The sequence below is a fragment of the Dromiciops gliroides genome, chromosome 4, assembly GCF_019393635.1.
Source record: "Dromiciops gliroides isolate mDroGli1 chromosome 4, mDroGli1.pri, whole genome shotgun sequence".
Lineage (NCBI taxonomy): Eukaryota > Metazoa > Chordata > Mammalia > Microbiotheria > Microbiotheriidae > Dromiciops > Dromiciops gliroides.
In genome coordinates, this window is record NC_057864.1 from 190,342,152 (window position 1) to 190,414,240 (window position 72,089).

The window sequence follows — 72,089 nt, forward strand, 5'->3', positions numbered from 1 at the left end:
GGCAAGTCACTTAATCCCCATTGCCCCGCCCAAGGGAAAAAAATAATAAGGATTTTAAGAAATGGAGTTAAACAGTGACTACATTCCAGGTGTGGGGGACAAGTGAAAAGGCAAGGAGATAGGAAATAAAGTGCTTTGTATGAATGGTAAGAAGGAAAGTTCTTTTAGGGGTAGGGGTAAAGAGTCATCAGGGAAGGAATGTGGAAAAATAGGTGCATTACTGCATGGTTGGTGGAGTTATAAACTGTTCAAATACTCTGGAGAACAATTTGGAACTATGCCCAAAGGGCTATCAAACTGTGCATACCCTTTCACCCATCAATTCTGGTAGTAGGTCTATACCTCAAAGAGATCAAAGAAAAAGGAAAAGGACCCATATGTACAAAAATATTTATAGCAGCTCTTTTTGTGGTGGCAGAGAACTGGAAAATGAGGGGATGCCCATCAATTGGGGAATGGCTGAACAATTTGTGGTATATGATTGTGACAGAATACTATTATGTTGTAAGAGATGATAAAGTGGATGATTTCAGAAAAACCTGGGAAGACTTCGATGATGAGGAGGAGGAAGAGGAAGAGGAGGAAGAACATGAAGAATTTTCATTTATATAGAATTTTAAGGTTTACAAAGTACGATGCATACATTATCCAAACACAACGGAATAATCTTAAAATCTAAGTATCAGGACAGCTAGGTGGCACAGTGGATAAAGCACTGGCCCTGGATTCAGGAGGACCTGAGTTTAAATCTGAGTTCAGACACTTGACACTTACTAGCTGTGTGACCCTGGGCAAGTCACTTAACCCCAATTTGCCTCACAAAATAAATAAATAAAATCTAGGTATCTAAGTAAAATTTTTGAATAGATTTATTCCAACCTCCATTACTTCTAGATAAGGGAATAGCTCTTGCAACTGAGTTGGAAGAAGGGTATTGATATTTAGTAGAACTTGGGACGTAGTTATGCCAATAACTATTCAATAAGACCACTTAGAAAACATTTGGGAAAGAAGGAATACTAAATATCAATCAACAATATTTTATTAGATGACTGTTTTCAAATGGCGATCTTTGACTACTTTGGATATGTAGGATACAGAAATTCAACTTTGGAGGGCAAAGGCATAAAGAAAATTTCTATTTACCATAAAAGGCCCAGGTATGTTCACATGATTGTCAGATTCACTTTAAACATCAAATTAACTTCCTCTATTATAATCTCCACCCAGGAAATAAGCAAGATCTCTAGAAAAAGAAGTGCAATTTTTAAAAAAGAATAATACAAGAAAAATGTTGACTTACTTGGTTTTCTTTTCTGGGATCTGGATTAGGGGAGACATGGTGTAGAGTAATAAAATATTGTAGCATTCCCCTGAAGGAGATGTTATTGAAACTATCTTTGAAAAAAGCTAACCAAAACAATGAGATCTTTTTTCCAGATGGAAACAGATCACTCAGCAAGTGTCAAAGCACAAATTCTGAAGGACCTTATTCAGTGCTAAAGTGCATTTCAAAAATTCCTTGGAGCACATTAAAAAAAAAAAAGATTCTAGACAGCCAAGAAAACACTAATTTGAAGATCCAAAAGGAGAGATGGAGTTTGCCAATGGCATTAATAAGGAACATTCATTCTGTAAGACTTCCAAAAGACTCTTAAAATTTGGCTAACCAGCAGCCCAGTTAATTTCAATTTACAATTAAAGAAACTTAGCTCTTCAAAGTTGGAGAAGTATATGAAGAATGTATGATTTGGGCTGAAGATTGTTTCCAGGCTATTTAAATGGATCGCAAGCCCATTAGCAAACTGGAAAAACAATTAACTATGCAGTTGTGTTCCCCTCAAAAACACCTCCCCACCATTTTCCAGTGATTTAATTACATGGTCCCTTGGACTGACATGATTGATTTCTAGAGAGGGGTTCATTTAAATGCTTTTTAGAAGTGCATTCCCAGTCTTCCATAAATGAGGTGACATTTAGATTATGCCCACAAATGCACATGAATTTTCAAAATTGTTTTATTTGATCTCAAAAGTTTTACTTGGGAGGATTTTAACATCCTACACAACATTTTCTCTATTCAAAACATTTCCATTGGCCAGACTAAGAAATATTTTGAAAATGGAACAATCATTTATTTTTGCTTCAGAAAAAAATATTTGTTTTGGACATTTGCAAACATATAAAATGAGTCTTATTAAAAGGTCTGGAGGGCACTGCATTATTCAATGTCATCTAGAGTTTCATAAAAGACTTGATCTTGTAGTATGTTTAGAGGAAGGAATTCTGTATTCTATACTTAATTTCTAGGATGGAGTAGTATAAAGTTTTCCAGTTATAAATTGAATAACCTCCCTAGAGGTATGAACAAATGATTCTTGGTTTCCACTTTAGTTATTTGGTTTTGACAAATTCAGATTTATTAACATACATCCCATCTAATGTAAAACGACTGTTTTCCCCTGTGGGCATCATTGTCAAGATGGTTGATTACCTTAGTACAAATCAATGAATCTGATAAATTTGCAGGGGTTTTTTCACTGTTTGGACCTATGCTGGATCATATTTAGCATTCATCGAGTGAAAAATGGTTATCTCCCTCAATCCCAAAATTCAGATTAAGAATTATATTGGGGCAGCTAGGTGATGCAGTGGATAAAGCACCGGCCCTGGATTCAGGAGGACCTGAGTTCAAATCTGGTCTCAGGTACTTGACACTTACTAGCTGTGTGACCCTAGGCAAGTCACCTTAACCCCAATTGCCCTGCAAAAAAAAAAGAATTATATTGTTTTTTCTCTTTTCCCTCAACTGCTTTCTTAAAGCACTTAGCACAACATCTAGCACATAATAGGAACTATCTGAATGCTATTATTATTATTATTATTAAAATTACTTGTTATAAAGGACAGCTCTCTTGGAGGTAGGTGAGGAGTGCAAGGGAAAATCTTGGAGATGTAAAAACAAATCAAGAAAAAAAATCTATTTTAAGAAAGGAATTACATTCAGGAAAGCTGAATATTTACAATGCTCTGCCCCTGTTGTCTCCTGAGACCTGGAATTGATACAACTCTTATGACCCCATTTGGGGTTTTTCTTGGCAAAGACACTGGAGCAGTTTTCCATTTCCTTCTCCAGCTCATTTTTTTCTTTGTGGGGCAATGGGGGTTAAGTGACTTGCCCAGGGTCACACAGCTAGTAAGTGTCAAGTGTCTGAGGCCGGATTTGAACTCAGGTACTCCTGAATCCAGGGCTGGTGCTTTATCCACTGTGCTATCTAGCGCCCCCTCTCCAGCTCATTTTAAAGATGAGGAAACTGAGGCAAACAAGTTTCAGGTGATTTTCCCAGTGTCACACAGCTGATAAGTATCTGAGGCCAAATTTTAATTCAGAAGGAAGTTGGGTCTTCCTGACTCCAGGCCTAACCCTATATCCATTGAACCTACTAACTGCCCAGGAATAAGCTTGGAATCACTTTATTATTAATGGCTTGACTGGAACTACCCATGTTGGACATGTCCAGTTTTGTAACCAGATTTTCTCACAATGAGTTTGTTTATTCACTTTAGTTCATTGTAGCCTGGAGGTGACCCTGGGTTACTTGAGGTTATGCCAAGGAGCGCAAGTTCCCTCCGATCCCACCACATTGGAAAGGCTTAGAGCTGTGGGAAAATGGAAAATTTGTCTCTCATCTTAGGCTCTTCACCTGACTTGGATTCTTTCAGCCAAATCAACTCAGGGAATCAGTTTACTTAAGTAAGAAACAGGAGAGGGATTACAGTTTGTTTCAATGTGTAGATCACATGGTATATGGAAACAAAACCACAAACCCTGGAATGTATTTTAGAATATGCTTCACAGAATAGTAAGATATTCCTTTTTCTCTCCCTGCTTTAATGAACATGTTTCTTATGTTCCAATTCACAGCACATCAATAACAAACTATAGATTATTTTATCAACCTCAGCAAAGGGAAGGATGCTTGTATCATAAAGGCACAAGTCAAACCTATTTGACCTCTTTTTTTTCCTTTTCTTTTTAATAGCATTGTATTTTTTGTCCCCTTTCTAAAGTCAAAGCCGAATGGAACTCTGAACATATAGCTAGGGTTTATATAGGGCTGCAAGGTTTGAGAAACTCTTTACAAAGATTATTCCATTTTATGGTCACAAACCACTCTGAGAGGTAGGTACTATCTATTATTAATCACTATTTTACAGCTGGAGAAATTGAGTCAGGCAATAATTAGGTGACTTGCTCAGGGTCACACATCTAGGTGTCTGAACGTCCAGTGCTCTATACCCTGCACCACCCGGCGAGGACATATCGGGGTGGGGAAGAGCCACACAAACTTTGCCCTTGGACTTAAGTGAAATAGTGTTTCACAACCCAAGCTCTTTGCTTGACTGATTCCCTGCATGACATGGGCAGTTTCTGTATCACTACGGCTAACAGGTTCGGAACCTTCTGGGCCGTGTCAAGAAATGCCGCAGGGACCCACGTGAACCTTGGAATCTGGCCACTACCCGCCTCCTCAAAGTCTAAGTCTGGAGGTTAGCCAGGGTTGTATACAACTCCAGCCCTGTCAAACCACCCCCGGATCCCCGGGGCTGGAGCAAGCCTGGCCCACAGCCCTCCTCCGTGGCCTCGCTACCCAGAATTCTCTGGGTCCACTGCTAAGGATTCTGGGAACTGCTTCCCTCGTGCCGACGGAGAGGAGCACGTCGGGTATTAGCACAGGGAGGTTAGGTGCGGCGGGCTTACTGGTCTCACGACCCAAGCAACCGTGAGCCTCAGCCCCACCCATATTCCACGCTCCCTCAACTGCTGCTAAAGGAGACTACCCTTGGTGCCAGGCACCAGAGCCTTTCTTCCTCGGCCCCTCCTCCTTCTCTCCCTCACATCGCAGCCTGCTCTGGCCAATCATCACGCCGCCCCTGCCCCTCCTCAGCCAATCCTGAGCCTTCCTGTTTTGAGCGGGAAAAGCCGAAGCCACAGGAGAGGCAGGAGCACGCTAACGGCCACTTCTTTGCCCTGTCTCTGGGGGAAACAGGGTCTCGGCAGGAGATGCCCATTGGCTCCCCGGAGGGACCAATCATATGTTGGGGAGAGGAAAGAGGACCTGGGAGGGAGGCGGGGGGAGGGGGCAGGCTGGAGGGGGCGGGGACGGGCCGGTGCCAGGTCGCGTGCCGGGTCGCGAGCCCTTGGGTATGAAATGTAACGGCCTCTCCCCCGGGCCCCTCCCTCCCCCTCCGGCCTCCCCCCCCTCCCCACAGACGGGCCTCAGGCGGTGCTGGGGGCGGAGGCGACGGCGGGAGCGGCGGGGTGCGGGCTGAGGGGAGCAGTGGCCCGACGCCCCCCCCCTCACCCCCGACCCCGGGAGCCGAGCCTAACCGCGGAGGGGCTGGGGGGCCCCCGATGGAGGTGAGAGGCGGAGGTGGCCCGCCCGGCCCCTGCCCCACGCACGCCAGCCCCCTCGAGCCCGAGGTGGGCAGGACAGGGGGATGGCGGAGTGTGGAGGTAATGGGGGTCGGGGGGACCTGGGAGCGGCCGGGCGCGGGCGCGGGCGAGGCGTCGCGGAGGATCGGGAGGCGGGAGGGGAGGACGGACGGCCCCAGCCCAGCCCTGGGCCCGACGGGAGCAGCCAGCTCCGCCGCTCCGTCAGACAACCGAGCAGGACTGGAGCCGAGGGCCCGAGGAGGGCTGCGGGGCAGCGGGCGCGGCGGCGGGGACCTTCGGTAGGAAAACGGAGCTCCCGAGGGCCGCGGCCTGGGGAGGGAGGAGCTGGGCCGGGGTGAGGGAAAGGGCGAGGGAGCAGGGCGCACGACGGCTGAGCTGACAGGACCAGGGACCGGAGGGCAGGGAAAGGAGCGCCCGAGGGAGACGGAGGTGGCGCGGGGGATTTGGGGCCCTTGTGAGGCAAGGACCGGGGGACTGCGGAGGTGACGGGGTCTGGGGCGAGGACTGAGGCGGTGACTGTTGTGGGGGAAGGTGACGGGACTTCAGGAGGCCCTGTGAGGGAAGGGAACTCGGAGGGGATGAGGTGTGAGGGAAGGGCTGGGGAGGTCGCTGGGTGTGGGGGAAGGGCTGAGGAGGTGATGGTGTGAGGGAAGGTGACAGGATGGGGGGGGGGGGCCTGTGAAGGAACGACCGAGGAAGTGAAGAGATGTGAACGAAAAGGTATGGAGGTGAGGGCGTGTGGGACGACCCCGGTGAGGAAGGGCCGAGGAAAGGACGGGGTGTGAGAGGCCTCTCTTAGGGACGAGGCCGAGGCAGTGGGATGAGAGGGAAGGACTTTAGGGACTGGAGACCAGGGGGGCCTTTGTGAGGAAGGGCAGAGGAGGACCAAGGAGGTGACGACGACGGATTGTGAGGCCCCTGGGAGGGGAGGGCTGAGGGAGCTAGCGACGTTGTGTGGGACCTATTTCAGGGAGTCACTAAGGAGACGACAGGGTGTGGAGCCCTAGTGAGGAAAGAGGTGATGACGAATTGTGGGATCGCTGAGGAAAGAGGATGGGGGAGGGGGGAGACCTGGAGGCCCGAGGGGATTGGATATTGGTCTCTTGAGGGAAGGGACTTTGGAGGTGATAGTGTGGAGCCCTTGAGGAAAAGGGTTTGAGGACTGGAAGGCAGGGTCAGGTCCCCTAATGAGAAAGTGGGTTGGGGAGATCCTGGAGTTCGGATGCTCAACTCCAGGTCTGGCGAGTGGGAAGGAAAGATGGATGGAGGTGATAACACCTAAATTAGCACAGCACCCTGCTCCAGATAGTAGGCGCTTAATAAATAATTGTGGAAATTGGCAGGGGTCTTTTGAAGAAAATGGCTTGTTGAGGGACTTGGGGTCCGGAGATGACACGATATGGGGACCTTGGGGTAACCTGGAGGGTTAGAGCTGACAGGTTCCAAGTCCTCAGAGGGGGGGGGGGGGGGAAAGGGCCTGTGTGACTAACTGGAGGGCTGAGTTGACAGTGTCAGAGGCCCCACGGTAGAGGATGGGGGGGGGGGCGGGGAGGGAGTTGGGAGGGGCTAGAATGAGTTGACTTCGGAGGAAGATACCAAAAGAAATTTGACTGTGTTTCCGGTTAGTTGTGAAGTTAGCTGTGTATTCCTGTACATCTCCCTCCGCTTTATCTTCTCATCCCAATAGAGAAGTCAATGGGATATCTTTACACGGATTACGCGGCCTCCTTGTTAGTTAGGCGAACGATCTCCCGTGACGTTTACTTGCAAATAAGGAGCCGAGGGGCAGCTAGATGGCGCAGTGGCTAGAGCACCGGCCCTGGAGTCAGGAGTACCTGAGTTCAAATTCGGCCTCAGACACTTAACACTTACTGGCTGTGTGACCCTGGGCAAGTCACTTAACCCCAATTGCCTCACACCAAAAAAAAAAGGGGGGGGAGCAAATAAGGAGTTGAGATTTCCTCGAGACCAGAAGAGCCAAGAGCTGCCCTCCAGGAGGGTTAGGAAAGATTCTTGCAGGGGCTCCCTTACCCTCCCCAACCCACCCTACCACCCATGCTCTTTGAATGGATACCAATTGTTTGTCTTCTGTAATGTTGTCTTAAGAAAAGTTTAAAAAGTGGATGATGTGGAAGAAAAGAAGTAAATTGGGGTCGGAGGAGTGAGATTAAGGAGAGAGGTTAAGGGTCACAAATAAATTGCGCGTTAAGGATTAAAAATACGATTCCTTTTACAGAAAAAAAATGGTAAATCCGTCTTTGGGACGTAATTCATTCGGTATAACATTTCTCTTTATTCATGCTTTTCTTCTTTTCGATTCCTGTCTTCTGCAGCCTAAAGTCGCTTTCCGTGGAGGTGCAAATCGCTGCTGGAACATTAATGCAGATACAGCAGCCGATTAACTGATGTATTCAACAGTGTGATGTTGACTGGTTCCACTTCCTTCTATGATTGCTACAAATCACAGGTTCATTAATAAACTTTAATTTCATGTTAAAAGATTAAGGACTATCAAGTATGTCAAATTATTACAATTAAATTCAGCTCCACAAACTATCCACTTCATAGTGTTGATGAATCTCTGGTTAGAGCAAAGAGCTGGGAATTCGAAAAATTCATACCTTTGGAAAACTGTTCTATTGAATACTTAACATTTTTCATTCATTGTTTTCATCCTGAGATCTTAATGTGGCCACAAAAATATTAAGGAAACTCCTTTACATTTCTTAACTTTGAATACTTTCTTTTAAGCATATTTAAAAGCTATTATAAACCTATATGAATCCAAACAGGTAATTTAAGGGTAAAAGTTTTACTTTTAAGTTAGCTTCTTGGTCTTTTTTTTTTTTAATATCTTGGAGTGTGTCCTACTGGCTACTTTTTTCTCTTAAAAACTTGTTTTAAAAGTTAACCTACTGGGGCAGCTAGATGGCGCAGTGGTTAAGCACCGGCCCTGGATTCAGGAGTACCTGAGTTCAAATCCGGCCTCAGACACTTGACACTTACTAGCTGTGTGACCCTGAGCAAGTCACTTTACCCCGTTGCCTGCAAAAAAAAAAAAAAGTTAACCTATTAGCATAATTTAAATTGTCACTTTAAATTTCTGTTTGGTCAAATTGTCTAAATAAGTGGAAATATTCCTCATTACAAAAAGCCCTTAGTTTAAAAGTCAGTTGTGCAAACACACACACAGTACCATCAATATTCTAAATGGAGATTAATACTTGTCTTCCTCATAGGGTGTTTGTAAGAAAAGTGCTTTGTAAACTTTAAAGTGCTATGCCTTGTAATAATAATAACTCACATTTAGAGGCTGGTAGCTATCCAGACTATTTGGTTTTGTCCACACTGGGCATCTGTATATTACATTTGTATACATATTTTGGCTGGAAAAGGATCCAGATGTTTTATATATTTATATATAGATCTCTACCACATTGATTCAGTGTTAAAGTACTTCCTGGCAGACTAAGCTAAAAATTGACTTTAAAAAAAAAAGTTGGATTTTTTTTCCAGGTCTGGATAAAAATTCATTTAAAATGCAAAATACAGTTGAAATGAAATAACATCCTCAAAACGTTTAGGTCCAGATACCAGGGCTTCACCATTATAGACATAAAATGAAAGTGATTGATTGCCTTAGTATTTCACTAAAGAATTAAGTAGCAAAAATGGACAGTTGAACCAAAAAATGGACTAAAAACAGCCAGTTTGAGTAAATCAAAACTAAAAATGAGTAGACTAAGCAATACTAAGAACCTAAGCATAAAATAAAATTTAAAAGCTTCTAAAAATTTAATACCACTAGAATTCTTGAAAGGTAAAATTTTTAGTGGAACTTTCAGTAAAGTACTTCTGCACCTCAATTTACTCAAGAAAGTTCTGAGGTATAGGTTTTAAATAATAATCATAGTCAAAATAAAACAGCAAATGCTACAAAACAATTTGAGCTTCTGAAGACGGTTTTTAAAAGGAGCTGTTTTTAAACGTAGTTAAATGTTGACTGTATTACTAACATTATAGTCATCATTTAGCCTGTAAATTACTGATAGTTTCAATGGTACTGATTAAGATGGTCATTTATAAGAAAATTTAATTTACACCAAAAAAATCAAAATTGGACAGATAAAGTGTTTTTAATAATACATTTAATTTGAATCAAGAGAAAATTTATCCAAAGGAATAGTAGAGTTTTAAAATATTTTTATCCAGTTTCAGATCCCTTTGTTGTACATTAAATAAACTATTGTATTTATATGTTACTTAGGGTTAAAGGTCACCTCTAGCTTTATCATTTCTAATTGGTAGAATGGAAAAGAGTGAATCTATAATTTCAGAGTTCACTTATAGAAGCAATTTCCAAAATTAATAACTTTAAATTAGCTTTATTACATTTCAAACATTGTTATTGAAGTATTTCTATCAGCCTAGGCATTTTGTTTATTGGTAACTTGTTATAATTTTCTTCACAAAAGTCTGAGCTTGAGCCCTTCAAATAGTGAAAGCCAATTATTAAATTTTTAAAAATACTTAATATATGTCTTTTCATTCTTAAAGTTACTCTAAGTGGTTAAAGGAATAGAGTGAGAGGTAGTGTCATACAGTAGAAACATCAACAATAATAAACATAAGTACACACTGTATGAATCACACTATGTGCTGGCAGAGATACAAAGTTTAGACAAGACATTGTCCCTGTCCTTGAGAGACCTTCAATCTAGTAGAGTGCTGTAACACAATATTTAATGATCATTGTATTAGAAAATTGCAAAACATACTGCTCTGGGGTCTGAGAGGGATGTCGTTACTGGGGAGTCGTTTGAGTTAGACTGTAAACGATGGGCAGCAATAGGAATTCAACAAGTGTACAGAGGGAGGAAGAGAGGGGAGAGGGGACGTTAGAGGAAGTGGAAAGAGCTTTAAGATTCTGCTATTGTGGGGCAGCTAGGTGGTGCAGTGGATAGAGCACTGGCCCTGGATTCAGGAGGACCTAAGTTCAGATCCAGCCTCAGATACTTGACACTAGTTGTGTGACCCTGGGGCAAGTCACTTAACCCCAATTGCCTCACCAAAAAAAAAAAAAAAAATTTTAAAAAAAAAGATTCTACTATTGTCCAACACTGGGCTGAATCTAAAAATTTAGGTTCTAGTCTTGATGCTGCTACTCAGTAACCTAATATGTTGGGCAAATCATTTTACCTCCAAAAGACTCAGTTTTCTTATCACTAAAATAGAGATAATACTGGCCCTACCTATCTCTGATAGTTATTTTGAAAATCAAATGAAATATGTGACAACATATTCTGTGTTTTGTGACAACACAGAAATGTAGTATTACTTTTTACCCACTTTTTTCTTTTATTTTTTCTTTCTTTCTTTCTTTCTTTTTTTTTTTTTTGGTGAGGCAATTGGGGGTAAATGACTTGCCCAGGGTCACACAGCTAGTAAGTGTCAAGTGTCTGAGGCCAGATTTGAACTCAGGTCCTCCTGAATTCAGGGCCAGTGCTCTATCCACTGCGCCACCTAACTGCCCCTTTACCCACTTTTTTTAGATGAGATAGAGCATTCCAATTATGTAATTTATGCAAAGTCACATTGCATAAGTCTATAAGATGGCTAGATGAAAAATGAAAAATTGAGTCACTGTACATGCTCTGCTATGGAATGGCAGAGTCCCTTAAGTTCTAACTTAAGATTGTCTCTTAGTTTCCATTCTTCTGTTCCTTTTAACTTGTATTTCTCATCACCTTAATTAATATTCTGTCAGTAGCAGAATAGAAGAAAATAAATGAAGCATTAATAATTATGATTAAAATATTTCTTCTAAATTTCAGAGTGAAGACAATGTAGATTTACGGCAGACATACACTCCACTTTCTTCATCCACAGAATATTCAAGTTCTGTTGATTCTTCCCTTTTTTATGCACCATGGTCAACATATGGAGATGATATCAAGCAACCTACTAATTCTCAAATCAATGTAAAGAACAGGTAAGTTAATGAATAATACACCTGAGTTTAAATTAGGTTTTAAATTGAATAAAACCATTTACAAATTACAAAGAGAGAAAGATTAGTGAAAAAAATCCAGTTACTATGTTGATTAATTTAACTGTATGTAGCAGACCCACACAGACCCATTTTACTTTTTTACATTACTTTTTTGTTTGTTTGTTTGGGGCAATGAGGGTTAAGTGACTTGCAGCTAGTAAGTGTCAAGTATCTGAGGTCAAATTTGAACTCAGATCCTCCTGAATCCAGGGCCCGTGTTTTAACCACTGCCCCATACATTACCTTTTAAAATGAAACATATAGTACTATCAGAAACCATTTAGTTTGGGAGTCATATTAACTTAATATTTGCTGTTCTGAATTGCATAAACATGAAACCTTTATATAGAGAAGCTTCATATAACAGTGATTTGTTTATGTGATAGATTATATATACTGAGTACATAGAGTTATATACTCTACCTTTTTTCCTATAGTTCAGAAATCCTTTAAACTCTTGATGGCAGCCTTGTGACTCCATACCAAGATTATGATTGGTTGGCATTGACTTTATTTATTCATCAAGTTTTAAAAATAACTTGAAGATGTTGCCTTAGATAAAATTAATAGCTATTTGGTATCTTTTTAATTTTTTCCTTTTAGTTAGATCATTTAATAAAATCTGATTTAAGAGTACCTATTTAGGAAGTTATCCTTTTTATTAGGTTGAAAAATACTTGTCTCCATATCTTTCTATCTCCCTAGGTTTTCCTTTATAAGTTTTTGGTAGTTAATCTATTCACAGATATAGCAAAAGAGGTGATACCAGAACAAACACACTTCTACTTGACTTTGACCCTTAAATAAACAAGAGGCAGTGTTATATAGTTCTTTTTAACTTTGGTTTTTATTAATGGAAAAATATTGGAACTTTTAAAAATTAATTCAAGGTAAAGCATCTAAGATGCTAGTCTTAAGTAGTTTTTTTTGTGGGGCTAAGATGCTAGTCTTACTGAAAATTATCTCAAATAAGATAATTTATGTGAAACAATTTTCAAATGTGTAGAGCTATACAAATAATAGATATATCTAAAATACCTTAAATTTTAAGGAAAAGGAGAATTTTTTTAATAGGAAGGGACTATTTGGGGGGAAAAATTGTTTAGAACATAATTAGCTTCTGTTAAACTCCAGGCACCATGCTAATCATTTGTGGATACAAAGACAAAAAATGAAATAGTACTTGCTCTCAAGGACAACATTTATAACTTATCTAGCCCAGGATTTCTGATTAGCTTCTCCCCTCCCAAGTTTATTGGAAAAATTCTACAATTCAGAAAACTCAAGGACTATATATAACTCATATTTTACAATGATTGCTTAGGAAAATGATGTAGTGAGAAATCACTAAAAAATCAGTTTAAGTGATTTGGTTTTGCTGGTGAGCATAATCTTACTTACTGATCCTCAATTTCAGCAGTATAGTACAAAGAAAAGATCATTGACTTAGAAAACTTGGGTATAAATGTGCCACTTTTATGTTTGACATTAGGCAAGTCCCTTAACCTCCCAAGGCACAATTTTTTGTTTTTGAAATGAAGTTGGACTAAATATAAATATATGTCCTCTGAGGTCCTTTGTGGCTCTCAATCTATGATTCAGCAATTACTCAGATAGTATATAAGGTCCCACCCAACTTGAATATTCTATAATTTTGTGGTATATCAAATGAAAGTAATATCTTTGTTACTTAAAAGTTCTCTTATGGGGATTAAATGAGATTTATGTGAAATCATTTTCAAAAGTATATAACAGTGCAAATATATATATATATATATATATATATAATGTCTTAACACCAAAAAATTGTGAGGAAAAGAGCAAAAACAGTGGCAAAGAGATTTTATGAGAAACAGTAAATTATAGTTTAAAACATGATCAGTAAGAATGTACTAATCATTCATGTTCCAGCTAACCATTTGGGGACAGAGACAAAACAAATGAAACATTCCCTGCTCTCAGGTTAAACAACAGGTAGAAATGCCTAGGACAGGGGTTTTTGTAACCTTTTTAATGTCACGGACCCTTTTGGCAGTCTGGGTAAAACCTATGGGCCTTCTTATTATAATGTTTTTAAATAATGGAAGGAAATGTTAGATTTCAGTTAGAGGCCAGTAAAAATAAAAATATAAATTTTTCCAATTCTCAACAGACCTCCTGAAATCCATCACTGGATCCTTTAAGGGTTCATGAATCCTAGGTTAAGAACTTGATCTAGACCCTAGAGAGGATAAAATGATACCCTCATAGTTTTTGTCATTATACATATTTAGATTACTTAAGTAATGCCTTAGTGAATTGGTATAATTTGAAACTATAGCTTCCATTATATTGAATACTTCTCTGAGTATACCCATAAAATTTTAGACTTTAGTGTCCATTCCTATTTTACAAATTAAGAAACCCCAGAGAAGTGACATGACTTGCCCAAAATCACACAAGTAGTAAGTGGCAAAGCAAACTTTCACACCAAAAATAAGAAAAAAATGAAGATGGAATTTTTTTAGTATAATGAAAATAGCATTGGATTGAGTCAGTACCATGGTTCCAATCCCAGTTCTGCCACTTGCTGCCCAGTAACCTTGGGCAAGCCATTTAACATCTTATCCCTTTCTATAAAATGAGAGGGCCTGCTTTTGATGAGTTGCTGTAAGGTCTCTTCTAGCTCTAAATCAGTGATCCTCAGATTCCAGATTTACTACGCTTTCTTCTGTCAAGGGTTCTTAACCTGAGGTCCATGAACTTGTTTTGAAAACTATTTTGGTAACTATTTCCATATAATTAGTTTTCTTTCTAATCTTATGTGTCTTATGCATTTTAAAATGTTATTTTAGGAAAGGTGTCTATTTGCTTAACAGATTGCTGTAGGGATCCATGATACAATAAAAAGTTAATGGAGTCAGGAGTACCTGAGTTCAAATCCGGCCTCAGACACTTAATACTTACTAGCTGTGTGACCTTGGGCAAGTCACTTAACCCTAATTGCCTCACAAAAAAAAGTTAAGAACCTATGAACTAGGCCAGCTCTTTATTTTACAAATAACTGAAACCAAAAGAAGCTAATTTTGGGCCTAGGTTCACACAATTAGTTATTAATAACAAAACTAGGTCTAGAAACCTAGGTCCCTTGACTAATAATCTACCTACATTAAGTCCCTTTAAAGTCTTGAGTTATTTAGATGAAGATTTCTCTATTACTCTGGATATACTTCATTTTTATACACAAAATTTGTGGGAATGTACTGAATAAAGCATCAGGTTCAAATATTTTATGAAGAAACTAAGTAGGTGTTAATGGAATAATGAGTTATAAGACTGGAAGTGCTTTCAGCAATAGCTGAAGTATATGGGTGACAGGACATCACAGAACAGAAAATTATACCTCCTTTAGCCTGAAGTGTACAGTATTAGTGTATAGAGAAATGGCTAGGAAGCAGTTATATATTACGAATTGGCTATATGGGTTGAAATGAAATGGAAACAGAACTACCTTGCAGGTAGACCTCATGCCAAATAAAAAATATTATTCTTTTAGTTTCTTCCACCGTTTGAAATGCAAGTATAAATTCAGCCCATGTGTTAAATATTAAGATAATGGTAGTAAGACTAGGAAAATACATTTGTGAGGGTCAAATGAGATACTAAATAATTGTAAATCACTTAGCACAGTGCCTGACACATAGTAAGTGTGATTTAAATGTTAGCTATTATTATTATACTGTATTATAGGATAAAATAATTTATAAGTAGCATTCAGTTTTCATCAACTGTGATTTGTTTTTAGGATTCAAACTGAAAGAAATGACTATGGCAGTGAAACTGACTTATATGGACTAGTGTCGAACATTTTGGAAGAACAAGACAAATCACAGCCATATTTTGCTGAGGGGTTAGTATATTATATATAACCTTTAAGAAACTTTTAAGCTTGCATATACTGTCTAAACCTCATCCTTAACCTTATTTTAGTGAATAGAGAATCTACTTGGCAGTCAGAGACTTAAATCATACTCACTTTTAGGCTTAACTTCATTGAAGTGTGATTCAATATGGCCCTGTTACTCAAAATCTCATTCTGTGTTTTCATTTTTTCAATTACTGTTAACACCTTTTATTAGGAAAATGGTTCTTAAAATATGCAAAAAAAATTTGATACATGGGCTAAAGCTTGGCATTAGGAGTGTATAAATTCCAGGCAGCTTTTATACATTGATTCCAAAGAATAAAACTTCGTGATTTCTATCCAGAAAGACATATGGATTTTATTTACAAAGTAGAATTAATTGTTAAAAAAGACACTTTGTTTTATTTGGGTGTGGAAAAATCCTACCCAGAAGCTATGGATTTTGAATATTTCCTAAATGGGAACTATGCAGTACATATGTAGCCAATTAAAATATTCTAATTTCATATACAGCTTCATCAAAACATATCCCTTTTTATTATGAAAAAATACAGACTCTTCAGAACTTTATTTTTTCTTTAAGTTGTCTTTTATCAGTAAAAATAAGCCAATCAAAAGAAAAAAAAGTATTTTATTTTCTGCTTATTATATATAGTTAATGAGAAGCTATAGTGGGATTTTATTGGCTTAAGTTGCCCACAGGAAAGAAGAGAGTGAAGTTAAGAAGGTATTTCATACATGTATTTCCAGCAGGAAGTAGCTACCATTATCCTCTAAAATTTTCTGTGATATAAGTAAAAGGTTTGTGCTATGGATAATTGGAGAAGAGCTGAGTGGGACAAGATTGAGATCTTTCAACTCCTTTCTCACATTCTCCACTGGGGAAAGTCTTTAAAAGTCCAAGTTGTAATTAAACATATTTACTTGTTCTAGGACCTGCTCTTCCAACTTAAAGTCAGTTTGGCCTGTGAATACAAGCAGATTTGCAGATCACCATGACCTCTTGTCAGAAACTAAAAGGCCAGTAGATACAGCCATCTCTCAACAAGCTTTTTATGGTGGCGAATCTGTCTCAGCAGTGGAAAAGCAGTACCTGCACAGTAGTAATCTCACACCACAACAGAAAATAGATGAACTTTATCATGGATTTACTAGCTTAGACCTTGAAGAACAATGGATGTACCCCCCTCGAAGTGATCATTCCAACTGTTATAATATACAGACAAATGATACTGCTAAGACAACATTCCAAGAATATCCATTTATCAAAAACTGTTTTACACCACAAGCTGGCCTATCTGATATCATGAAAGAATCAGGGGTTGATACTTACCCTTATGGAAGAGAGAAAATGTGTGCCAAAGGGCTTGAGGCGCCATTACAGCAAAAAAGGGCAGAGATCTTTCTTTCGCAATTCAGTAGATACAATGAAAATGCAGATTATTGTAGATATCCAGAATATTCTCACCCCAATAAAGCTAAGCTAAATAAATGTTCAAATTTTAGTGTTCAAGATAACAAAAAATTAGCCAATGGAACACCTGAAACACCAGCTGTAGAAACAGACACATACACTAAGTTATTTCAAGTTAAACCAACAAATCAGAAAAAAATGGAGGAGACTATCCAAGATCAACAGAATTTCACATTTTCAAAGACTACACCACACTTAACAGAAAAGCAGTTTGCAAAGGAAGCAGCATTCACTGCTGACTTTGGGTTAAAATCAGAATATGGACTGAAATCTCACACAGCTTGCCCAGGTAGTAATGATTTTGCTAGTGTCTCAGAAAAGGCGCCATTTTCTAAACCTGAGCCCCAGAATTCTGAATATTTTAAATCAGTGAATTTATTATCAAACTCAGCAACATCTTCAGGAGGCATCAACATAAGTAGGCCGACTTGGATGAATGTTCAAACAAAAAACAGCACTCCTGTGCCATATAGAAATCAAGGTAACTTGATGAAATTGAATAGCCATTTAAGTGCAGCTTCAAAAGGTGGTAACCATTCTTCAGATTTTCCCCAACTATCATCTACAAATTTAACCCCAAATAGTAATTTGTTTCAGAAATATTGCCAAGAAAATCCTTCAGCCTTTTCTAGTTTTGATTTCAGTTACAATGGTACAGAACGAATTCAGTCTGTCAATCATATGGAAGGACTGACCAAGACTGGGGAAGAAAGTCTCTTTGAATCAGTTACAGATAAAAAAATAAAGCAGCCAAATGGATTTTGTGATAACTATTCAGCTCAACAGTATGGGATCATTGAAAATGTGAACAAACATAATTTTCAAGCTAAGCCCCAAAGTGGACATTATGATCCTGAGGAAGGACAGAAGCATTTAGATGGTTTATCTCAAAATACATACCAAGATCTGTTGGAGTCACAAGGTCACTATAATAGCCACAGACAGGGAAGTGGAGACAACAATATTGTTAATAACCGGGTGAATCGTACGCAAGCCTCATGCTTTTCTAATAATTACATGATGGGAGACTTAAGGCATAATCAGAGTTTTCAGCAACTTGGTTCAAATGGATTTCCCTTGCGATCCACCCATCCATTTGGCCATTCTGTTGTTCCACTATTGGATTCCTACGATTTGTTTTCTTATGATGATTTAAGTCATTTATATCCTTATTTCAATGATATGATGTACGGCGATAATTCCTTTTCTGGTTTTGTGCCAACCTTTGGATTTCAAAGACCAATTAAAACCCGAAGTGGGCCAGCTAGTGAGCTTCATATTCGTCTAGAAGAGTGCTATGAACAGTGGAGAGCATTAGAAAAGGAGAGAAAAAAGGTAACACAAAATAGCTATCTATAAATTAATTAAATTAATTGTAGTGTGATGCCAGCTCTGCCAGTTTTCAGTATTATCACCATGTTAGTTCAAGAGTAGCCTATCTTGCTGATGAAGTTAAACTCTTTATTCTGTAGTGTTAAGAATTACAGCGTGTTTTTACATGCATGGAGACAGAAAAATTATTCCAGAAATAAACTAAAAGGAGAAAAATCTTAAACATATCAGAATTGAATTTGTGTGTCAGTCTCATCGATGTTGAAAAAACCATTCCAAATAATTTTGAGAAAAGAGTACTAGTATATTTAACAAATGTTTTATTTAACAAGTATAGATTGCTATATAGAATAGCTAGAAGTAAACATTTTTAGTATAACCATATGACTTAGAGACCACAAGTCCCAAGTTTTCTACCTTAATTAAGCAGTTATTTACTTACTTACTAATTTTAAAGGAAATGAACTCTTTATATATCGAGATTAATATTAAGTTTTAGATTTAATAGAATTTTTAAATCCTTGCCTACCTAAGCAGATTCAAGATTCCTTGGTACTTGACTTGAGTGTTTGAGCAAGTTTACATGCACTGAATTAAGCCATAAAATGATAAAAGACTAGACTTAAATAGGATATATACATGTATGTGTATTTGAAAACTGTTATTCATTGTCTGATAACATTCTGAAAAAATTAGATGTGTAAACTTTTGCAATTTTTCTTAGACTGAATTGGCTCTTGCCAAGAACTATCCAGGGAAAAAAGTTTCCAGTACTAATAACACTCCAATTCCAAGGCTAACTTCTAACCCATCCCGAGTTGATCGACTAATTGTGGATGAACTACGAGAACAAGCCAGAGTAAGATGTTTTTAATTTTTTTTAAAAGCAAAACATTATCTATATTTAATTTGCTTCATGTATTTTTAATATCTAAGACTCAAGGATTTTTAAAATCTCATTTGCATCATGTTTTTAAAATAATTTTCCATGTTTGGTCTTAGCATAAAGATATTTAGAAAGAGGAAATGCCATTTATTTAAAAGCTACTTTGAAAATTGTGATGACCTTTATAAAGCAAAAACCTGTTTACCAATAGCTTAAAAAGTTCCACCTCCAGATCCAAATTGGTAATTAACTATGCTTTAATGAATAGAAGTTTTAAAATATTTAGGAAGAACTCCTTCCCAAATATTAATACCAAAATTTTCCCCAAATTTCTTATAAAATAGTTGAGTAGGGGTTCACATTTGTAGTGTGCACAGTAATTCTTAATTTTCTCAGCTATTCATTCAGTTCAGTCATTTCATTCATTGAGCAATGTATGTGTCTAACTTTATATAGTACTATAGTTAATGTTGGAAAGTTGCTTTCCAAATGATCATATCATGTTTTTAAAACAGTAGGAATCTTGAGATGAATCTTTGGTTATTGGGAATAATCCTCCCCACCCCCAAAAAATCTGCTTTGTAATTTTGGATTTGGGAGTAGCAGTTTGTAAATGCCTGCATATAGTCTTTGAAATCTTATTTAAAAGTTAAAACATTTTCCAAGTAGAACTTAAGTCTTTAAAGTTATAAAATTAAGTTCAAAAAATCAGGTTCTCTCTGTGACTCAACAGAAGCTTTATGAATGAAGAATGCGATTTAGTAGACTTAAATTTATTTCCTAATTGTTTCCTTTATCCTTAAACTGTTAACATAAACAAACTATTACTCTCCTTCCTTAAAAGCAGGTCTGTTTTTTTCAATTCTTACAGACTACTGAACCTGTTTATATCCAGTCAGTTCACTTTTTTTTTTTTTTGGTGAGGCAATAGGGGTTAAGTGACTTGCCCAGGGTCACACAGCTAGTGTTAAGTGTCTTAGGCCAGATTTGAACTCAGGTTCTCCTGACTCCAGGGCCAGTGCTCTATCCACTGTGCCACCTAGCTACCCCAAGTTTACATTTTTAAAAATGTCTTTTTAATCCAGAAGAAATGTTTATGCTGAGAAAAATGCCTAGCAATTTAAAATAAACTAGAAATGTCATAAGTTGCATTTAAATATTACCATGTTAATTTGTAATTTAAAAACCAGTTTATTTTTTACAAGAATTATTTCTAGTTAAAATCCCTTTCACTCAGAGGTCATCTGTGGTAAGCTCCTTATAATAATACAAAGAGTCACAAAAAGGAGCTTAAAACTAGCATGTTCCTTCTAGTTATACACTAACAGAGGCTTTGGGTATACATAAGTTATAATAATTTTATTTTAGATAAATAGCAGTGTTATTCAGAAATATTTGAAAGTTGAAACTGTTTTAGCTGTACTTACTTTTGTAGTTTTCCAGTGTTTTTATTTTGTATAATTTTTTTAGAAACCTATAAAAAAAATTTAAGTCCACTAAAAACCACAAAATTTCATTGCATTTTCTTTTTCTTATCCTTTGTTTATTTAAGTAACTCTTTGCTTTTCTTAATAATACTACTAAATTATTGATTTGTGGTTTTGGTGTAGTGTTTTGTTTTCTAGGGGTCTAAGATGAAGTAAAACATTTTACTCTCTCCTATAAACCTGTTCTCTTGAGAGAATCTATGGGCCTGATTTGACATAGGTGCAACCCTAAAAGATAAATGATTTTGATAGGTCAAGGAAGCAGTGATTGATTGACTTCAGCTCCTCAATTAAGGCTTTTTCAGAACAACTGTGCTCTACAGTATGTGGTTAGGCTAATTTGTTTTAAAAACTTGAAGCAAACCATAGAAAAGGCCACAACTATGTGGCTTACACCCACTAATGTTCCAAAAGACTCCATGCCTGCTGAAATGAAAGTGACACTGTAGAAACTGATTTTTTTAGCACAGTAAAATAGGAATACTATAATAATAAATAGGAACAATAGGAATAAACTTTTTCTCCCAAATTTCTTTGGGTAATGTTTACAGTTGTGGAATCTTTTGTCACAAAATAAATGTCCCACATTTTCCCAAATTCTGGATTCTTTAAACCAAGCAATAGCAATTTCCTTTAGAGCATAGTTCTCAGCTCCCCACTCATCTCTATCTGAATTCTCTCCCTTAAAGTCATCTGAGTGGATTTAATTGAGCTTGCCATTGAAAGCATAGTTAAATTATTGTTGAGAGGGTAGTTAAAGTTGAGTGGACTATAAGGAAACCAACCACAGCAGGAAAAAACAAATGGGTTGTCATCCTTTTTGAGGGCTGAATGCTGTTTTTACCCTCCTTATCCCCAGTGCCTAGCAGTTTTCAATAAATGTTGGTTGAATTTAATTTTACTTCCAAAGTATTTTTTTTACAACTATCTCATTCTACCTTCACATCTCTAAGAAGTAGGGAGGGGGGACAGGATTTATTTCCATTTTTTGCATATGGGGAAACAGTAATATAACTAAACAAGTTCAAGGTTAATCAACCTAGGGGACTTCCTTTGAAATCTAATGTTTTTTATATATTAAACCCACTTCCTCAAGACATCCCCCCAAATGCTAATAATAGCATACCTTGTCTTATATCTGCCTATCTTTTCAATGTTGCTAAGTTCTTGAAGTCTGAAACCTTTGAAATGAGCTTTTAATAGAAGATAAGTTATTTTAATGTTCTTCAAATACAAATTTATTTCTGTTGAAGTTTGAGCCAAGGCAGTGTGGTTATAATCTTATACCTAACTTTAAAATACTTTCTCCAGGTTGTGACTTTGCTTGGCAAAATGGAACGTCTCCGCAGCTCTCCCCTTCATGCCAATATTTCTACTGCTCTTGATAGACACTTGGAGTCTATTCACATTGTACAGTCCCGTAGAAAGGATGAAATTGTAAATGCTTCTAATCGGCAAAGGCAGGGAGTTCCTAGATGCCAGGATGACAGAGGTACCAATCAATATTCCTTCTTTTGGTAAGGTAATGCTAAATCTAGAGTGTTAGTATAAGAAAACAGAGTACTACATTAATTTTATGTTTGATCTGAGGCTCAAGGAACATTTCTAAAACTTCTAGCTAGCAGTAGAACTTATAGTAATTAGATAAACTTAACTAAGACTTTAAAAACTCAGAAGAAATGCAATTCTGTAACATTTTACATCCTTCAAAATTAGTGTCCCTTTTTAGCTTTTCGTTGGAAGTGTTTTGATTTCTGTGCAAACTGAGACAAAAATCTATGCTTCAGATAAAATAATAAAAAATTACTTTTTTCTAATTATCACAAAGAAACAAACCAAAAAAACCACACACCCCCATACTTAGCAACAGAATGCCTTTAGCTCAGGAAATAGCCATTTTTCTTGAACAGAGTGATATTATGATCAACTTTACTTTGGAGGCTATAATGCCAAGTATTTTTTTGTTTGGTTGAGTTTTGGGGTTTTTTGAGATTTCAAGAATTTCTTAGATGGTGTCTAACATGGACTGTATTTAAAATGTATGTAACTTTTTTTTTAGATGTGTTTGCCCTTGCCTCAGCAATTAAAGAGATGTGTGTGGCTACTCGGAAAGCACGCACTACCCTGTGGTGTGCACTGCAGATGACCTTGCCCAAAACAGCCAGTACTGCTGGCCAAGGGGATGTGGAGAAGGCTTTACAGGATATAGTAAACTGTGAAGATAAAGTCCATGAAAGTATAAATAGCAGCAATCCTATGAACCAGAGAGGTGAAGCAAGCAAACATTAAGGAAATGTCAGCAGAACTCGAAGAATAAAAGCTGTTATAAGTAAATGTATCAAGACATTCTAAAGTACTTTTAATGAACTTTTCAAGCTCGAGAATTTCAGTACATTAATTTTCTTCCAGATTTAAAGTTAATACCTTAATGAAGTTCGACTTCTATTTTTTTAAAAAATCTAGAATACTATTTCTAATGGATCAGATATAGTTAAAAGTGAACTCTCAAAGGTAAAATTGACTACTCTAGGAGTTCTAGTCAAAGATAACAGGTTAGTTTAAGTAAACTGAATATTTCCTAACAGCTAAAAGTGTTACTTAAACCTATTCTGCAGTGCAGGTAAACGCAAATGTGAAATTCTTCTAGGTGATAAGTTTCATTTAGGTTTGCCTTAGTAAGTAATAATTCTAAATAATGAATCTAAGTGACTGTAACCCAATTAGGACTACAGTCTTGTAACCAAGACAAGTTTTGATTGTGATGTAAAAGCGTTTTCCTTGCAAAACTGGATAATACCTGGGAACCAAAGGAAAACAAGGCTATAACCCATTATTCATGTAAAAATTTAATATTTAAAATACTACCATATTTATAAATTTGAAATCTTAGCGCCTAAATTTATGGAGGGAAATGCATCTGATTCTCCTAAATTAGTGATAAAAGTGCCAGTGTAAAAACCATGCAAGTTACTGAATATAAAACCTGTTCAAATCATTTGTGTATATTCTTTAAAATTTAATTATAATATCAATTATTAAATGTTGCCAGTTTTAAAGTATTTAAATTGAATCAAAACATAACATTTCCATTATCTGGATCTTTTAGAAAGACTTGCTGCACAGCAACTGAAATAATGACTATAGTTCTAATACCCTTTGTTTTGCTGCTTTTAAGAGGGTATCACGAGGTTCTAAAATGTATTTTTTTAAAGTTACTCTTTAGCTAGTTTGGTTTATAATTGGTTAGTGTATATTTTGTGTAGTTGTGTTCATTAGTTTGCTTCTGTATTTTTTTTTGAGAGCTCTTGAAAGCTTGGCTTTTTCTGTTTCTCATCACTTAATATCTTTGTATTGAACGTGAATAATTTATTCATTAATATGAAATGTTGGTATTATGTGGCTCAGAAGACCTTGGGTTTTAACAATTCTAGCATGAGTTAAACTATAATATAATGTACTGATGAAATTTAATTGAACTACCCTTGGCTAGAAACACTGATGTTTTAAATGTCAGTGTTCTTCCTAGTTTTAGAAATCCTGGTATGCAAAAAAAAAAAAAAAAAAAAAGGAGTGTAATCACACCACATAAATTTTCTTTAGATGATGTGCGGAAGAAACTGATTGAGAATGCAGGAGAAACTGTAGTGAAACCATTTTGATCATTGATATGCCTTAAGAGAACTGCCCAAATGAATTACATTGAGGGTAGCCAAATAAAATAGATCACCCCACCACAGTCACTGCACAGAAACTGGTTAAGTTTGACATAAGACATGTTGGATGTTATGAAAACAAATATTGTACTGAATTTAGACTGTCAGGTAAGAAATAAATTACCATTTGTTGAAAATGTCTGATATCATTATTCAACATTTACATCCCTGGTACAGCTACCTAAAGAGTTGGTTCATTCACTGTGCTCATTAGGAAACCATGTAACTAAATTTACATAAAATTGGTGAGTATTGCTGCTAAGTCATTTTGAATCAATATTGTTATTGTATTTGGGTTACAAGCTGAATATACTAGTTGCTAAAATGTTGGTACCTAAAATTGAAGCTTTGCTTCTTGTACTAATCCAAGAATTTCAGGATGGAAAATCTATAGAAACCTTTATAGCATATAATCAAAATAAATTAGGAACAGATTGTATGTGAAGAATATATATGTGCTAAAAAAAAAAACGTTAGAAAACCTCTCCCAAATAATAGCGCCATTTTCCAGTTGACCATCCTGACCTGGATATCTTTAAATAAAACATGTTATTTTACACCTTTAAGTGATTTTAATCACTATACATTGTGTTCCTATACAATTTTTTTTTTAATTTTTTCTATATATTTCAATTTTTTCCCTATATCACTTTAAGTAAAAACTTAAAACAAGCTACTTAGAAAGTCAGCAAATTCTCCAGTGAATATGTGGTGTTTCTACCATTTTTAAAATCTGGCCAAACCTAAGAAAATTAAATTCTTTACCAAAAATGGTTGAAAAGCTTCCTTGAATTGTGTTCTCTTTCCCAGTCATCCTCAGAGGGCCTGGGGACTCAGTGGTTCAGGGCTGTCCTGCTTGAGATGCTCTAGAATGTTACAGCAAAATCCAAAACTTTGGCTTAGTATTAACTGAGGAAATATGAAAAGGAGGTATTTTAAATATTATCACCCCCAAACTTATATCACTGAAGACCAATATTCATTATAGACTTCAAGTGTCTGGATGACATAAATTTAAGCGTAATTGGTGAACAAACCCCTTTCTCCAAAACAACTGCTGAATATTTTGTCAGTTTGGACTTTAGTTATAACATACTGAGTCTTGATCACATAATGATTACAGTGTTAGGTTGAAGCAAGTCATTCAGATGTAATTTGTTGTTTTAATAATGACTGATTCCTTTCAACTTTTTAAAAATGTAACTTAAACTGTATAATTAATTTAGCAACCAAAAAGGACATCTATAACAATGTCTTTTCTGTTGTGAGAGCTAAGACATGTGAAATGCAGAGATATAAATGGCTATTTGTTACTAATAATTAAGGACTTAGACTTTTGAACAAAGTTATAAAGATAGGAGCTTTCATAGAGAAGTTAGAAGCATATATGGGTTCTTCTGTACTTGAATTATTTTACTTACTGTCTCTGGTCCAAGAAATGATCATGCTAAAATGCTGTAAGGTATTAGAAGACTCAAGTTCTCCTAAAAGATTTAGCCAGCATATTAGAACTCTAATCAAAGCAAATAGCATGAAGTCCAAATCCATTACACTTCTAAGTGAATAGGTTCTATATTTTTAGAGAAAAATGGGATCTCAGAGGTCATCTAGTCCAAATCTCTCATTTTGCAGAGGAAGAAACTGAGGCCAAAGAAGTTAAATCATTTACTCAAAGTCAAATTGGTATTTTAACAAGTAACAGAACTGAGATTTGAACCACTCTATTCTTAACTCCAAAACCAGTTACTCTGTATTCACATTCAGAACTTTCCCCCCATGATTAAAGGTTGTTGAAGAGACAATCAGAAGAAATCAGAAAATGTTGATTTAAATATCAGAAGTTTATTTGAAAAAAAATGTGGAAAATGTGAATCACATTTACATTTCTGAAATGCTATGGCTCAGGAGTGTGTGAAGGAGGGAGGAGAAAAACCTTTCCTTAACCAGGCATCATTTTAATCATCTGCACACAAGTAAAAAGGTCTGTTACTCCCATATAATTAATCATATGAAACTGATCTACTTTCAGTCTGTTATTTGGTGAAAGTGCCTTCTCTGAGTTATTTTATGGTCAGTAGTTGTTTACAGTCAAAGAGTAGTTACTTGCTACTAAGTTTAGCCAGTGAAGAAAGCAGAGATGGAGAGCTCCTGCTGACATCTGACCCATCCAAATGAACTTTATAATAATGAAAGGTATCAGTACCTTTCCAGAACCCAAATTTGGATGAGTAGCCAGTGGCTTCTTTCTTCTAATGTTACTTGAACAATGACAAGGTGAACTAGGAGATGCTGACCTCTTTTTTGGATACCCAGTGCTGTTAGAGATTCCTAATGATGTCTTTTTCTTTAGGGAGATGACCTCTCTATCCATTCTACCCTATCCACCCTAATTCTTTAAACTAGGAACCACTAAAAGTTTTTACTTAGATAAGTCTTAAGGTAAGAATGATACTAAACTTTCTTCTATCACATTGGGAAAAAAGTCATGGTTAGCGCTATAAATTTATAGCTACATATTTAAATAGCCTTGCACAAACATGATAGTCATACTGTTGTTGTGTGTTTTTTTTAACATCCATAACTACCTCCACTTCCCTAGGCTTAGGCTTCTGTTTCTATACATTATTAAAAAAATAAAATCTGGATTCAGCTTTCTATCTTATCTGATAGAAATAAAGAACACCACATTTTAAAACTAAATGCTGTCTCGAAGCAAACTTATACTCTACATTCTGTCAGGGAGAGTAATATCCATTCCAATCCTACATACTCCAGGTTTAAAAGTTACAAATCTAGTTTTCTGGCCAAGAAGAGGAAGACCAAAATTTTTAAGTGGTTAATAAAAGGATCACAGGAATTGATTTGCTGAAAATAAGTCACGCCTTCTCAGATCTTTGGTACAGACATTGGCTACATCAATCCAACATTACCCACACCACAAATCACATGGCACATTTTGTAATTAAACATTTGTGATTTTTCTTTTGGCTGTGTAAACAAGGGAGGAAAATGCATTAGAAAACCACCAGGACTTCTCTTATTTCTCTGAAATACACACCATATGCAAGACCCAGTTCTTCCTTTGATCAAGTCCTTGGGAGGAAGAGAGCATCCAGACGTTACCGTTTGCGCTCCCCTTTCTGTGTCCTTTTCTTTTCCTTCTCCTTTCGCTCCTGCTTGGCCAGCTTGTCTTTCTCCCTTTGTAATTTGTCCTGTTCCTTCTTCCTTTGAGACTCATCCCTTAGTGAATCTCGCTCCAATTTTCGAGCATTCAGGACATCTTCCACATTGGTGTTTCGGAAGAGAGCTACTGTTGAGTTAAGGGTTAGAGGCACAGAGACATCCACTAGCAGTACATTGTTCCTCATTTTTGGTTGCTTTCTCCCTCCTTGATGAGTACTGACTATATTTTATCTGTTTCCAGATCATCTTGAGTTTCTACCCATAGCTTCCTGGAGGGTAAGAATCATTCAGCCATTCAGTCTTAATTTAGGTACCTGGCATGGACAGGATGCAAAGTAGAGTCTGAACTGGTGAAAAGTCTGAATTAAACAGCAATGTATACAAAACAGTTTTATTTCTGTATACACAGTTGGGTTTTTTTGTGGTCCAGACTTGTACTTTCATTAGGTGTTCCTCAGGAGAAAAGTTCCTCTAGCAATGCAGATGAGCAGCTACTCATAGGTTTATGGTCTTAAGTGCCTGGGGCCATGGAAAAAAAGATTAAAGACTAGCCCAGACAATGCTAGCATTTTGTTAGAGACAGAACCGGATCCCAGGTTTTCCTGATACAGAGCTAACCTATCCACCAAGCAACTAAAAGTTAAAGAAAGAATATATCTGGGATGTAATGCAGGGTTTTTTGTTTTTGTTTTTTTTAAGTGAGGCAATTGGGGTTAAGTGACTTGCCCAGGGTCACACAGCTAGTAAGTGTTAAGTGTCTGAGGCCAGATTTAAACTCAGGTACTCCTGACTCCAGGACCAGTGCTCTATCCACTGCACCACCTAGCTGCCCCAGTTTTTTGTTTTTTAAAGCAGTGATTTTGGAATGAAGAAATCCGTGGTTCACTACCTCTGCCATTTACCATCTGTGTGAACTTAAGCAAGGCAAATAACCCATCTCAGCTTATTCCCTTATTGTAAAATGAGGGAGTTGAACTAAATCAGGTGTCCTTAAATTGGGATCCGTGAAGTTTTTGTAAAAAGATTTTTTAAATAATTATTTCGGGCAGCTAGGTGGCATGAAGCCATCAGACTGCCAAATCTGAGTTTCCTTTCAGTTCTAATAATATTTAACTAACATATTTACTATGAACATGAAAAGCATTGTAAAGAGACATAAAATGGGAATAAACTGCAGTGTATTGCCAATAATGACTCTGACATAATAGAAAAGATGTATAGGGCAGCTAGGTGGTGCAGTGTATAGAGCACTGGCCCTGGAGTCATGAGAACCTGAATTCAAATCTGGCCTCAGACACTTGACACTTACTAGATAGATGTGTGACCTTGGGCAAGTAAGTCACTTAACCCCAAATGTCTCACCAAAACCAACAAAAACCAAAATTATGTTATCAAAATATGTCTAGAAAAGGAGATAGGCTACCTATGAAGTGAAAGTGAAAGCTAACTGGTGGACAATCCAAAGCAACATTAAACAGACCTACAGGAGACCTATAACACATTTTATGAAATTTATGGAAGGATAGTAACACACAGGATGATGTTGAAGAATTTTGATCTGCCCTATTACAGGGAGTTACCCAGATAAGGAAGAGTACAAGCAAGCCCACTGAAGTTAAAGTATTTTAACACACACACACACACACACACACACACACACACACACACACACACCACACACCACATGTGAGTATATAAAAACAAACTTGTAGAAAAATATTATTAGTCCTATGTAATTAGGATACATTATTCAATGTAGGTGCTGTTCAAGTATTTTTTTTTAATGTGATGAACCAAATTTAATAGATTACAGCTTAGTGCAGTAGACAGAATGCTGAATTTTGAGCACTGAACTTGGGAGCTGTGAGAAACCCCATTTAAAAATTTCTGGGACTCAGTGTTTGAGAAGCATCAAAGGTCTTTATATTCTCATGAGAATGGGCCATTCCCTAATGGAATGGCCCTGTTCAAGTATTTCAAATCAGTTTTCTTAAACTTTTGTTTATATCCTTAATAATTTGCTTAATTCAATATTGTACTTTTGTCAGCACCAAGATAGAAGTCCGTCTAGACCCGGTCCCAATTATCACAGAATCTGAACTTTAGTAGGATCTGAATAAGTTTTATCACAGTTATAAAAACATACCTATGGGGGCAGCTAGGTGGTGCAGTGGATACAGCACCAGCCCTGGAGTCAAGAGTACCTGAGTTCAAATCTGGCCTCAGACACTTAACACTTACTAGCTTGTGTGACCCTGGGCAAGTCACTTAACCCTAATTGCCTCACTAAAAAATCAAAAATAAAACAAAAACAAAAACAAAACATACCTATGTAATAAGCTGCTTCAAAATTTGAGGACCTAATCACAAACTTTGGCTGTTTGTACTAGCCAAGTATTCTCTACCCCTTAAACACAATGTCTTCCTGTCTTGGTATCTTTCCATATGCCATTCCCTATGCTGCTTCCTTCCTCCTAATCTACTCCCCTCCTCATTCAAACACTCCAAATCTACCTCCTCCAAGAATCGTTCCATGATCAGATTTCATCAGACTTCTCATTGCCTTCCCCTAAAGATATATATTTTTAAATATATCCTTTTTTACTTGTTAATCTATAGTAGTTTTCTTGATGTGTGTATATTGCCTTGCCAGCTAATGTAAAAGGTCCCTAGAGACAAGAAACGTTCCTTGATTTTCTTTTGTATTGCTCCCAGAGCACCAGGCACAATATTCAATAAACAAGGCTTTCGGAATCCCCTTGAAATTCACTCTTCCCCACTACTCCCCAATAACACACGGTAGCAAGGAAGTCATTCTCAAGAAAGACCAAAGAAGCATTTGGGGAGAGAAACCAGAAAAGGATACATTTTTCTGACCCAATGTTCATTGTCGTGGCAACTGAACCATCCTTCTCATCCGCTTCAGTAAAAGGAGTTAAGGAATGGACAGGAAATGGGTGGTTAATCCCAACCCAAAGTATTCTATAGATTCATCTGCTTAGAGAAATTAAGTGTACCAAGTAGGGAGGACAAGGTTCAGTTTGGATGGTAACTTAAAGAATCCTAAATTATCTGCTTCAACCATGAGCCCTTGGGAAAAGACTCCCTACAAACCTCATTTGATCTGGATTGGCCACCCTTTTCTTCTATTGAAGTGCACGATACCGTGCTATGGGCATGACCTCTGAAGGTCTCTAACCCAAGGAATAGAAATTTTTATCGGTAAAACTATTATTCTGCTCCTTGGAGTCTTGGCAATAAAAGAAATTGACCTGAAAAAAAAAATTTCTCCTTAAGTTAGAGCCTAGTAGTCAGCTATATGATTTTTTGGTGTACAATATTCATCTCAAATATTTTCCAGACCCACTAGGGGTGAGTATTTTAAGCTGCAAATAAACTCCTAAAAATGAAGGGAAAAAAAAACAGAGCCTAACCTTGTTCTAGTCAGTTGACTACGTATAAAAGAAGCCTTTTAATTCTAGTGCCTTCTGTCATTTCCTATTTATCTTGTCTATAGCTTATTTGCACACAGTTCTTTATATGTTGTCTCCTTCATTAGATTGTGATTTCCTTGAGGGCTGTGACTTTCTTTGCCTTTCTTTTATCCCCAGTGCTTAGCAAAGCACAGAGCTTGGCATGTAGCAAGCAGGTGTTTAATAAATGCTTACTGACTCTCACTTCACTCTGCCAGTGACAGTACCCTCTGCACACTCTCCTGGGTCCAAGAGTCCAATGTTGTCTCTACCCACTGCAACAGACACTAAGGAAAAAGAATCCAAACAATGCCATTCTGGGTTTAGTTCATGTAATTCATTAAAAAAAGACCAGCTGGGCAGCTAGGTGGCGCAGTGGATAGAGCACTGGCCTTGGAGTCAGGAGTACCTGGGTTCAAATCCGGTCTCAGACACTTAACACTTACTAGCTGTGTGACCCTGGGCAAGTCACTTAACCCCAATTGCCTCACTAAAAAAAAAAAAAAAAAAAGACCAGCTCTGTCACTAAGTACAACTACAGGAATAGGCAGAGAGAGCACTGGAATGAAGGATATAAGCCCTCAATTTTAAATGCATCAAGGAGAGTGATAAACTATGAATGTACTTGGGGGGAGAGGGAAGTCATTTCACCTATTGGGGCCTCAGTTTTCCCACTTTAGAGTATGGGGAGAATAATTTTTACATTTGGAAAGATAAAGAGACAACACATACAAAGATGCTTTGCGGGGAGTGGCGGGGAGAAAGGGTGGTGAACAAAAATGTTCACCAGACTGCAAGTTGTTCCCTACTACATTTAAAATGATTCACTTCATACAATCAACATGTTCCTAAAATGTGTGAGAAGTGAGGCATACCTTATAATAATAATAAGGATTATGATGATAATGATACTTGAGAGCAGCCTGGTATAGCAGAACAGCAGGCTGGGAATTGGGAGACCTAGGTCTGGGCTGTAACCCATAGCAGCTATGTGATAAAAGTCATAACCTTTCAGCCCATTTCTCCTCATTTGTAAAATGGGAATAAATCACATTTGCCTTAACAGTAAAGCATTTGATAAATCTGAATTCTAGAGTTCTAGATATGTTATTTCAGGATTTATATTAGTTCTGTACACTGCCCTCTTCAATAAAGTTACTTCCATTTTAAAAAATGAAACTAAGGCATAGAAAGTATTTGAAGGCTACCCAAAGTTACAGTGTGAGCCAGCAGAAATGAGATTGGAAATAACTATGGGGACATCTCTAGGGTGCACCATGAGAGCTTTAGTCATAAACAACCTCCATGATTCCAGAAAGGATATTCCTCCTCATCGGTCACATTGGCATACTGGGCCAACAGGGCAGCTTTCCGTTGCTTCTCCTCCTCTGACACCATCTTGGGCTTCACCACAATCTGTGCCTGCTTCTCAATAAGTGTGGCAATGGCTTGCACCTCATCTGGTATAGGGTTGGGGGAGAGAGAAGCAGTGACAAGGTTGTATGTGATGGGGTCAGCCCTGATAAGCCAATGATCCCAGCAAGGCATGGGCTGAGTCTGAGGACACAAGTACCTATACACCCTGGCTCTGGTGCTGCTGGAATTCAAATTCTAGTTGCTTTAAACCAGATAGGGTTCAGTCTCAACATTTATTCCAACCTCCCCCGCCAAGAATAATAGTAAGTTTTCTTACTACAAAGGGCCCAACTTGGGCCCCTCTCATGCTTTTTGTGATGTCAGATGGGACTATTCTTGGATTATTATGCTAGTTTAAAATACAATCCATTTTCAACTATGAACACCAATAGAAAAAACTGATGTGCATAATCAGTTTGATATACAATGTTATAAGTTGAGTATTTTTCCCCAGCTCCCAAATTAATTAATTAATGTCTTAGGCCAATTAATTTGTCTTATGCCAAATTAATTTGCTTTCCAAAACACACTAATAGGTGAGATAAAGGCTTCTCTGAAAGGAAAGAGCCTAAAGTTTCAAATAATCCACAGCATCACACACACTTAACTGTAAGAAGATGAGTAGCAGGGGCAGCAATGGGGGAAAGGATATCAGCCCCTTTGTAAATCTATAAGGAAAGCCAAAAACTACAAATGACTTGGGGAGAGGGAGAGGACCAATGGGCTATCACTGATGCAAAATGGGGAAAGGAAACTAATGACAGCTATGAGAGATCTGAAAAGTGATGTGAATTTTTATTAAGGACAAGCAGCCAAAGCAGAGAACTAAAAATTCATTTTCCTAACAGCTGCTTTGGGGAGGGGGGGGGAAGTGCCAACTCACGCTACCTTCTTTTTTCTCTTTGGTGACAACATTCTGGGTTTCCGACCACCGCTCGACAATCTCCCTGCAGATATCAAGGAGTGAGTCTTCTCCTAGTCAGAGAAGTACGCCAGGTAATTCCAAGAATGCCAAAAAATCTTCAGGTGACCTGAATCAAAAAATCTAGAGGGAGGCCCAACCCACAAGACATGGCTGATTCCAGCCAAAGCTGAAAGGGACCCACAAGAAGGGTTTTGGAGACAAAATATGCAGAAATTGTTTTGTTTCTAGGACTTCTAGACACCCTAAAAAGGAAAAGGGCCCAGGATCCAGGCTACAGTAAGCCTACATTTCTTGTCCTTATAACTATCCCTGAATTCATATTTGCTAAATCAATCCCACCCAGATGAGCCAAACTCCAGGGATAAGGAGTCTCCTTGTCAACAGAATCAGCCTACCTGCTCCCTTTGAGACAAACCTTGTACCTTCCAGACATATCACCCATCAGGGGACTATGGGTGTGGAACACTTCATATACTGTTGCACTTGGTGGATATGTTGTTTAGTTTTGAGAAACAGCTCCCTAATCCACCTTTTCTTTCTTTTTTATTCTGTTGCAAAGGATGGCTCTCGTCAGAGAGTGGCGAGGAACATATCGGGAAATAAAAGTGATTTAAGAATAAAAGACATCAATATGAATTTTAAGATAATTTAGAGTTCACCTCCTGGAGGACCTTACTGATCACACTAACCTCTGATCACTCTTCTTGGGTTTGTCAGCTTTTTAATCTAGGTAAGACACCTCCAAACTTGCTGGGTTACATGAAGGAAGGTGTAGAGATGGGGAGAGAGATGGTTCCCATCAGGCAATCTATCAACTATATCTCTATTCTGTACATACACAGACACACACCAGCTATCCCTTTTATCAACACAATTACTACTACCTCTTCATCCCTTCCTCTAAAAAACTAGCAGAGAGAAAGAAAACAGGTCACTGAGGTATGCCAAGAATGCTTACAATGCACCCAAAATCAGGGCATGATACTGTACTCAGAAGGGCTACCAGAGGCTATCGCTTTTTCTAACCTTGAATTTTAGTGGGTGATAGGGACCACTGTAGGCCTAAGGTCTAGACAGGCCCAAAGTAGAGGGGAGATGGGGAAAATAGAAGACATTATGAAGCAGGGAAAAAAAAAAAAGATATGGAGGAGGAGAGAATATGGGCCTGTGACCAAGATTCATCCCTTTAAGTTAGTGCCCTTTGTCCCCTAGAACAGCCATGTGCACCTGTTCCAGCAAAGAGTGTCTCCTGCCTGGACTCACACCCCAAGATCAGGTGATTGGCCAGTGCAACAGACTAGAAGCCTGGAGAGACCTAGACCTTGGCTATGGAACTCTGCCTCAAATGTGATTAAAAAAATGATATCACTTTAGTAACTGAACCCAGGTTGACTGGGGACTGATTCTCATTAGGCATTTGGTTTTCCTGGAAGAGGATCTGTCAGAGGACTAACAAATTGTAACCCCAGGATCAGACTGTGCGGGGAGAAAGCCATGCTCATGATGGAGAGTGGCAGAAGGCCTAATAAGGATACCCGCTTCTAAATTAGGTACTTAGAATCCTCTTCCCTAAGTGTGTTTTTTCTGAGACCCATGTGGCATACAAAAAAAAAAAAAGTCAAAACAAATCACTGGACCGAGGTCTGAGACCCTGATTTACTCTGTGTCTTGGGCAAAAATCATTTCCCCTCTCTCGGTCTCAGGTTTTCCCATTGACATGTCTGGGGTAATAACACTTGCACTACCTACTTTATAGGCTTAATGAGAGTAGCAGACATTAATTTATATTAATTTAATGGATGGATCTCCTTCTCCCCAGTTAGACTGTAAAAGTTTCCAGAGAAGGAACATCGTTTTCTACTTCTCTGAGATTCCTCCTCACTACAAACGGCCTTCCACCTTCACATCCATGCAGACCAGCATTGGCTTAGTCGACACTGATGTCAATCCAATTTCCTGGCAGTTACATGTGGTAGGGGAAATTAAGGAAAATTAAATATAATGGACAAAGAGGCCCACAACCCACCCTGTAAAGAAATCTATAGTGGTAAGGAACTTAAAGCATTAATTCCTGAAAAACTGGCCTTTTTGGGGCAGCTAGATAGTGCAGTGGATAAGCAACAACCCTGGATTCAGGAGGACCCTGAGTTCAAATCTAGCCCTCAGACACTTGACACTTACTAGCCGTGTGACCCAGGGCAAGTCACTTAATCCACATTGTCCCACAAAAAACCACACCCAACAAACTATTCCTATACTAGGAAAGAGAGGGCAAGTTCATGCTGGAAGTCCCAAAAGTCTTAGTGTGGACTTAAGGTATCAGAGCTTTAACCTGCATTAACACTTTTGGACACCTCTTACTTGGTTTTAAAGTCAGCCAATTAAAGGCTCCAAATAAGGACAACCTATAAACAGTTGGTCATAGCAGGTGGCACTGTTTGTAGCTTCCATCCAAGTTACTTCCACCCCCTACTTAAAAGAGTCTTAGAGATTTTCCAGTTGGGATAAAAAGAACCTTAATCAGCTTCCCATTCCCACCCTCCCAGCATTCCTGGTAGCATGGAGAAAAATCACCTCCCTCACGACCTCCCAAACTGGGTTAATCCATACTATAATTCCTGGCGCCTCCACTAAGGATTTTTGGAGAGACCACATGAAACCCACTTCTTTTTGCCCAGCTTTGCTGTGACCCAATTAATGCCACCAGCTGAGCCCCTGGTAATGACAACATGCTTGGCCATGAGACATCTAAACAGCTGCCCCCTGGGTCAAATTACTGCTGCATCTCCCCAGCTGATGAGCTGTTCTTCTGCTGACTTGCTCAGGCCTCCCAAAGGAAAAATGTGATGGCGGAGGAGGAAGGAAAGATTAAGGGACTCTTCTGGATTTGGAAAACATGATTCTCTACCCTCCAGAAGGCCTTGATCCTGCCTGGGTCCTGACCACTCCCTAATACAGATATTTCCCATACCATAGCTACCTGGGGGCTCCCAAATCCCTAATCCCAGGTTGAGCTAAACCTCTCCCCTACCTCTGACCTGCTAGTTCACTGAACCCAAGTGAGTCACTTAATCTGAGACTCTGCTTTGGCATCGACTTCATGCCACCGTACCATGCTAAAAGCACCCTGTCAATCTTAAATCAATGTAGATGTGAGCAACTCCCTCGGCCGCCTTACAGGCAGCAACAAATGTCTGGACTTTAGCTCAATGTCCCACTGCACTCAGTCTCCAGTTTGCTAGACTCACAAGCTGCTGCCATCTTTCAAATGCTCCTGTCATCAGCACCCATCCATCTTCCCCAGCTGCTGCTTCTCTGAAGTACAGTGACTTTGGAATGGGCTTAATTACAAGGAAACAGTAAATTCACAGGTGATTTGGAAGATATAAGTAATTGAATACTGGAAAATTATCTAGCCAGTGACCAACTGGGCAGCTCTCAATTTCCCTGCTTCTGCAACAGTGTCTCCAAGTCTGGTTCATTTGGTCTGGCCTGATATCCTCATGGTCACTTGAGATCACCTGACTGGGACCCTAGACATCCATTCCCTTACAGTCCCCCTGCCCTTTACTGCAGCCAGAATAGTGTCTCTTGACCTCTTCACCTCAGGTGACTGGGTGCTGCTGGCCTCAGCTCTTTCCAGCTTCCAATTTTCCCTACTCATCATTGGTGGAGCTATGAAAAAGTGTCTGCTTCTCATCACTTAGTAAAGTAAGCCACTTACTGTTGAGTACCATAAGCTACAGAGAACTCTGATGAAGACTACATACAGAAAGCTTTTCTGCTACTTTAGAGAGGACCCCTAATTATGTCGGGTTATGCCCTGCCCTAGTCTCATCTAGGCAGTCTCAGCAAATTTTCCCTCCTCATGGGGCACACAGAGAGAGCACTACATGTATTAACACATGTTAATATAACACTCCAACAGCAAAATCCTCCTGAAATTCACACACTACACCCCACATACCCTTCCATTAAGGGTTTTGGTAGCTTAACGTCCACTTTATCAGCCATTGCTCTACATGTCAACAATGAAGGAATGTTCCCTATCCATTTTCTGGATTCATTTCATATATCAGAGCAAAAGGCCTGCTGGGAGAGCTATCATAGCCACACACTTGGGTCTTCATCATTGGTGACAGACTAACTTTGGAATCAGCTTTGCCTATGAAAATTAAATTGCCACAGGGGATATTGCTAACCTGGTCAGATTATCTAACTGGAGTATACTATAAAGGGGACCAGGAAAAATATAAATCACTTTACAAATATTATATTAGTTGATCCTCACCCCTGGGAGGTGGGTGCTGTTATGATCCCCATCTTACAGAGGAGGAAACTGAGGAAGGCAGAGGTGGAGTGACTTGCCCAGGGTCAAGTAGTAGTGTCAGAAGCCAGATTTGAGTTCAGGTCTGTCTGACTCCAACATTCATGTTAGTGCCACCCCACTAAGGGAGACTCAGGTCAAAGTGCAAGAATGTCAAGAGCATTTGCAAAGGTTTGCACAACTCCTTCTGCACAAGATGTCATCCGAGCCCTACAAAAACCCTGTGAGGGCTGTGGCTTCTTTGTCCTTGGTCGTTTACCTGTTGTCCTCCCCTTACCCTATAAGACTCCTTGAGGTCAAAGACTGTGCTTTACCTTTCTTAACTCACTGGAGACAGAAATCTCCAGTGCTTGACACAGTGACACATAGTAGGTGCTTAATGTTTACTGCTTCATTTTTACAAACGAGAAAACTGAGGCTCAGAATAATAAGTGACACATCTCTTAATTAAATATCAGATTGAGATTTGAACCTGACTCCAAAATCCCACATTACCCCGTCTTGGTTCTCAGCTACAAAGGAATGACCTCGTGATTCACACCCGGTAGGAAGCATTTTTTGGGTCGTTCTTTCCCCACAGGAAAGTGTGTGTGTGTGTGTGGGGGGGGGAAATCAAAGGAATTTGAGTGTATGTGGGAATGGGAAAGATGCGACATTAGCCTTTCCAAGGTTTACCGCCCCCCCTCCCAAAAAAAAAGGATTTCCCCGAAACAACGCCGAGTGAGTTACAGAAGAGGAAGCTGAGCTCAGGAGTTCAACCACCTAACAAGTGTCAGGGTCGGCAGAAGTGATGAACCTCACATTCAGGGCTAGCTGCCCTCCGCCACCGGGGCCCTCAACCCCCTGGGGGAGGCCAGGAGGATGAAGCCCTCAGGAGCTTGTGTGCAATTTCTCCCGCCTCCGGCCTGGGCTGCTCTTCCGCGCTCCCTCCCGGCCCCTCCCTCCCCATCCTTGGCCGGCCGAAGGCTCCTCCCCCTCCAACCCCCCCACCCCGACCTCCTTCAGGGGCGGGCCTAGGAGGCTCCACGCGGGGCGCCGGAAGCCAGGGGCAGGGCGGGGCGGATACCCAGGCTCCTCACCAAAGAAGGCAGCCAGGATGCCTTGTAGCGGCGTCCAGCTTCTCCTCCTATCCTCCTCCCTGCAGGACTCCCGGATGTAGGCGCCGTACACGGCCCGGTCCACCCCCAACGCCTCCAGCCGTCCGTCCCAGCCACGGCCCGAAGCCGCCGTCGCCTTCACCCGAGGCCGTGGCTCCGCTGGGCGCCGCCATCTTAGGGGCCGGGGTCCTCCCCGCCGCCGGGCCGCCTCCTGCATTGCCTGATGGGGACAGCCCGCCGGGCGCAATGCGCATGCTTCCACAGGGTGCCGTCCTGAGTCGGAGTGAGCGTGGATAGAACTGGAGGCTGAGCCAAAGATTAAAGAGACCGCCCCTCCAGAGGGAAGGAGAAGTGATTGGATGTCCCGTATCTGGCAGGTCCAGAACCCGCCCTCTTTAGCCCTTGTTTCAGCCGTGCTTGGACACGCGGTGTGTCCCCCGCTTAATTGTCCCTCGGTTACTTGGATCCCAGCCCATCGCTCACCTCATTCAATCAGCATAATAATTAATAATAACATAAATAACAACTAGCACTTATATGGTGTTTTTTAAGGTTTGCAAAGAGATATTACACATCTTACCTCATTAAAACCTCATGACCCCTCTAGGTAAAGTGTTATGATTCCTATTTACAGATAAGGAAACTAAGGCAGACGGAAGTTAAGTGACTTGTCCAAGGTCACCCTGCTAGGAAGTGTTTGAGTTCGGATTTGAAATCAGGTTTGCCTGACTCCAGCATTCGTTTGTTAAATGTTTATTGTGTGTGTGATAGGCACTGTGCTTAGCAGTGGGAATTCAAAGTCAACTCAAGCAGCATTTTTCAACCTCAGCTCTGTCCCTATTGCAGTAGCTTGCTGGGGAGGGGAAAGGGGAAAGAGGAAGGGTTCGACTTGCCTCGGGTCTCCCCACTGCAATCCATCCTCCATTCAGCCACTAAGTGATTTTCCTAAAATGCAGGTCTAATCACGTCACCTCCCCTACTCAATTCCAGTGGCTCCCTATTGCTTCCAAGAGCAAATTCTAATGTTCTCTTGGGCTTTCACAACCCTTGATAACCTAGCTCCCTCCTACCTTTCCATTCTTCTCTCACCCTTACTCCCCAACCATGTCTCTTGGATCCAGAGGACACTGGCCCTCCCTGGCTGTTCAGGAACAAGAGACTCCATCTCTCAGCTCCCAGATATTTTCTCTGATAGTCCCCCTGCCTGGAACACTCTCCCTCCTCCACTCTGCCTACTGACCTCCCTGGCTTCCTTAAGTCCCAACTAAAATCTTACCTTCTGAAGAAATCTCCCTAAACCCTCTTAATTCACTGCCACCCCCTAATTAATCATCTCCTATTTATCAGGTAATATAGCTAGCTTTGTATTTGTTTGCATGTTGTGTCCCCCCCATTAGATAATGATAACTACCAAATTTACTGAGAACTGGATGATTTCTCACCCAAGTCCCCCCTACCCAGGCAGGTGAATTGCCTGGGGCTGATGGTCTTTGTCATTTCCAGATCTTGATAGACTTATGGACCTCCCCCACCTTCCCCAAGCAACTTAATCCCCTCCCACCACCTACTCCCCTGGACTTTATGTTATTATGTAAAAAGAGTCCACCTACATTAAGTAGTTTCTATTTAGAGTTAGTAGCTTCTATATTTTAACTCTGGGCAGTTTTATTGTTTCTTTTGTTAAAGGTTCATTTACATTAATTAGTTGTACCTGACTTGGCGCAATCTTTTGGTTCCCTTCTATTCTGTTACCCCAAAAAAAACATGTCCTCGGTTCCCATCTTTGGGTATTCCCAAAGTCCGATGAAGATCTTATTTCTCCTATATTGATTGTTTCCTTAATTTCCAGGTTAAGATTGTAAGCTCCTTGAGGGCAGGGACTGTTTTTGCACTCAGGTAGGCATTTATTAAATGTTTTTTGTTTAACTGATTAAGTACTTACTAAGTTCCAGGCTCTCTGCCAAGTGCTGGAGACGCAACATCAGATCAACTGTATGTCAGGCACTGTGATAAGTACTGACATATGGTCCCTGACCTCCTGGATCTTACATTCCAAAGGGGGAGATAAATGTAAATACGTGGGCATGCACAACATACATACTGTGACATTTAAAATCTAATGTGTGGTCACCTTGTTTCTTGCCCCAGTGTGAGGGGATAGCTAAGTTTATAAGCTAGAAATGTCAGCACCAGTTTTTGGCATTAAGTGTCTATTAAAGAGTAAAGAGAACACAAGGAGTATAGAAAGTAAAGCAAGAAAAGCCTATCTCCTTGATACATGAGGTGAAAAAAGAAAAGGGTTAACAGAAAAACCTAAGACCCAAGCTTTAATTCAGATATTAGGTCTAAAAAGGAATCAGACTCAGTTAATGGATAACTTACAAGTCAGGATACTAGGTTCTCACACCCACGTAAATCAGTACCCATAATGGGAACAGAGGGAGCTAGGCTGAGGAGACCTGACTATAACAAAAAAGAAATTGACAGCCTATAGAAATTCAGACTAGAAATAAAAGAAAAATGAAGGTATTTGTCCCCAGATTTCACCTTTATGACCCCCAAAACACACCTCCACAGAAAAAGGTACCTCCCTGGGGGGGGAGGAATGGCTTAGGACCCCAGGAACTCCAAATTAGGATAAGTCCTCCCCTGTACCACCCCAAGGGGGAGAATATTATAATGAGTGGGGGGGCAACTAGGTGGTACAGTGGATAAAGCACCTGCCCTAGATTCAGAAGGACCTGAGTCCAAATCCGGCCTCAGACACTTGACACTTACTAGCTGTGTGACCTTGAGCAAGTCACTTAACCCTCATTGCCCTGAAAAACAAACAAACAAAAATAATGAATAGGACATGCCCTCCCTTGTACCTCCCCAAAGGTGGAGATTATTATAATGAGACCTATAAATCAATTTATCCATACTATAAATATAACTGTCTTTTCTTTTGCTATTCAAGAGATACCTTTCCACTATTCTGGTTTTCTCCCTGTGGTCACCCACAGTATTGCAATAAAACTTGGGAAACTGAGTCATTGAGTCTTGTAATTCTTTTGGGATGACTCACAATCAATTTGACCCCAATTTCAACCCACATCATTCTTTCCTCTCCTCTTTGCCAGCAACACAAAGGCCTGGAAGGAAAAAGGGGCAGACCCAGGGAGCCAGCCTTACCTCCTACTTCCTGTCCCCTTCCCCCAGTAGGGAAGGTCCTTCAAGCTGATTGGTTATGGGTGGTCTCGTGTTGATGTTTGTAGTCCGCAGCCTCCAAGAACAACACCCCACTCAGCCAAGTGTGGTCTCGATTTAATCAACATTAAGTAGGTTCTCAGTCAGTCCTCACCCAATTCAATCAATTCCAAATCAATCATCAGGTGGGGCCCTAGGCATCTGCCAAATCCCATTATGTTATCACAATACAGAGTACATGGAAGTAATCACAGAGCACTAATTCTCAAGGTGATGACTGCAATACAGTGGCAGGGGCGGGATGGAACAAGGATAAGGAAAGACCTCCACAAAAGGTGGGATTTGAGCTAAGTCTTGAAGGAATCCAGGGAAGCTGGGAGGCAGAGGTGAGCAGGGAAAGCATTCAAGGCATGGGGCACAAGGGGACAAGGCTTGGAGGTAGGTAGAGATAATCATCTGACCTGTGTGAGGGGCAGTAAGTAGGTCACTTTGACCTAGATCATAAAATGCAAAGTGGGAAGTAAAAGAAAAACTAGAGAGATAAAGAAGGGACCAGGTTGTTGTTGCTGAGTTATGTCTGACTCTCCACAACCCCATGGACTCTGGTCCATGTGCTCTGGCACACCAGGCCCTTCCATCCTCTGTTATCTTTCAGAAGTCTGTCCAGCCTTCCATGACACCATCTATCCATCTCATCCTCCACTGTCTCCTCCTTTTGCCTTCAATCTTTCCCAACCTCAGGGTCTTTTCTTTATGTGGCCAAAGTATTAAACTTCAGCTTCAGTATTTGTCCTTCAAATGTGAATGGCCTGAATTTCTTTAAGTATGGACTGGTTTGATTTCCCCTGCTGTCCAAGGGACTCTTAAAAGTCTTTTCCAGCATCACATTTTTTATTTTTTTCAAGGTGCTTGGCTTTCCTCAAAGGGCTTTAAATGCCTCACCCTGAAATCCAGAAGAAAAAGAACACCCCAGTGTCTTTTTAATGTTCTTCAGTCTTATAAAACTCTCACAAAAATGGTATTGTTTTATTACATTCCCCCATAGGGCTTTGCAATTTACAAAGCACTTTCACAGAAATCATCTCACCTGTAGGATTTAGAACCAGAAGGAACATGAGAGATTTGAGATGGAAACAGACTCAGACATGCCTAAGCGGCCGGCCACATGGGGACTAAACCAAGTTTTCTTTTCTTTTTTTTTTAGGTAGATTCACCCCTGATTCCCTGGATTCATTCTCATTCTCTTCCTGATATGCCACAAGCCTCATTCAAATCCCACAACACCCCTTTGCGGCAGTCATGACTGCTGTTATTAACTCATTTTAAAGATACAGGAATGAGGACCTGGAAAATAGGTCCAGGAGAGGATAATTTGAAAATTATTGGTCTACCTGAAAACCATGATCCAGGAAAGAGCTTAGAATCATATTCCAAGAATTCTCAGGGGAAAATTTGCCGTGAAATTCTAGAAGCAGAAGCTAAAATAGAAATTGAAAGATTCACGATCACCTCCAGAAAGAGATCCCAACAGGAAACTCCTAGGAATATTATAGCCACAATTCCAAAGCTCTCAGGTCAAGGAGAAAAATATTGCAAGCTGCAAAAAGAAAGAATTCAAGTACTGTGGAGCCCCAGTCAGGATAGCACAGGATCTAGCAGCTTCACATTAAAGGACCAGAGGGCATGGAATATGATATTTCCAGAGAGCAAAGGAAATGGGATTACAACCAAGAATCACCTACCAGCAAAACTCAGCATAATCTTTCATCAGAAAAATGGGACTTAAATGAAAAGAAGACTTTCAGATATTTGTGATGAAAAGACCTGAACTGAATGGCAAATTTGACTTTCAAATACAAGACCCTAGAGAACTATAAAAAATTGGAGTTGGGGGACATACCTGGGGTCATACAGTGGGTGACTGTCCTGTGTCTGAGGCCGGGTTTTGGCTCTGATCCCCTGGGTCCAGGGGTGGTGCTTTGTCCACTGTGTCACTAGCTGCCCCATGATGACATCCTTAGGGTTAAATTGAGGAATGAGGGGAATGCACTGGGGGAGGGGGAAGGACAGAGGTGAAATCCTACATGAAGAAACAGGAAAAGGCTTATGGAGTGAGGGAAGAGATGGAAGAGGAGCAGGGCAGTAAATGATTTTACACTCATCAGAAAAGGCTCAAAGACCTTAAAATCATCAGAGTTGGCTCAAGGAGGGACTAACACACACACTCAACTGGGTGGAGTAATCTATTTAATCTGGGCAGTAAATGAGCCTAACACACATCAGAATTGGCTCAAAGACCTCAATCTCATTAGAATTGGCTCAAGGAAGGAATAATGTACACACTCAATTTGGGTTGAGTAATATCTCTAACCCTGCAGGAAAATAGGAGGGGAAGGGGATAAAGAGAGAGGGGCAAAAGAAGGGCAGAGTGGGGGGGAGGGGACAGACAGAGCAAATCCCTTTTGAAGAGTGATAGGATGAAAGAAGATAGATAATAGAATAAATATCATGGGGAAGGGAATAGGATGGAAAGGAAACAGTTAACAATAGTAATAATGAAAAAGAGAAAAGGGGGAAAATTGTACAAAAAATATTTATAGCAAACTCTTGGTGGAGGCTAAGAATTGAGAATCAAGGGAATGTCCATCAATTGAGGAATGATGGAAAAAGCTGTGCTATATGATTGTGGTAGAATGGTCATGTGCTATAGGAAATGACAACCAGGATGATGCCCGAAAAACCTGGAAAAACTAATGAACATCAATGTATAGTGAAGTGAGCAGAGTTGGGAGGACATTGTGCATAGTGACAGCAGTATTGTTCAATGAGCAAATGTGCATGACTTAACTACTCTCAACAATGCAATGATCCAAGACAATCCCAAGGAATTAATGAGGAAGCTTACTATGCACCCCTATAGAAAGAACTGATAAAAAGAACACTTGTGGATTGTACATATATAACCTGGTTGCAATCTTGTAGAGGGGGGAGGAAAGGGAGGGAGAAAAATTTGGACCTCTAAATCTTATGAAAATGAATGTTGAAAACTACCCTTACATGTAACTGGAAAAAAATAAATAGATAGAAAGTAGCCAGGATAGGAATCAAACTCAGGTTTTCTCTTTCCAAATCCACAGTTCTCTTTCTCTCTCTCAGTGGCTTTTAGTCTGTGCCATACCCAGAGGACTCCTTCTTATAAAGAGTGGATTAGGGGCAGCTAGGTGTCGCAGTGGATAGAGCACCGGCCCTGGAGTCAGGAGTACCTGAGTTCAAATCCGGCCTCAGACACTTAACACTTACTAGCTGTGTGACCTGGGCAAGTCACTTAACCCCAATTGCCTCACCAAACAAAACAAAACAAAAAAAGAGTGGATTATACCATATGGAAATGTGTTTTGTTTTTTGTTTTGTTTTGTAAGTATCAAGTGTCTGAGGCTGGATTTGAATTCAGGTCCTCCTGAATCCAAGGCACCAGTGCTTTATCCACTGTGCCACCTAGCTTCCTGGAAATGTGTTTTGTGATGAATAAAATGAGAGACAGAGTTTCAGGGTAATTGATAATTTTATCAATTATGCTAGCTGATAACAAATGAGAGGGGTCAGTGGCACTCTGGAATGCCAAAGACCCCTCATGGAACCCACTCAACACTTATATGCCCTTGGAAGAGGGGGTATCCTAAGGGTTGAAATCAACTCTGTTTGGTTATAATTAATGAGAAGAATGAATATTATAATGAGAGGTGGACCCATTCTAATAAGGGGCTGGGGCATATGACTGATCACTCACTCCCAGCAGCCTTAGGCAATCTAGAGAAAGGATCTGTACCCCACTACCCCCCAAGCCTGAGACATAATGGGCTTCCCCACTGAACAAGATTGAGGAGAAAATTAATCCAATTTCATTATCAGCAATGTCCTTCAGATACTGACTTGACCTGGTAGAAAATGAGGAAATTTGAAGGGAAAAACCCCTGGGTCTCCCCAATAATTCAGCATATAATAATCATTTCTCTCAGTTTTGCATGATTACATGTGTATAACCTATATCAAATTGCTTACAGCCTCAGGAAGGGAGTAGATGAAGAAGGGAAGGGGTGAGAGAATTTGGAACTCAAATTTTTTAAAATAATATTTTATTTTTCCCCCATTATATGTAAAGAAAATGTTTAGCATTTTTTTTTATGCGTGTGAGGCAATTGGGGTTAAGTGACTTGCCAGGGTCACAAAGCTAGTGAGTGTTAAGTGTCTGAGGCCGGATTTGAACTCAGGTCCTCCTGGATCCAGGGCCGGTGCTCTATCCACTGTGCCACCCAGCTGCCCCTAGCATTCATTTTTACAAAATTTCATGGAACTCAAATTTTTTTAAAAGAATGCTGAAAACGTTTTCTAATGTATTGGGGAAAATATGATTCATTTAAAAATAAAAGAGGTTAGGGCAGCTAGGTGGCGCAGTGGATAAAGCACAAGCCCTGGATTCAGGAGGACCTGAGTTCAAATCTGGCCTCAGACACTTAACACTAGCTGTATGACCCTGAACAAGTCACTTAACCCTCATTGCCCTGCAAAAAAAACAACAAAAAATAAAAGAGGTTATTGTTTGCTATAGATGGTAGGGAGGAAAGAGTACCCAAGAACAAGTTTTATTGGAGTTACAGAAGAGAGAGACTCTGTTTGGGACAAATTGCCTCAGTTTACCCAAATAACTTGAGGAGACCACCAAGTCAAGCAGAGGCAGATTTATTACATTCTCATGAGAATGGGCGACCCCATGCAAGGGATGAGGAGCACACTAATGGGCTCATGAGTTGGGTTTTTATGGAAGTTTTGAGTGGGGGGGGGGTCATCTCGTGCATAGGGTGAGTTCACAATCTAACATCTAATCCTGTCTCACCCAGTATGCGTGTTCAGCTCATGATCAGGGTATGGATACATGTTCCAAGATCGAGGGGGAAGGGGAGGGGGAAAAGGGTGAAACCACAGGAGGGGGAAAGGGTGAACCCACTCCACCCATGTAAGGAGGGGCAAGGGGGAGAGGGGAGTGATGGTACCAGGAGATGGTACCGGGAACTAGGGCTTAGGAATGAAAGTATCTAGGTGGGGTCTACACTAGCAGGAGACATCTTTCCTGCCTGGTCATAGAACATGGGGGGGAGTAAAAGATGTGTTGTAGCAATGTCGTGGTTAACAACAACAAGGACTAAGGGCTTAGAATGTAGGCTGGGGGTGGGGGTGGGGTGGGGGGGTGGCCGTGGTACCAGGGGCAGCAAAGCAAAATGCATGATTTCTGTTATTAGCAATGGAATAAATCATGAATATAATAATCTAACAACACAGGGACTGGGGGCTCGGTACTTTCCAGACCCCATCCTCAGAATCTGAACTGACTCAAGTCCACCTATCCCACACAAACTCAAAGTGAAAATTTAGATTTAGACTTTCTCTCCCTAAAGAATAAATTTCATTCAGAGGTTTTTGTTTTGTTTTTGTTTTGCTTTTTTATATCCACACACATGTGAAAGTGTCATCATTTTAGAATAGTTTACAGTTGGGGATGGAGGAAGGAGGAATATGGCACCTTCAAGGAAAGAAACATCTAAGAAAGCACAACTATCTTTATTTCCTAGAATGGTTTCATATTCTTGTGATCAGCAAAGTATTTCTCAGGACAAATAGCCTCTTGAGTTTAAAGTGATATTCTGGGTTTCTAAGGCCATTTGCTTACTCTTTCTTGAGGCAAAGCTTCCTCTCAATTCAGATGCAGAGTCTGGGCTTTTAACATCAGTATCAACGCTTACCATCTTTCCAATATATGTTGTTAGGTATGGCAGAGTATGGATGGCTCAATCAATCAACAAGTTTACTAATGTAGGGGAGCTTTAGGACCTGCTTCTAGCCACTCGTGGCTTGAGGCTAAAGGGCTTTCATTTTGAGAAGAAACAGAGTCTCCTTATTGGCTACAGACCCCTAAAGATTGATGACTCATTACATGAATAAAAGGGCTGTCTGAGCTATTTCTCAGAGGGGCAATTTGCCCCAACCAGCATCTCAGCTTCCATGCAGCCATGAGCATATGGTGTCCCAAAGCACACATCCTAGACCAGGAAGCACAAGTCTTGTTTTAAGCTGCTTCTTTGTGGGTTTGTTCCTTCCTGTTCTTAGGCTAATGAGTATCAACCCTGAGATGTTAATACCATGTTGGCAAATTGCAAAGGCACATCCCTCCTTTCCATCAATATAAAGTGTGCTACATAACACAGGGTCTTGATCAAAGGAGTTCCCTAACCAACCCAATGAATTTATAGAATTAAAAAGCCTTTACTGGGGACCTTGCCCATTTGGCTCATTATCCACTCAAAGTCACTAAATTAGGGATGAATTGGTTGACTGAAACTGTTGACTCAAACAACTTCACTGTTGTGGTTCAAAGCTGGAGGCTAGGCTGAGGTACAAGAAAGGAAGGAAACGTGGACTTTTCATTCCACTATTCCCATGAGGTATTCAGACAATGCAGGTATATGAGAAGGGTGTTGCCTCTCTAACAATCTTAAGTGTGTTTCCCATCGGGGGAGTAAAAACCTTTAGGAAAGTGGGACTTGCCAGAATGTCAGGGAGTCACCCCCCTCACAACCCTAAATTCAGGGTTATATAAAATACATATATATGCATATATGTGTGTATATGTGTATATGTATGTACATATATGTATGCGTGTATGTATGTACATGTATGTATGTGTATATATATGTGTGTATATGTATATATGTATGTGTGTGTGTGTGTGTATATATATATATATATATGTAAATCTGGGGTGGTGATTTAGGGCCTGGGAAAGGAGCACATCTAAACCTGAGAAGGAGAACAATTGTATGGATTGTTTTTAGCTACTGCTGGGACCTTTACTTTCTGCATTGTTTATAAGCCCCTGTGAATCTTTTGTTTTGCTTTTTAAATTTTCTGTACGGTGAAATAAAGGTTGCCCTGTACCTGATATATTTATTATTCCCTTGAATGCTTATATAGAACCCTTTTATACACATTGATGGGTTGGTGGAGACCTAGATGTGAGCTCTATTCAGAAATTTTCCAGGGTCAGTTGGATGTAGGGGCAACGTGGGCCAAAGTAGAGTGGTTTTTGCCTGGATTGAATCCCATCCATGGAGGCCAGTGGAACATAGGTTATACTGAAAACAAATATTCAAAAAAGACTAATTGTTATAGGAAATATGGTTTACAAGATTATTGGGATGTGTGCCATGTCAAAACAAGAGTTAATAATGTGTTGTAAGGGAAAACATTAGATCAGTTGTGTTACCAGTGACTCAGATAAAGGCTCAAATAGTATGCTCATTAAATCAGTGATGACAAAAAGGTAAGAGTGCTAGTCAAGGGGCAGCTAGGTGGCGTAGTGGATAGAGTACCCCGGCCCTGGATTCGGGAGGACCTGAGTTCAAGTCCGACCTCAGAAACTTGACACTTACTAGCTGTGTGACCCTGGGCAAGTCACTTAACCCCAATTGCCTCACCAAAAACAAAACAAAAAAAAAAGAGTGCTAGTCAACACACTGGATGAGGATCAGAATCCAAAGAAATCTTGACTGTCTAGGGCATTGGGCTAAATTGAATAAAATTAATTAATTAGGGATGGGGATAGGGATACACTTAGCTTCAAAAGAAAAAAAACAGCTCTACAAATGCCATGCTATTGTCTGTGTCACAGGCACAAATCTGTCAGAAATATTTTTTTTTTACTAATTTTAGATTATTCCTATACCTTAGCATTGTTCTGCTTAGAGAGAGGAATGACCAAACTGACAGTCCCCTCATGGCCTTGGACAGCTCCCTAACTCGGAGTCATTGTAAAATCCCAGCATATTTCACATGTGACCGTAGGGCTGCTTTAGGCTTGAAGTCTCACGAAGCCCACCCAAAAGGACCTAAGCTCTTAGTAATTCTGGCCCTTGTTCCAAGTTAGAGAATGAACTCTCTAACAACTAACCTGAAGGCTGGGATCCCAAAAATGCCTTAGGAAAGGTCACTCCCTCTTCTGTGGTTCCCAGAGCCTTCACACACACTCATGTTGCACAATTATTTATGAGAAATAGATTAAATCAGTCTGATTCAGTGTTTAATAGAAATTTAACACCACACTTAGACACAGGTGCCAGTCACACTCATTTTAAGTAAGGCAAAGGAAGGGGAGACAAGTTCCTTCTCATATATAGAGGGGTTAAAAATAAGAATGCAGGGAGCAGCTAGGTGGTGCAGTGGATAGAGCACCAGCCCTGGATTCAGGAGGACCTGAGTTCCAAATCCAGCCTCAGACACTTGATACTTACTAGCTGTGTGACCCTGGGCAAGTCACTTAACCCCCATTGCCTCGCCCAAAAAAATAAATAAATAAAAATAAGAATACAGGCACATACCTCACCATTTTAGTCTCTGAGGAGGAGAGGAGGGTGTGTCATCAAGACTGGTACTCAGTATGTTGGGAAGGCTCACCATCTTCCTCTTCTCTGAGTGTTGTCTGTCACTTTTTAAGAGATCTTTTAAAACTCTCAATGTAGGGGAAACTTCTGCCCTACAGCCCCGATCTTTCTTGGCTTCTTCTTTTCCTAACTATAAGGAAATGACTGGAACACACAGTCAGTCAACTTTTAGAATTTAATAAGCTCCTACTATGTGCCAGGTACTATGTAAAAGCTAAATTGAGGCAGGATCCACAAAGAGTTTAGAAAACAGTTCAGGTAATAGTTTGCTTCATCAAACAGAATACTCAATTCCAGCCACAAACTCAGAGAATCATTTTCTTAAAACCATTCAATTCCTCTCATAAAGCATTCACAGTTTTCTCCCTTCCAGCTGCCTCAATACCACCCCAAATCCCAATAACTGGCATTTTCAGGGGGCGGAGCCAAGATGATGAAGAGAGCTAGGAAGTTGCCTGAGCTCTCCCATATTTCCCTCAAAAACAACATTAAATCAAGCCTCTAAACGGATTCCGTAACTACAGAACCTACAAAAAGACAGAGAGACACAATCTTCTTACTTGAGATAATTTAGAAGACTTCAGGAAAGGTCTGTCCTCATTTGGGTGAAAGGGGAGGGGGGTGGGTGCTCAGCACAGCTGAGAGTGGTACAGCTAAGAGTGGCACAGCTGAGAGTGGTAAGAAGCTTGCAACAGTGACCCCCTGTGCCCCAGGAGCAGACTTCAACTTTATAAGTTTAAAAATAGACTACAGGGGCAGCTAGGTGGCGCAGTGGATAAAGCATTGGCCCTAGATTCAGGACCTGAGTTCAAATCCAGCCTCAGACACTTGACACTTACTAGCTGTGTGATCCTAGGCAAGTCACTTAACCCCAATTGCCCCTTGCTCTCGCGCAAAAAAAAAAAAAAAAAAAAAAAGGTACAATATGAGTAAGAAACAAAAAAGGACCCTTACCATTGACAGCTTCTATGGTGAAAGGGAAGACCATCACACAAACTCAGACGAGTTAGTCAAAATGCCTACAAGCCAAATTCCAATAACTGAAATAATCCAAGATTGTCCTTCCTTCTCATTACCCTCATTGCTTTAGGGAATGGAGAGAGATCTTTATGTAATCCTTCAGGGCTTGGGAAAGGCAATGATAAACCTTAACCAACTCTGAGGATTTCCTAGTCAAAGTCCAGTTAACACAAGTCTGATGACCAATCCTGCTTCAGGGACCTTATTTTTCTTCCCTACATAGTTTCCTAGTATGTTTTGGCTTTTAAAAAATATATTATTTTTGTTACTGATTTTTTTTATTCATTTTTTTTTGGGGGGGTGGGCAGGGCAGTATGTTTGGCTTTTAACTAGGATATAGGAAGTGGGGGCAGCTTTGTCTGTTTTCCCCAAGATACAGATGAGAAAAATATGAGACAATTTCTCTTCAAGTTGCTCACATTCCAATTAGGAGAGATAAGACATATAAAAGAATTCAGTTAAAACAGGAGAACATTGTGCACAGTAACAGCAACATTGTGGGATGATTAACTGTGATAGACTTACCTCTTCTCAGCAATACAATGATCCAAGACAAATCCAAAGAACTAATGATGGAAAATGCTCTCCACATCCATAAAAAGAACTGTGGAATATGAATGCAGATTGAACCATACTATTTCTACTTTTTTTGTTTTTGTTTTTTTCTTTTCTGAGGTTTTCCCTTTTTATTCTGATTCTCCTTTCACATTTCTTAACTAATTTGGAATATGTTTAATGTTGTGCAATTTTAAAATTCTAAATGTGGGTTCTAATCTGTCCCCCCAGTTTTTTGGGGGAAACTGACTAAAATCACTGATAAATGAGTTTAGGTTTTTTAAAGGGTTTATTGAAAGATAGTAAAAGAAAGAAAGATTGAGAACAGATTCCTATACCCCTGGCAATCCTAAACTTCCTAAGCTCCCATTTCTGAAGTCAACTGCCACCATGCCCATCTTGCAGCCAAAGAGACCCAAGCAAGACCTCTGCCTCAGCTTCCTGCTTCCCTCTTCTCCTCCCAGAAATGAGAGGTTCTTCAAGCTGATTGGCTAGTGTCATTCAATTTCATTAAGTACCCTTGAGTACCAGCAGATGTGCTTACAATCTAGTTAACTAGAAATCAGCCAGTAATCTAGTCAGTAGTCAGTCGCTGTATCCAATTCAATCAGTTTAAATTAATCTCCAGGTGGGCCCTTGAGTATCTGCTAAATCTCATTTATCACATTTCATTATCTTGACACAATGTGATTATACGTATATAACCATATCAGATTGCTTTCTGTCTTGGGGAGGGGATAGGGAAAGGAGGGAGGGAGAAAAATTTGGAACTAGAAATCTTATAAAAACAAATGTTGAAAACTATCTTTACATGTAACTGGAAAAAAAATACTATTCAGATTGGGGGAGGGGCTGCTAGGTGGCCCAGTGGATAAAGCACAAGCCCTGGATTCAGGAGGACCTGAGTTCAAATCTGACCTCAGACACTTGACACTTACTAGCTGTGTGACCTTGGGCAAGTCACTTAACCTCATTGCCCTGCAAAAACAAAGCAAAAAACAAAACAAACAAAAACATATTGGGGAAAATTTTTTTTAATAAAAGTTTTAAAAAGAGGCTAAACTCTAAAAGAAAAAATAATTACTTCCAATTGCAGGGAATATAGAAGGGGATGGAAGTCCTAAGGGTGGATAAATAGGTCTAATTGCAAGGCCTAGTGTCCTTAAGGCACATCAGCAGGTCAGATTTCAGTGCCCAGATGCCTGGGGATCACGCTGCAGGGCAGAGAATTTTCAGAGACAGGATCAGGACAAAGGTAAAAGTTTGGTGTGGTGTGAACAGTCATATTAATCTTCTTTCCATCTTTCCTGTTCTACTATCCCATAAGGTCTGGACCATCCTGTAGAGCAGAGTAGCCTCCAGGGTGGTTAGGGGAAGGGCAAAGGAAGTTGTGGGGAGAAAGGTTATGTCATCTGAATAGAATAACTGCTTTTTGTAGATGAGCAAAAAATATTGCAATGTAAGTTCAACTTCTGTTGTTCTGAAAGGATACTGTTGTATCCTTGGTTTAACTCTAGTAGCAAACTGAGGATGTTGCCCTTTTTTGGGTGAGGGCAATTGGGGTTAAGTGACTTGCCCAGGGTCACACAGCTAGTGTCAAGTGTCCTGAGGCCAAATTTGAAACTCAGGTCCCCCTGACTCCAGGACAGGTACTCTATCCACTGCACTACCTAGCTGCCCCAGGATGTTGCATTTGAAGGGAATTATATTGGCATTATCATTATCACATACTGAAAATGAAAGTGCAAATCCTATTTGGGGAGACCTGTGTCTTCTAAACAGAAGAAACACTTGTATTATGTATAATTTATTTGAATTCTTTTTGCTTGTAAGTAGTATTCTTTGAAACATTTTGCATGCTAAAAGTTCAACAAGTTTCTTTTTTGGGGGGGCAGACCCACCCAAACTCCCACTGTTATGTAACAGTAATGTCTGTCAAAATCATTCTTAGAATAGTAATAATAGTAATAATAATAACTAGCATTTATGTAATGCTTTAAGGATTTGCAGGAGCAGCTAGGTGGCACAGTAATTCAGAAGGACCTGAGTTCAAATGCAGCCTCAGACACTTGACACTTACCAGCTAAACATATTTCCAAAAGTAGTTATGAAATGTGAAAGGAGAATCAGAATAAAAAGGGGAAAACCACAGAAAGAAAAAAAAGTAGAAATAGTATGGTTCAATCTGCATTCATATTCCACAGTTCTTTTTCTGGATGTGGAGAGCATTTTCCATCATTAGTTCTTTGGAATTGTCTTGGGTCATTGTATTGCAGAGAAGAGCCAGTCTATCACAGCTGATCATCACACATGTTGTTGTACTATGTACAATGTTCTCCTGGTTTTGCTCACTTCACTCAGCATCAGTTCATGTACATTTTTGATGCAGAGGTAACAGTTACCATAGCCACCCATGTAGAGAACACTGGCTGATAAAGATTGGAGGACAAGCCAAGAGTTACACCTTTTCTCCAACCCTTGAAAATAGGCCTATGGACCTGGACATAGGCTGAGCTTGGAGTGTCACCTAGTGGCTAATGTTGAATTGCACTAACAATAGGTCTAGGCTACTCTTCTGGAGGAATTTAGGCATTGATGCTCATCCAGCACGGATGTAAAAGGGGCAAATGTATGAGAATAGAGGAAAACTATATGTGTCAATACCAGTAAACCCTTACCAATAACTTAAATTTTGCAAAGCATTTTATATACACTATCTCAGTTGATCCTCACAAAATCCCTAGTAGGTATCATTGGTATTATTATTCAGTCATTGTCAGTCATGTCCCACTCTTCCGCAAGCCCATTTGGGGTTTTCTTGGCATAGATACTGGAGTGATTTTCCCATTTCCTTCTCTAGCTCCTTTTACAGATGATAAACTGAGACAAGCAGGGTTAAGTGACTTTGCCCAGAGTCATACAGATCATGTTTGAACCTGGATTTGAGCTCAGGAAGATGAGTCTTCCTGAGTCCCAGGCCTGGTACTCTATCTACTGTGCCACCTTGCCTGACCATCATTGGTATCATTATGCCTGTTTTTCCTACTTTATAGTATTTTATTTTTCCAAATATATTTAAAGATAGTTTTCAACATTCATTTTTTAAAGATTTTGAGTTCCCAAATTTTTCTCTTTCCCTCTTCCATCCCCTCTCCCCAAGACAGCAAGTAATCTGATACAAGTTATACATGTACAATCATGTTAAACATATTTCCCACATTAGTCATGTTCTGAAAGAAGAATCAAAAAAGGGAAAAAACTCAAGAAAGAAAAAAAAACAAAAGTGAAAATAGTATACTTTGATCTCCATTCAGATTCCACAGTTCTTTTTCTGGATGTGGAGAGCATTTTCCATCATGAGTCTTTTAGAATTGTCTTGGATGATTGTATTTCTGAGAAGAGCTAAGTCTATCACAGCTGATCATTGCACAGTGTTGCTGTTAATGTGTACAATGTTCTGATTCTGCTCACTTGACTTAGCATCAGTCCACTTAAGTCTTTCCAGGTTTTTCTGAAATCTGCCTGCTCATCATTTCTTACAGTATAGTATTCCATTCCATTTTTTGGGGGGCGGGGCAATGAGGCTTAAGTGACTTGCCCAGGGTCACACAGCTAGTAAGTGTCAAGTGTCTGGGGCCAGATTTGAACTCAAGTCCTCCTGAATCCAGGGCCATTACTTTATCCACTGCGCCACCTAGCCGCCCCTATTACATTTATTTTTTAAAGTATTTTATTATTTTCCAGTTACATATATGGATAGTCTTCAACATTTGTTTTCACTGGATTTTTAGTTCCAAATGTTTTTCTCCTACCCTCCCTTCCCTCCCCTCCTCCCCAAGATGGAAAGCAGTCTGATATAGGTTTTATATGTACAATCACATTAAACATATTTTTACATTAGTCATCTTGTGAAAGAAGAATCAGAGCAGAAGGGGAAAACCTCAAAAAAGAAGGGAAAAAATAGTCCAAAAGTAGAAACAGTATGGTTCGATCTGAATTCATAATTCACAGTTCTTTTTTTCTGGATGTTGAGAACATTTTTCTATCATGAGTTCTTTGAAACTGTTTTGGATTGTTGCCACTGCTGAGAAGAGCCCCGTCTATCACTATTGTTCATCACACAATGTGCTGTAACTGTGTACCAATGTTCTGGTTCTGCTCCTCTCAGTCAGCATCAGTTCATGTAAGTCCTTCCAGGTTTCTCTGAACTGTCATCGTTTCTTACAGCACAATAGTATTCCATTACATTCATATACCACAACTTGTTTAGCCTTTCCCTAATTGATGGGCATCCCCTTCAATTTGTCCAATTCTTTGCACCACAAAAAGGACTGCTATAAATATTTTTGTATATGTGGGTCCTTTCCCCTTTTTCAAGATCTCTTTGGGATACAGACCTCGTAGTGGTATTGTGGGTCAACGGGTATGCACAGTTTTATAACCATTTGGGCATTAGTTCCAAATTGTTCTCCAGAATGGTCAGAACAGTTCACAACTCCATCAACAATGTATTAGTGTTGAAATTTTCCAAATCTTCTCCAACATTCATCCTTTTTCTTTTCTGTCATTTTAGCCAATCTGACAGGTGTTTGGTGGTACCTCCGAGTTGTTTTAATTTGCATTTCTCTAATCAATAGTGATTTAGAACATTTTTTCATATGACTAGAGATAGCTTTAATTTCTTCATCCATTCATATCCTTTGGACCATTTCTCAATTGAGGAATGACTTGTATTCTTATATATTTGATTCAGTTCTCTGTATATTGGAGAAATGAAGCCTTTATCAGAAACACTAGCTGTAAAAATTATTTCCCAGATTTCTGCTTTCCTTCTAATCTTAGTTTCATTGGTTTTGTTTGTGTAAAACCTTTTTAATGTAATGTAATCAGAATTATCCATTTTTGCATTTCATAATAATATCTATCTTATGTTTGGTCATACATTTGTCCCTCATTATGCCTGTTTTACAGATGAGGCAACTAAGGGTTCAAACACAGTCCAGCAGCAACAGCTAGCCCAAGATTTGAATTTTAATCCTTTAAACTCCAAATCCAGTGCTTTTCCCATTGGACCGCCATGCCTCTCAATTAACTTCTTGGAGTCACAGTTTCCACAAATCTAACATAAGCAGGAATAGCTCAAAATCTACTGTACTGAAGTCAGTTGAGTTGTATGGGCGTATAGATAAATGGCAATACTGACTTCAATGAGATTTTTGTTCTGCTCTCAATGTTCTTAACATGTTCAACAATGAATGGTTGACTACTGTGATGGACTATATTCTTCTCACCAATGCAATGGTACAGAAGAGTTCCAGGGAACCTCATGATAGAAGAGAATCTCCAAATCCAAGAAAAAAAGAAAGAAGCAAGAACTGTGGAGTATAGATGCTGATTGAACCATATTATTTCTTTTGTTTTGGGTGCTGTTGTTTTTTTTTTTCTATTTTGAGGTTTTGCATCACTGCTCTGATTTTTTTTCTCTTGTAACAGGATTAATGCAGAAATAGGATTAATGTTATTATGTGTATATATATGTGTATGTATATATCTATATGTATATGTATAGAGATATATAGATATAACCTATATCAGATTACCTGCTGTCTAGGGAGGGGGGAGGGAGGGGAGGGAGGGAGAAAAATCTGAAATTGTAAAGCTGGTATAAACAAAAGTTGAGAACTATCTTTACATGTAACGGAAAAACTAAAATACCTTATACATTAAAAAAAAAAAACAATGAATGGTTGAAATGTCCAGGTTATAGGTCTCCATGTGGATGGTACTCTGAGAAATACTTCTCCCTAATGCTTTAGCAACCATGGATGCTTTCCTGGTTCCTGTGTGAGTATACTTGTGCAAAAACTGGTCAAATGACTGGTCAACACGAAGATAAGATTTTTGATCTTACTACTTCTTTCCAGATATTAAAAAGTCAATGCAGACAATGTCCAAAAATTAGCTACTGCTTATATCCTCCAAAAATGTAACACAAGCTGGCAGTGATTTTCTTTGCACACAGTAGATATGTTTTACACACCTTAGTGACACCTACCACCATCTTGGTATAGTAAAATCTGTTTCTTATTAGCTTCAGGGTCCTCTCTTGACGTATATGTGCAAAGTTATTATGCCAGTGCTTTCACAGTCATAGCGTTATATCCTCTAGATAGTGCCAACTACTTCTAGTGCTATTCATGGGATCAATCAATCATAGTAGAGTTCTCTATTCCATTGCCTTAATTATGTTAAGGCATTATATTACATTACCTTCAAATGACTAGAACCTGAGTTCTTTGACCTCAATTCCTTGTTTCTTTGGGTTTTTTTGTTTGTTTGTTTGTTTTTAATAAAGTATTTTATTTTTTCCCCATTACATGTAAGATAGTTCTCAACTTTTGTTTATACAAGCTTTCCCAATTTCAGATTTTTCTCCCTTCCTCACCCTCCCTCCCCCCTTGTTTCTTGATTTGTATAATTTCTCCTAGTCCATCATCAGCCCATCTGCCCTCTCTGCCAGTCACCTACAGGTAACTGAGGCAAAGAAAGTTGATTTGATGAAACATGGTTCACATATACTGTTGACTGTTAGCAGTGCTAGTGGAACAGGGACACTTCCTCTTGATCATAGTCCAGCTTCCTGGGTATTCAAATACAGTTTGCACACTTTTAAATCCCAGCATCACTTGGAAGTCTTGTGTCCTGCATGTGCAAAATCTGCATTCCCTATGGCCTTCCCTGACTGTATAGATTGTAGGTATTCATAAATTGCTAGTGCTATACCCATCTCTTGCAAATGACATCCAATTTAGCGGGCTCAAATATGTCAGTGGATTGTTTTCAGTCTACATTTGGCACTTTGGTCCATATACGTAGACTTTGAACTTTTCAGTGACAGCCCACGTCAAAGCCAAGAACTTCAGCTAGTGAATAGGATGTGAATCAGTCAGTACTCTATTGCTGAATAAATAAAACTGGTTTCTGGCGATCATGTCTCTCACAACTCGATGGCTCCCAAGCCTAACACGTTGGCATTAGTGCAGGACAAAAGGTTTCTAAGATACACGTGGGCCAACACTTATATGTATATACATATGTGTGTGTATGTGTATGGCAAGTCTCTGAACACTTGTCTATATTTTTCTGTCTGTTAATCTTCAAATGACTTTGTGATTTTCAGAGAAATATGGCATTTCTTGACTTTCTGCCTCTGTGTCTCTTTAATCCTGTTTGCATGAGTAAAGTCATTTCATGATTTCATTCAGTCCTTCAGGTTTCATTTCATTCAGTGGTTCTTCAAGAGAAGCATAGTTGTTTTTTTTTTTTTTAAACAGGGCAGTGAGGATTAAGTGACTTGCTTAGGATCACACAGCTAGTAAGTGTCAAGTATCTGAGGTCAGATTTGGACTCAGGTCCTCCTGAATCCAGGGTCAGTGCTGTATCCGCTGCGCCTCAGATACTTGACACTTACTAGCTGTGTGATCCTGAGCAAGTCACTTAACCCCAATTGCCTCACTAAAATAAATAAAGAAATAAAACAAACAAAAGAAATAATAAATGAAACTGCTCAATCCTAGAAAAGTCCTTATATCTCAAAGATTTTGTAGATGTGGCCAGTGCAGAAGAACTACTATTCCTGAATCAGTGATCATGCCTTATTGAGATACTATATAACCCACATACTTAACAGAGGCTCTATAAAATTAGTATTTGTCAATTGACGAGTTCAGGTCAAACATACTACCTATGCTCGAGACCATGCCTTAGAGCAAAGTTGCCCTGAACTGTCCACTCCTGAATGTGGCCTGGACCAGATTAAAATGTAAATTGGTAAGGGGCTGCTAGGTGGTGCAGTGGATAAAGAACCGTCCCTGGATTCAGGAGGACCTGAGTTCAAATCACCCTCAGATACTTGACATTTACTAGCTGTGTGACCCTGGGCAAGTCACTTAACCCTCATTGCCCAGCAAAAACAAAACAAAACAAAAAAACCAAAACGTAATTGGTAGATATTCCCTGCAATAAATAAAAATACAATAAAACAGAAATAACATTGCATTTTTAAAAATAAGTTTATATGTAGCCTATAAGGATCCTTATGTACTAATTGATTAGTGGTTCCCATTTCTATCCAAGTTTGACACCATTGCTTTAGAGGAACTTCTGCCCTGGAACCCCACTCTCCAGATTGGTGATGACCTCTCAGAACATTATTTCAGGAAAGTCCCAGCCATGCTTCCCTCTACACTGCCACCACCTCTTCCATAGTCTTCTTGACAACTGTTTTACCCACCAAGCACTTATCATCTGCTTCCTTGCTCACCTCTCCAACAATTCTGGAAACATGAACTATAATTGCATCAATGCTATCATTGCAGACATGGATGGAGTGTGCTGATCTACTCTATGTCCCCATTTACTATCCCTGTAACTTTTTGACCAAAGTACCCCTCCCCTACCACCTCTGCCTTATATGTTTTCCCCCTTACGATATCAACTCCTTGAGGGCAGGGACTGTCTTTGCTTTTGTATTTTTAATCCCCAGAGCTTGGCATATAGTAAGGGCTTAAGTGCTTTTTTTGTTCATTCATATCAACTTTCTTTTGTCAGTCCAACACTTTCATTAGTTTTACTCTGTGTTCTTCCATTGCCTTTTCAAAGACAGTAAGGTCATCAAGGTACAATAACACTTATAGATAATTCATATATCTGACTATTTTCTCCATTAACCACTGGAAGGGGGCCAGTGCCCCTAAGATGACTTCCAGGAAAAACTCACATTGATGAGATTCAGAAAGCTGGGAAGACGAAAGCAGTCTTTGTTTTCCACAGTAATAATGAAGAAGGAAAAGGAGAAGGAAGAGGAGGAGGAGAAAAAAGTTTGTGATTAATAATATGTAATTATGTATTATAGTACTTAATTTTAGATAGATAGATAGATAGATAGGTGAGGCAATTGGGGTTAAGTGACTTGACCAGGGTCACACAGCTAGTAAGTGTCAAGTGTCTGAGGCCAGATTTGAACTCAGGTCCTCCTGACTCCAGGGCCAGTGCTTTATCCATTGCACCACCTAGCTGCCCCAATAATATATTATTAATAATAAATTTATGTAACACCTACTATGTGCCAGACACTGTGCTAAGCACTTTACAAATATTACCTCATTTGGTCCTTACAACAACCCCGTGAGTTCAAAGACTGAAAACCAATGGCAACTTAGAAGACAGACCAAGCCATCCTTAACCTATGGCATAAGTACTCATTCACATTAATTCTTTTGTTTAAAACCCAGTGCCCCTTTAAATATTTGTATGTTCTCATTCTTTTTTTTGTACCTCCACTATAGGATATTCATATGGGCTGTTGGACTCTGTAGTGATACCATAGACCAGCAGTACTTTTAGAGGATTTCTGACCTGATCCAGAAGTCTTCCTAGATTGTTCCCAGAATGGTTGGGAATTGGTAAGTTAGATTCTGCTGGTTGTTTCTCAGGGCATGTCCCTTATCCCATTCATTCAGTGAGAGCATACCTGCAGATGCTGATCTTTCCATTCTTCTCATCAAGAGGGGCACTAAAGAAAATTTTTGAGGATTGTCTCTGGAGTTTGAAGAGCCAGTGTTCTTGTGATGTTTATAGCCATCATTTGCTTCTATTCTCCCATAGGCCTCTGCCCAGGATGCATGGAGGGTCAAAGTATTTGGGTCCTAGGTCCCAGACTGTTGCTTATAGTAACCTGCTAGTGATTTGAATAGTCTGGAATTGCTCCCAATCAGCGATGACTCTTCAGTGACAATTGGTAGGTTTGGACATACCAGAGTCTTGTGATCCAGTTTGCTATTGACACCAACAGCCTTCCTTAGAAAACATCCATCACTCTGATATAACCAGATATGCTTTCTTTAAAAAAAATTTTTTTGCTATTATGAACTTGACAGACATTAGCAACAGAACACTTGACTTGAACTAGTAGATCTTTTCAACCCCTTCCACCTCTAGAACAAAGGTCCTAATATGTGCTCACTGTTACACAGCCAGAAAGTAACAGAATCTAGGTCTTTCCTGACTCCTGATTTAGTGCCTTTCCATTATACCACACTGTCTTTCTCAGGAACCCTAGATAAGATGAAGAATCATTTCTTTGAGTCTCTGCCTTCCTTGAATGTCTCTAGCTACCCTCTTTATTATCATCATTATTTTAAAATGTAATTGACAAGTAGGATGATTTCAGAAAGACCTAGAAAGACTTGTATGAACTGATATATAGTTCAGTGAGTAGAACCAAAAGGTCATTGTGCACAGAGACAGCAATATTGTTCGATGAAGAACTCTGAATGAGTTAACTATTCTCAGCAACACAATGATCCAAGACAATACCAAAGGACTAGTAATGAAGTATACTATTTACTTCCAAGAACTGATATTGATTGAACACAGACTGAAGCATGCTATTTTCACTTTATTTCTTTCATTTTTTCTTTTATTTGAGTTTTCTTGTACAAAAAGACTAGTATGGTAATGTTTTATATAATTGCTCATGCAGAATCTATTGCTTACCATCTCACAGAGGGAGGGAGGGACAGAATTTGAAACTCAAAACTTTAAATAAGGGGCAGCTAGGTGGTGCAGTGGAATAAAGCACTGGCCCTGGATTCAGGAGGACCTGAGTTTAAATCTGCCTTCAGACACTTGATGCTAGCTGTGTGACCCTGAGCAAGTCAGTTAACTCTTGTTGCCCCACCAAAAACAAAACAAAACTTTAAATAAAAATTTTATTATCAAAAAAATTGATGCCAAATCTTTTTTTTTTCCTTTTGGTGAGGCAATTGGGTTAAGTGACTTGCCCAGGGTCACACAGCTAGTGTTAAGTGTCTGAGGCTGGATTTGAACTCAGGTCCTCCTGAATCCAAGGCTAGTGCTCTATCCACTGCACCCACCTAGCTGCCCCTATGCCAATTCTTTTTTTATGTAACAGTCAATTCCAAATATAACCCTTTCCCTCACCCCTACCTAATGAGGTTTCCCTTCTTAACAATAAAAAAATAGTTAAGCAAAATCAATTGACAAATTGACCCATATTCCATGCCCATGCTTTCTAACAGCTGGATTTCTTAATATCTCCCTCTAGGGTCAGGCTTTGTCATGATAATTCCCTAATGTTCAGTTTCATTTTATCATTCCTATTGCTGTATTCCTTATGTATGTTCTTCTGGTTCACCTAATTTCACTATGCATCACTTCATACACATCTTTCCACATTTCTCTGAATTCCTCATGTTTGCTGTTTCTTACAATACAATACTCATATCCTTACAACAGGGGGCACTTCGGTGGCACAGTGGATTCAGTCCCTCAGTTCAAATCCAGCCTCAGACACTTGATACTTACTAGCTGTGTGACCCTGGGCAAGTCACTTAACCCCGATAGCCTCACCAAAACCCCCCCAAAAAAAACCCCAAAACCCACAATCAACAAGGCAGCTAAGTAGCATACTGGACAAAGTATTAGCATTGCAAGTCAGGAAGAGGAAAGTTTAAATCTTACCTCACTACCTTAACTACAATCACCCTAGATAAGTCATTTTCTCTCAGCCTCAGATTCCTTATCTATAAAATGGAGATAACAATAGCACCTACTTCTGAGAGTTGTTGTGAGGATCAAATTAGAAAATAAATGAAAAGTGTTTTTGCAAGCTTTAAATCAATATGTAAATGTTGGCTATTATTAAGATATGGGTTCCTTTGAAGTATGGGGTAATGGACAGGGCCTTGAGTTAGGAGATAAGTCAGTTGAAATCCTGCCTCTGATATTTAAACAAGATAATAAATAAATAAATAAAGTATGTAAACAAGAGCAAATCACTTCATTTTTTGGATCCCTGTTATAATTAGTTTTAAACCTTTAAGGCCCATTTGATTTCCTTTCTCTTTAGCTTCAGGGAGTTTATTGTAGATAAACAGTTCTGAGTTTACTCTCAATCACTCTGAGCCCCCTGTTAGGAAAAATTCCTAACACATAGGCAGAAATCAGGCTTTCTGCCTTACTTCACATTTATAGCTCTCTAGTTAACTCCTGGCCTCTTTGTGGTTGAGACAAAATTCAGTTTATTGGAAACATGTGGGTAAGAAAACAGCAGATTACATTATAGTATCTGTGGATAAAAAATTGGAGAAAAAGTTGGCCTTTTATTGGGACTTCCCTCAGTCTTGGTCCTATTCACTGAGATGTCAGTAGAATGAATGAGTCTCTTTTTGTATTTCCTTTTCTGCCACTGCTCACTCCAACCACCAGAATAAGCAAGCTCACAATCTCTTTCCTCTCTATTCTGAGATAACTTCTTTCCTTTATGAAAATTGTTTAGGCTGTGACCCAATCTCCAACACTGTCTTGATTGATTCATAGAGGTAGGTGCCAGGATCCTTGTTGCTCAGTTCTTTTTTTTTCTTTTTTTTTTTTTTTAGTGAGGCCAATTGGGGTTAAGTAACTTGCCCAGGGTCACACAGCTAGTAAGTGTTAAGTGTCTGAGGCCGGATTTTGAACTCAGGTACTCCTGACTCCAGGGCTGGTGCTCTATCCACTGCGCCATCTAGCTCCCCCTGTTGCTCAGTTCTGATCAGCTGATCCAGTCACAAAGGATTTTCTTCCAGTCAAGCCACCCCACCCTTACTCTCATTTTCCTCATCTGTAAAATGGAAAATAATACTATATCCCAAGATCCCTATTATATATAGATTCCTGGAATCCACCCCAGGATAAGGGCATACAAAGAACTCATAGCTTATAAACCTTCACTGATATTTCTTTTACCAGATCAGCTGGAAAACAACTAATTGAAAGCAAAAGAAATTTAATTAGACAGCCTAGCAAAATTGATAAAAAGTACACATGCTGAGAAAGGCAACATGTATTTAGCCAGGGAACAGATAGAAGAGGAAAGTCACAAGTCAAAGGAAAGTTTAGCCAGGGACAAGGATCATTATCTTACATTCCTCCCAAAAATAAAGTGGCTCTCTTTCCAACTATACCTCACAGGGCTGTTGTGAAAATAAAATGTGAGGGGGCAGCTAGGTGGGTGCAGTGGATAAAGCACTGGTCCTGTATTCAGGAGGACCTGAGTTCAAATCTAGCCTCAAACACTTGACACTTACTAGCTGTGTGACCCTGGGCAAGTCATTTAACCCTCATTGCCCCTCAAAAAAATAAAATAAAATGTGAGATAATATCCATGAAAATTCCATCTGATTGTCAGCTATTATTACTTTAAATTTAATATTTTATTTTCCCCCAATTACATATAAAATCACCTTTTAACATTCGTTAAAAAAAAATTTTAGTTCCAAATCCTCCCCACCCCCCTTGAGAATCAGTTATTATTATTAATGAGAGACATACAGGCATTGGTTCTCCAATAACAGCTAGCTTTTACATAGTACCTACTACACGCCTGGCAGTGTGCTAAGCACTTTACAGATTATTTCATTTGATCCTCATAACAACCCTGGGAAATAGGTGCTATTATAATTCCTATGATCTATTTGAGGAAACTGAGGCAAATGGCTAATGTGACTTGCCCAATGATGCACAGTTAGTATCTGAGGCTAGATTTGAACTGGGATCTTCCTGACTATGGGATCATCACTCTAGTAAATGGTGCAGTGGATAGAGCACTGGTCCAGCAGTAAAGAGGACCCAAGTTAAAATCTCACTTCAGACACTTATTATCTGTGTGACCCTGGGCAAGTCACTTAACTCCCAATTGCCTTAAAAAACAAAACAAAACACATCATCTCTTGCTACTGGACCCAGATGACTCTGGAGGAGAGAGTGGGGTTGGTGACCTTGCACAGCCCTCCCTCACTTCAAAACCAATTCAGTGCAAGTTCTGTGCAAGTCATGACATCACCCTTGGTCCTCTTCCAGAACAAAAGATAAACAATCACAACCTTCACCCCTATAGAAAAGTGAGTTATTAGAACCCAAGTGTCCCAGCTCCCAGTCCAGTGCTCTTCCCCCACCCCCCATCCCAAGCTATTGGCACCTATGATCACAATAATAGAAAAGGGTGTTCAGTTCTCAGAAAAGGTATAGTCCCACAAAGGGAGGGGCAGAGCCAAGGAAAGGTTGGAGGGCATCTCCCCTGTCTCAGAGCATCCTGAACACAGTAGTAGGTACCTTAGAAAGGAGCATCAACAAAATCAATGGGGTGGAGTGGGGTAGGGGTAGAGGGACCCTAGAAAGGAAAATGAAGGAGCCCTGAAGACAAAATGTTGACATAATTTAACCTAGGTCAGGCTGACTGCGCTGGCTCCAGTATCTGGCATCTCCCTCCACCTCCCTTCATTTCTTTCATTTTCCAAACATTCTCCACTCTGGTTCCCAGCAAGCAGTGAGTGCCAAAAGAGAGCCCGGTCTTGGGCATCAGGAGACTTCACTTGCCGACCTTCAGCCCCTCAGTTTCTTCATTAGTAAAATGAGGCATTTGGTCTAGATGGCCGCCAAACTTCCAGCTCTGATGTCTGCCATGGGCTCTCTCAAATACAGTTTCTTTCTGCTCTCTTTCAATCCAACCCCTATCCTTCCCCATCCAGTCCCACCCCTTGCTCTCAGTTAGCTTTGGAAAGTATCTGATAAAAGCCACTTTGGACCAAGTGTTAATGACTACTAAGTTTAACATTCCAGCTCCCTGAGGTGTCAAACAATAGAGTCTTAAAGAAATATATCCTAATATGTTGCAGGTACTGGGACAGGCCAGTAGAGGAAGGTTTTAAAAAAATTGTTGGAGAAGGGAGTTTGTAAGTGATAGTGATTGCCTGAGTGATGAACAGGTTAAGTGTTAGCTCTCTGAACTTAATTCTAAGGATGTAACAAGGATATAGATCGTCTTGTCCAGGGCTTGCTAGTTAATTTGTGATTCATGGACTTTAGCTCCCCCAACACATTTTGATAACTCATTTTTCGTTTTGGGGTTTTTTTGCAGGGCAATGAGGGTTAAGTGACTTTTCCAGGGTCACACAGCTAGTAAGTGTCAAGTGTCTAAGGCCACATTTGAACTCAGGTCCTCCTGAATCTAGTGCTTTATCCACTGAGCCACTTAGCTGCCCCAGTAAACTAGTCTTTGAGAGCTGCTTGGGTGGCAAAAGTCACCCTTACACCAACTGTGAGTCTTAACAATCTTAGTCTGATCTCAGTTGGCTAGACACAGTTGTCCATCATTCCCATACTCAAAAGACTTTCTGCTTTAGCAGAACCTGCTAGAGATTGTGTTCTGCTGGCAAAGTTTTCATATATAAAAGGATGCGGTTCAGCCAAAGATGCTGGGAGAGACATTGATTTTTCAGACCTTGCCAATATGGAAATTTTATTTTGTTGGACCTTGAATGTCTGTGATGAGGGTTTATTAGCTCCAGTTTATCTGTTTCTCACTTGTTTATACATAGTTTGCACGTTGTCTTCTCCATTAGACTGTGAGCTCCTTGAGGGCATGGATCTTTTTTTTTTTTGGTCTATCCCCAGGTATAGCACAGTGCCTAGCACATAGTAGACGCTTTAAAAAATGCTTTTTAATTTTTCCACAAATTTTCTTATTGAGAGGGGCAAAATAGGGGCAGCTAGGTGGCACAGTGGATAAAGCACTGGCCCTGGATTCAGGAGTACCTGAGTTCAAATCCGGCCTCAGACGTTTGACACTTACTTGCTGTGTGACCCTGGGCAAGTCACTTAACCCTCATTGCCCCAACCAAAAAAAAAAAAAGAGAGGGGCAAAATAAACTAAAAAAATAAGATAAAATAAACTAAAACAATAAGATAAAAAGATGAGCAGAGATGGACTTCAGTGATTGGTACATATGTAATAATTGGGAAAGGGAAAGCACAGAAGGGAATTAGTATTTATTGAGTACCTACTATGTGCTTTACAAATAGTGTCTTATCGGCACCCCGTAACGCACTCACGACACAACAAAGACGAGTTCAGGGGAAGGCAGAGATCCCGGTGAGCTAGGGGCCTTCAGGGAAAATTCTTGGAGGTGAGAGTTGAAAAGGGTCTTCAGGGAGGCTCAAGGGATTTGAATGGATGGGACTCGGCTCGAGTAAAAGGATATTGGTTAAGAACAGCTGAAACTCACCGACACACACGCGCGCGCGCACACACACACATAAATATCCATCCACCACCCGCCTGGGTCTCATAGATAATAACCGGGAGGCGCTGCCCTCCCATCATCTTGGGGCAAGGAGGGTAAATAAAGTTAACAAGCTCGAAACCCAACCACGAACCCCCCCCCCCCTCCACACTGGCAGCCCACCCCCGCCCCCTTTAAACTTTAAAGCCCGCCTGCAGCTTTGCGTAAGAGGAGGGGCGAGCAAAGCAGAAATCTTAGCCAATGGAAAGTCGGGAAAGGCGGGGCCGAGGCAGGGAGCGGGGCAAAGAAGGGGGCACGCATCGTCTGCCTAGACTTTTTGTCCCGCTGCGGCCGCTGTCGGTCCTCGTCACGTGGTGATTGGGTTGTTTCTAGGGGGAGGAGCGGACGGGAAATTTAAACTGAGAGCCGCGGCTGAGGGCGCGGGGGACTGTAAGGCGGCCTGGGGAGGGGGAGGTAGGCTGCGAAAGAAGGAAACCAAAGAACGAACTGGGACCTCGAAATTGAGACGGGGAAGGGAAGCGGGAAGGGGGGACCTGGGTTGAAAGAGGGGGGGGCCCCCCGGGGAGCACAGTGGGGAGGGAGCTGAGGAGCACTATTGAGGACTGGGCCGGGTCCGTGGAGGGGGCTGAAAACCAAAGGTTGAGGAAGAGGGGTGGGGGGAGCACAGGTCAGGAAGGAGAATGGGGAGGACGGTTTGAGAAGGAACGAGAGAGCCCAGATTAAGGAGAATGGGGACACGAAGGGGATGAGGAGCACCAATTACCCAAGTTGAGAAGAACGGAGAAATGGAGGGGGTTGGGGAGCACAGGGTGAGGAGGACAGGACTTGGAGGGGGCTGGGGGAAGGTCAGAAGGGCACGGAGGACCACTGGCAAGGGAGCACTCTGTGGTCTCTGTGAGCTGGGCCGCAGACAGGGTGACCCCAGACTCTGAGATGCTGGGAAGGCCGAGGGGCAGAGCGTGGGGCTGGTGGGTGCTGAACTGCTGCCCCCTTCTCCTTCCTCAGGTGTGTGGTCAGGGTTGTCCAACCTGGGAAGCTCATGTCTGAGATGAGGCTCCAGCCCTTGTCTCCACATTCAGGTAGGTGTTCAAGCCAGGGCTTCTCATCATGGATTTATTTAGTCGTTTCAATCGTGTCTGACTCTCCGAGACCCCATTTGGGGGTTTTCTTGACAAAGATACTGGAGTGGTTTTGCCATTTCCTTCTCCAGCTTATTTTACAGTTGAGGAAACTGAGGCAAACAGGATGAAGTGACTTGCCTAGAGTCACACAGCTAATAAGTGGGTCTGGATTTGAATCTGACTCCAAGCTGGATGCTCTATTCACTGTGGCACTTCAGGGAGGCATTTATTTTTTACCCTACTGGGTTTGTAGTGTAGGGAAGTAGAAGGCTCTGGGCTTGAAGTTGGGAAATTTGAGCTCTGGTCATCTGTGTGCCACTAACTGCTCTCATCTTAGGGAAGTCACTTCCCCTCTCTGGGCCTTATTTGCTTCATCTGTAAAATGGGGGAATTAAATTAGATGCTCTTGAGGATCCTTTCCTTCCAGTTCTCTTAGGTTACTTTGTATTTCTGTTGTATGCATTGTATCCCCCCAGTAGAACACATGTTTCTTGGCAGGAGACTGTATTATTTTTTGTCTGAGGCAAATGGTGAAGATGAGGATAGTAAAAAATGAGGACAGATGGATATGTTCAGAAACAAAAGCTAACCTTAATTTTAGCTCTGGTTCCTGCTTTATCAAGCCACAATCATTTATTAAGCACTTACTTTATTCTAGGCACTTGGGATACATAGACAAAAGTGAAATGGGCCCTGCCCTTAAGGAACTTGCAGTATTGGGGGGAGGGGGAAACAGCATATTATAAAATAGATACAAAATAGATATGAGATGGGGTAAGGGGGTGAAGCAGAGAAAGGCTTTATGTAGAAGGTGCTTGTGCTAAACCTTGAAGAAAAATTGGAACTTCTCAGAGGCATAGGAGAGAAGGGAGTATTTCAGGCATGGGGAACAGCGAGTGCAAAGACATGAAGTCGGGAAATGGAATGCTCTGGGCGAGGAACGATAAGGTGGTCACTGCATGTGGAGAGCAAGGAGTGTGTAATAAGACCAGAAAAGTAGCTTGGGGCCAGCTTGTGAAGGACTTAAATGCCAAACAAGAATTTATATTTGATCCTGGAGGTAATTGGAGCTTGCCAGAGTTTATAGAGTAGGGGGAGGGATTGTGAAAAGTCAATGATATATAAGCAAATGGAATTGTAACTTTAAACATCCAAGGCATCCAAGAAGCTCATAAATATCAGAGAAGGAGAATGCAAATGTGACCATCGGCATCTTGTCAAGGAGAAAACTAGCAGAAGAAGGCATGAGCCAAGTATCTTGTCAATGCAGACACTCTAGTACCCATAAACATTTTGCTTATTGTTCCTTTTTATTATCTTTTTTCCTAGGGGCTCAAGTGGTCAGCTCGTTAGGAAAAAACCATAAAGGACCTCCTCCTGACATGAGACAGCCACTTTCTGGAAAGTCCTTCTACTTGGATCTGCCTGCTGGCAAGAATCTCCAGTTTCTGATGAGAGCTATCCAGCAGCTGGGTGGGGTGAGTAACAGATTTTCAGTTTTGTTTTGTTTTGTTTTGTTTTGTTTTGGGTGGGGGGGGTAGGAGTCTTATGCCTGTTGGAGATGGGTTAGATTAGTGATTCACACTTGTAGCACCCATAGGTATCCTTAATAAATATCTATCTCAAAGACTCAACATGAGATTGTTGCCTTCTGGAGAGGATAGGAGTGAGGGTGGGGTTTAGGGGTGATAGTGCATTGTGAAGTTGTGCAAATAATAAGTTGTCAAACCTCGATAAAGATTGGGACTAACTGGGTTAGTTGGATACTTTGAACTCAGCAAACAGTTAAATCGGATAAAAGATAATAGAGTTTTAAAAGTCACATGGATAGATGCTGAGGGCAGAGTTCCCAGGAGGTTCTATGTGGTACTTGTCTTTGGAGATAGCAAAGTGAGCTACTAGTGCTCTGCTCAGCAGCAAGTAAACACAGAAGCTTAAGCTTTGTCCAAACTGGGTCAGAGTACAAAGGTTCCTTACCATCAAACTGATAGGAATGAAAATCTGAGCAAAGAAACCTTGGTATGGGGGATGGAATGAAGAGTTGCTGATCAGAATTAGTCTGCTCCTCTCCATTCATGCCACTGATTCTCCTACCTGACTTATTATACTAATACCTAACATTTATATAGCACTTTAAGGTTTGCAAAGCACTTTCTATATATATTATTTCATTTTATCTTCATAACAGCTCTGGGAGGTAGGTGCTAGTATTGGCCCCATTTTGGCACTCATTCTTCTGCATGTTCAGTGCAGTCATCTATATTAGTAGCAGCCAGAACTTTTCCTTGGTCTATTTTCTGAATAAAAGTACCTAGTTTCTCAATAGGTCATTTGAAAAGACTCAGTTTCCATCTTCTAACACCATCTGAAAAGGAACTGAATCTTCTTCCACTGAAAATCACAAATTGCCAAAAATATTTTTCTTTTCTCATTTTTTCTAAGCTCCATTTTAAGAACAGTCTTGTCAAAATTAGAGATTCAGTTCTCATGAATCCAGTTCACTTCCCATTTTAAAAAAACAACAAAACTTCCAGTTTTCAAAAAATCAATAAACATTTATTAAGAATCTTCTCTGTGCCAGGCACTATGCTAAGCACTCTTATAGCCAGTTCTCTTACAGCTAATTTGGAAGTCTGGGGATAAAGGAGAAGAACTATGGCCAGCCCAGTGTAGACTTATGTTTCCTACCCAAAGAACACCTTGTTATCCATGGCCTACTGCTGTTTGGTCAGAAGCATTATCTCTGTACAATTGATTGGGTTTTGTTTTCTTATAGTCTGGGCTGACATTCTCTGCCTGGGAGTTTTCTCCAGAGCTCATTCTCAGACTGTTTCAAAGCATTGACA

At 40.0% G+C, this 72,089-nt stretch overlaps 3 protein-coding genes across 3 annotated transcripts in view; 2 read left to right on the plus strand and 1 right to left on the minus strand.

Moving 5' to 3' along the window:
• Positions 1 to 6,847: 6,847 nt before the first annotated feature.
• Positions 6,848 to 23,137, plus strand: MEIOC (meiosis specific with coiled-coil domain). The gene is given in 9 exon segments (XM_044003280.1): positions 6,848 to 6,871; positions 7,792 to 7,846; positions 7,849 to 7,925; positions 11,293 to 11,450; positions 15,295 to 15,399; positions 16,348 to 18,223; positions 18,945 to 19,079; positions 21,905 to 22,085; positions 22,653 to 23,137. Coding segments are annotated over 9 exon segments (2,841 nt in total). The 3' UTR covers positions 22,883 to 23,137.
• A 2,991-nt stretch (positions 23,138 to 26,128) lies between these two features.
• CCDC43 (coiled-coil domain containing 43) lies at positions 26,129 to 38,915 on the minus strand. The gene is given in 6 exon segments (XM_043964181.1): positions 26,129 to 27,613; positions 30,356 to 30,414; positions 32,287 to 32,422; positions 33,267 to 33,353; positions 38,710 to 38,836; positions 38,838 to 38,915. Coding segments are annotated over 6 exon segments (660 nt in total). The 5' UTR covers positions 38,901 to 38,915; the 3' UTR covers positions 26,129 to 27,425.
• Positions 38,916 to 69,121: 30,206 nt separating this feature from the next.
• DBF4B (DBF4 zinc finger B) overlaps positions 69,122 to 72,089 on the plus strand; it is a 22,335-nt gene continuing 19,367 nt past the window's right edge. The window contains exons 1-2 of the mRNA XM_044002087.1: positions 69,122 to 69,201; positions 70,573 to 70,721. Of these exons, the coding sequence (XP_043858022.1) occupies positions 69,162 to 69,201; positions 70,573 to 70,721 (189 nt within the window). The 5' untranslated portion in view covers positions 69,122 to 69,161. The remainder of the gene's footprint in view (positions 69,202 to 70,572; positions 70,722 to 72,089) is intronic.